This window comes from Papaver somniferum, chromosome 1, assembly GCF_003573695.1.
Source record: "Papaver somniferum cultivar HN1 chromosome 1, ASM357369v1, whole genome shotgun sequence".
Lineage (NCBI taxonomy): Eukaryota > Viridiplantae > Streptophyta > Magnoliopsida > Ranunculales > Papaveraceae > Papaver > Papaver somniferum.
In genome coordinates this window covers 8,987,670-9,059,758 of record NC_039358.1, presented here as the reverse complement: position 1 = coordinate 9,059,758, position 72,089 = coordinate 8,987,670, and the positions used below count along the sequence as shown (strand labels likewise).

General features: G+C 36.9%; 3 protein-coding genes and 1 pseudogene across 10 annotated transcripts; 3 read left to right on the top strand and 1 right to left on the bottom strand.

Moving 5' to 3' along the window:
* Nucleotides 1-24,506: 24,506 nt before the first annotated feature.
* Nucleotides 24,507-27,791, bottom strand: LOC113325462. Of its 8 annotated transcripts, none has more exons than XM_026573664.1 (6): nucleotides 26,657-27,791; nucleotides 25,962-26,140; nucleotides 25,729-25,891; nucleotides 25,610-25,653; nucleotides 24,936-25,081; nucleotides 24,507-24,853 (listed from the first exon to the last, which is right to left on the bottom strand). In XM_026573664.1, the coding sequence occupies exons 1-6, from the start codon at nucleotides 27,000-27,002 to the stop codon at nucleotides 24,535-24,537; spliced, it is 1,197 nt and encodes a 398-aa protein (XP_026429449.1). In that variant the 5' UTR covers nucleotides 27,003-27,791; the 3' UTR covers nucleotides 24,507-24,534. The 8 variants fall into 8 exon arrangements, with proteins under 8 accessions (XP_026429449.1, XP_026429452.1, XP_026429453.1 ...); XM_026573667.1 differs by having other exon boundaries at nucleotides 25,610-25,891; nucleotides 26,657-26,760; nucleotides 27,073-27,791; XM_026573668.1 differs by having other exon boundaries at nucleotides 25,610-25,891; nucleotides 26,675-26,760; nucleotides 27,073-27,791.
* A 299-nt stretch (nucleotides 27,792-28,090) lies between these two features.
* LOC113278886 lies at nucleotides 28,091-32,224 on the top strand (annotated as a pseudogene).
* Nucleotides 32,225-35,413: 3,189 nt separating this feature from the next.
* On the top strand, nucleotides 35,414-40,450 carry LOC113339337. Its single transcript, XM_026584855.1, has 5 exons — nucleotides 35,414-35,515; nucleotides 36,492-36,616; nucleotides 37,345-37,409; nucleotides 38,632-39,733; nucleotides 39,889-40,450. Exons 1-5 carry the CDS (start codon nucleotides 35,414-35,416, stop codon nucleotides 40,448-40,450), a joined length of 1,956 nt encoding a protein of 651 aa, XP_026440640.1.
* Nucleotides 40,451-43,712: 3,262 nt separating this feature from the next.
* On the top strand, nucleotides 43,713-45,032 carry LOC113338425 (spermine synthase-like). Its single transcript, XM_026584075.1, has 5 exons — nucleotides 43,713-43,730; nucleotides 44,191-44,263; nucleotides 44,366-44,437; nucleotides 44,545-44,740; nucleotides 44,849-45,032. Exons 1-5 carry the CDS (start codon nucleotides 43,713-43,715, stop codon nucleotides 45,030-45,032), a joined length of 543 nt encoding a protein of 180 aa, XP_026439860.1.
* The last annotated feature ends 27,057 nt before the right edge of the window (nucleotides 45,033-72,089 follow it).

The following is a 72,089-nucleotide window of genomic DNA, read 5'->3' as shown; positions in this document are numbered from 1 at the left end:
ATTTGATTATCGTTTGATTTAGAAGTGTTAGATGAATGAGGTTAATAGAAAATTGTTCATATGGCTAACTTCGGTTAACTATTGTTGAGCCAACTCAATATAAACGTTTAGGTATGTTTACCCATATCTAAATGAAGGTATATTTCTGAAAATGCGGGGGTCTAACAACCACACCCAACAATTCGTTTGGAAATATGAGAAGACTTACTCCAATATACTTTCTAGAGAATCAACTAGACAGTCAGACTCAATCTAAAGTAAAGTATATCAAAGAGTTTAATATCTCTAACTCTTAATTCAATCCACAATCAGCAAATAGAAATATGCGAGACCGATTGAATAAGAGGAGTAACTTGAACGACACCAAAGACCAATGTTCAAGTGTCAATCAATCTAAATCAACAACCCAAGATTGGATATTCTAATTGATTGATCTTAACGCACAACCTGTGATATTTCAATTATATAACAAAATATAATGCGAAAAATAAATAACACAAACACCAGAATTTTGTTAACGAGGAAATCGCAAATGCAGAAAACCCCGGGACCTAGTCCAGTTTGAACACCACACTGTATTAAGCCGCTACAGATACTAGCCTACTACCAATTAACTTCGGACTGGACTGTAGTTGAACCCTAATCAATCTCACACTGATTCAAGGTACAGTTGCGCTCCTTACGTCTCTGATCCTAGCAGGAATACTACGCACTTGATTCCCTTAGCTGATCTCACCCACAACCAAGAGTTGTTACGACCTAAAGTCGAAGACTTGATAAACAAATCTGTCTCACATAGAAAATTCTATAGGATTGAATAAATTTGTCTCCCACAGAAATTCCCAAGAGTTTTTGTTCCGTCTTTTTATAAATCAAGGTGAAGAAGAACTAATTGATAAACCTGACTTATATTCCCGAAGAACAACCTAGTATTATCAATCACCTCACAATAATCTTAATCGACTAGCGAAACAAGATATTGTGGAATCACAAACGATGAGACGAAGATTGTTTGTGCCTACTTTTCTATCTTTCCTATCGGAGAAATAAATCTCAAGCCAATTTTACAATTGTACTCATACGATAGAAACAACAAGATGAGATAACACAACTACAAGAGAAGTAGTATCGGTCTGGCTTCACAATCCCAATGAAGTCTTCAAGTCGTTAACCTATAGGGTCTCGAGAAGAAACCTAAGGTTAAAGGACAATCGACTCTAGCAATACAACTAGTATCACACAGGAGGTGTGGGGATTAGGTTTCCCAGTTGTTAAAGTTCTCCTTATATAGTTTTCAAATCAGGGTTTGCAATCCAAGTTACCTTGGTAACAAAGCATTCAATAATCACCGTTAGATGAAAAACCTGATTTAACCAAGCTAATATCTTTCAACCGTTAGATCGAACTTAGATTGTTACATACAAATGAAATGCACCCTCATTTAGGTTTATGTAACCATACCCAAACGTGTACAATCATGTTAGCTCAAATAGTTAACCGAGGTTAGCCATATGTTTACTCTCATATTCACCTTTATTCATCTTTACCATAACTAGTTCAAATGACTCAAATGAAACTAGTTAAAGATTTTCTCTACTGCATAGAAGATTCAATTGAAACCAAATCGGTTTGATTCACTCGAATCAATCATGAACATTATAGCCACGGTTTGCAAAGATTGTATTCCTTAAGATTTAAATGTTTAATTTCATGAACAGACCGATTTGACAAAATAACCAGCTTAAGTATGTGTACGGGTATGCGTACTTAAGCAACCAGATTTGAGTTTGTTAAGTTTCCAAACTCAGTAGAAATTCTCGGTTCGAAAACTTGACTAGTTTAGGAGTTTGTAATTCCCAAACAGCAGATATTTTCTGTTAGAAAACTTCCTCTAATATGCGTACGGATACGCATACTTAAGGTGACTAGTTTAGGAGTTTGTAATTCCTAGACACAACATATATTTTCGGTTCGAAATTTTCTACCAGTATGCATACGGGTACGCATACTTAAGCTGTCCCCTTCACCAATTTTGTATACACACATATTGGTAGGCTTAGAAGATGCCTACAATACTAAACTGCAAGTGCACAGTTCCTTGTTGTGTATAGTGCAAATACAGGTCGATCCACAGAGACAAGGTGGGTGTAGAGTTGATTCTAAAGTCTTACTTAAACTGATTCAAACAAGAGTGACAAAGGGGTTTTGGTTGTGCGTCGATACGACTAGATGATGTTGATGAAACACAAAAGAATCAAGATTGAAAATGATGCACAGATAAACTAGGGCTTTGAATCCACCCCCTAAAAGCATAGAAATTCCCTAGTTGATATACTAGTTCTCTTTTCAATCAAGGAGATATAGAGATACTAGCCTCAAACTACCTTGAAGATGTGATATAATCACATATACAAATGAATGACTTAACCTTAGCAAAATATGTCAATCCCTAGCATTATCTATCTGATTAAATCATAGATAATCACAAATTGAACTAAATCATTTCATAGGCTTGAATACATAACAAAGAATTGTTCCAACTACCATTGGTGCTTCACATACAAGGTGAGAGTAAATTGCTAGTAATCGGAGATTAGATCATTCTTTTCCTTCAAAACACCATGAAGAACAAGTAAATCAAACAAAGTGATGAGTGCCAAATATTGTATATATTTATCCCTTTTTGTTGGCATTTAACTCATCTTTTGTGCATTAATTCTACATTTTATCCCATATTCTGTATTTTCATTGTTTTCAAGAATAAATATTTTTCTTACTTAATTTTGCATTTTTAGGTAATAAATAAAGTCTGGATGAATTGCGGAGCGGAATAGAGCAGAAAAGTAGTGAAAAGCCAGGAGGAATTACGCAAGGAAGCCGCGAAGAGTGATGTGCGGAAGACCAAAAAAAGGATAGAAATGGGCTTGAAGAAGAAAGTTGTTCTTAAAGAAGAAGTGGGCTCAAGGTTTTCCAAGCCCAAACTCATTTCCCAAACCCATATTCTATACCCAAAAGCCTAAAACCCAAATCCATACCCGCTTGCGTCTTCAGCCGTCAGATCAGTTCTCAGAAGCATCCGACGGTCGCTCCCTTGCTGTGCATCGAAGTTTGATATCTCCGCCTTACACTACAGTACCTAACTCCATCAAGTACCGTTCGTTTCGTTGTATCTCTTCATCCGACGGTCGCTCATCGCCTGCCTCCGCATCGCCGTCAGATCCACCTACCATCTTCCCATCCATCGCTCCTTGTCGCAGATCATCAAACCTCGCTGCACCCGCCTAACACCCAAGTATCGAACACCCTATACCCCTATCCAAACGCCCCCTAACCCAAAATCACTCGACCTCTTCTCCTCCATACCCTGTTGCAGAGAGCTGCTCTGCAACTCCATCACCTCCACCAGCTACACCTCGCTGAACCACACCACCCTGCCATCGCCACTTCCTCCACTGTCACCGAACACCACCTACACGCCGTAGCTACCTCCCCTGCCTCTATAGCCATCTAACTTATTGATTTTTCACCACTGAAACCCTAGGTGATAAATCAATAAATTAGGTGAGGCTATAAGACGCAATTGAAGACATGAAGAGGAGCAGAGAAGAGAGAATAGGCATGGGTCGACATCAATTCAGGGATTAGGTGAGTGGAATTTTCAATTCAAAAATTAGGGTTTGCAAGTTAGGGTTTCGAAATTTGGGGATATTTTGTAAAACTATAAAAGGCAATTGATGTGTAGAGAGAAGGGTGTTCTTGGTTAGCCGAGATACCCCCTAATTGGGTTAATTTCAGTTTAATTTCAATGTCCTGTTAATTTCAGTTTAATTCCAATTTTAATTTCAGTTCAATGTTTTAGTTCAACTTCAATTCCAGTTGTTAATTAGTTTCAATATGTTCTAACTTCATATGCTAGGGGTTAGATGATACTCTTGAATTGTATGCTAGGATAATCCATGATCATGTTAATTGTTCTTGTAGTGCTTAAATTTAATAGGACTGATAATATCTACTTGAGTGAATGCATCTGTGATCAGTTGTGCTGTAAGAAGACAACTGATTCTAGGGGTGAAAGAATGATGGTAGCTAAGAATTCAGTCCATTTGAAGGACTGTGTTTAACTGTCTTAGGGTGATAGATAGCTTCTTGAACAACAAGCCTGTGATCAGCTGTGCTGTAAGAAGACAGCTGATGCTAGGGGCAAGTGAGTAAAGATTAGCCAAGAAAATCATCCATTATGATCTTCCCTGAAATGAAACAAGAACAATGATTTGATTAGGTACTGCCTTAGCTTAGGATCAAGTAGTGGATTCAAAGGCCCTTGCATGCTACTGTTTACTGCCTCCATTCAGCTCCATGTTAGCTTAGGAAGCTTCTAGAGAAGCTGGAAAACAACATTTGCTCCCCCTTGTCCCTGTGGACTTTCCCTTTCTTCCCATTCTAGCTACAATTGACCCTGTATACTTGCAGGTCAATTTGTAGGTTGTTTACAAAACACACCAAAGCATTTCTAATTATTAAAGGGTTTCATCTCTGCCCTAGCAGAGATTTTATAATATAACAAACATTGAAATTAAACCTAATTCACTACTGATAGTTGCTCCGGCTAGTCCGGGCTTGGTTTTTTATCTACAACCACTCCCCCAATTTATACAAGTTTCTCCCCCCTTTCATACCTAGTATCATCGTAATACAATATAAAATTTTGGTATTTTGTTCTCGAAACTTAACACTGCAGCAGTACTCTTTTTATCTTTCACAAGCACGACCTTATCTTCACTGGATTGCTGATGTTGATGGTGTTTGAAGGAATAACAATTTCAGACCTAGCTTGTCAATTCATTCACTCGTGAGAACCAATTTAGACGACCTATTCTTGCTCACATAATAATTACTGATTCTAGGTCTATCTTGATTGATTTGTGAAAGATGGAAATAAGGTATAGAGAAAATACAACCTCTAAGGGTTAGGCTCTAGTTTAGGTGTTTGAACAGATGGATTGAGATGTTTCTGGGTGAGAGATGAGGTGGTGTCGGGTGTGATGGTTCTGATGTGAAATGTTAAAGTGGAAGGCAAAAATAGAGAATACACAGTAGAGGGATGGGGTTAACAGACAGATAAAATGGAGAAGAAACAACCTCTTTTCTCACGCGTGGAAGCCTAGGTTTAGGTGTTGGTGAACTCATCAAGGTCATGTTTGGGTGCTTACTTTATCTTTGTGTAGATATGATTTAATGGCACACCTTTCCTTGGATATTAACTGTGCTAGCCTTTCAGTATCAAGACCAACTTCTCATACTTTGTCTATACCATCCCCCAGTCTTTGGTTCACCATTTAGTATCAGTACCTACACCACAACGCAAAAATGAGATTATTCCGACAATATTACGCGCTAATGAACATATGCACCAAAATACAATATTTGATATAAAATGAGATCTTATAACACTTGGGATGTGATAAAAGATAACAAAATGGCCAAGAAATATGCATTATTAGGCACCGATGACACCCCCAAACCTGAATTTTGCTCGACCTCGAGTAAAAAAAAAGCTAAGAAATTTTCTTGGAAAAAATATAAGCTCAGATCCATGAAAGTGATACCTGCATTCAGTTTTAGATCATAACAATTGGATATGTCAATCTAGCTTTCAAAGGCACAATTCTAGCACTGAAACGACTAAGGACATGTGATAAGAGTGAAAAGTGTATCCTCCTTATACATGCATAGAAAATGATTTACTCTAGGAAGTTATGACCGCCACTTACTAAGAGATAGTTTTTAGGCTAAGAACTGAATTCAAAGCCAAGCTAGCTGTCCGGATTTTTGAGAATTGTGAATGTTCACATACGAGTTGGTGATATTTCAGCTTACCCGCGTTGTACATCGATGGCTACACCCTCCTTGCATATTACAAGACCATTTACAACACATAACAACAAAGAACATTGGCTGCAATATTTACATTGACTACTCTCATTTTGAGGCAAGAGAGACACTTTAACATTTTTACTGAAATGGAACATAATAACAAACAATGGGTACTTTTTCTTTTCTTTTCATTTTTTTTTCAACTGGATTTTCTTTTCTTTTCTTTCTGAATTTTTTTTAACTGATTTTTCATCTGACTTTGCAATAACGAGAGATACAAACACAAGATGACACGATAACTTTACACAAAAACAGAAAAATACATTACATGACACTTTTGGCAAGAGGCATCCCTTTTCGATGCACCCGGTCAAATTCAATGGTTGCTTTTCTTAACGTATCCTCAAACTTCTATCCCAGACAACCAAAGAACAAACTAGTCAAGTCTCATTCAGTATTCTAGATGATTGGCAACCTAAACACCGACGCTATACACGCTTGGTCGATTGTGCATGTGCAAAATTTCTACATCACATGTGAATTGTGCTAGAATCAGGGGTGCTTCATCATCTAGACTAAGAATCCTAGATATCATACATGCACAGGTATCACAATTCAAGGTAAATGAGCTCCGTTTTTCATTTTTCATTTTTTTTTTCATTTTTTTTATGGCAGCGTCAGTTTCAAAAAAAATATAGCACAGTATAGTCAATGGCATCTACTCTCTACCCACAAACCTAAACTAAACATTATCCTCAATGTTTCTAAAGATGAGCTGAATGATAACTACAACATACCATTAGAACAATGCTGAGTAGAGAAAAGGAACGAGATTACAAGATTCGACAAAAGAAAGAACTGAACTCCATTATTCACGGCTAGAATCCAACATTTTTCAATTGGGATCACATTGGATTAGCACAATATATACAGAATAAACATAAGATTCAACTGAAACATTACCTACTGGATTATATACAAGAAAACTTCTCCATACATATACAACCTAAAGAGTTGAGGATCAACCCAAAAGAAGACATGCAGAGACATCAACAACCTTACACATATATAACATGAGAGTGCAAGTAAGGCTACATATGTAAACGAGTTACCCCCAAACCTAAAGTTGTTAATAGATGTGTTTTTTAACACAAAATATTGCAATTTTAAGGGTACATCATGCACAAGATCCAACTCAAAATGGACTTTGTTAGGGACGGGCAGAGACAAACATTCCAACTGTGGCTCCTCAAATGTATTATATTTAGCTACAAAATAGTCCAAAAGGAATTGGGAGGAACACAGTTCAAATCCTAGATTAGGTACTTTTAGAAAAGTTGGTTTTACAGTTTTGTTAGAAACCAAATCTAGATTGTGCGGAAGAGTCTCAGTCTGTGACTTAGGCAGGAAATTCGGCACATATATGTTGCTCACAAGTATGAAATCAGAAGTAACATTATTACTAATCACATAAACATCCCCTAAGTCATCTACAAGTGTCGCAGCATGCTCACATTCATAGAACAATTGCACAAGCCCAAATTCAGAATCATGATTATCAAAAAATTTGGTCTCGTGCATCGGAAGATTAGAAGTAACATCATATTGTGACCTAGGAAAGGAATCAGACACATTAAAGTTATATTCATGCATATGCATACGATTATTGGTGTCAACAGATGATTCAGCTTTTCTTAAGTCACACACAAGTTGTGCAGGATGTTCACTTTCACAAAATAATTGCACAAGCTCTAAACCAGGATCAACATCACATGTATATGCAAATTGAATACTCGAAGAAATATCATTCATGAAGGTCAGATCATAGGATCATAATGTCTCTGAAACCAAAGGTTCCACAAAATTTTCAGAATAAGCATGTTCTTCTAACATAACATCATCATTATCATAAGAATTCAATGTCTTATTCAAAACCTTAGTGTTTCTAGTCCACTCATTTACCTCTAGATTAGGTTCATATTCAATATTAATTTCCTGAGTAGAAACATAAACACTATTTTTAAAATTTATTTCATTAGGAATAAGAAACATCTCATCTTGAAATTCCTTCATTTCTTCACTTTGTAAATGAATCAGGTTCATTTTAAGAATCATATTAATTTGTTCAATGGAAGGAGAGTCTTCAATAGTGGGTACCTCGTTTCATATGGATATTCAGTACATGATTGTGCATGAGGTCCATTATCGAAGGGAAATTCAGATGTGTTGCTGTATGGATGATCATGCAATGCTTGCAATTCAAATCTAGCATTATTTTGTTCAATGAGTTTAAGATTCTCCATCACATATTGCATACAAGGGCTCAAGGGAGTACAAAATTGTTCAACATACCATGGTGGTGATTCGTACATGTGTGAATATCCATTGGTGTATGTGTAATGCAAATCAGAACCTTGAAAAGGTTAGCAATATTCCATATAGCTATTGACATCATGGTCTACTGGATTCTCATAGTGTGAAGCATGCTCATTTGTGAGTTCTCTAATGTGTCTATGCAATGATTTCTCATCCCTAATGCCAGTCCAAAATCCTGACATGATTTTTTTTTTTAAGAAATGACTTTTATTCTAAATGCTCTATCAAATCCTAAACAGAATGATGCATGCAAAAACTATACAAGCTACTAAATTAAGCACGACAGGCTAAACACAACAATATAAGATTACAAGAACAAAAATTAACAAGAAAAATTAAAAATGTAGTTGATGTAACAATGGAAGAGAGTTGTGACGTCTATCAACCCTGAACTGGGTTTCTATTGGACCATGTCAATAAAAATATCGTCAATTAACGAGAGGCCAACTCGTATTGATTAACAAAATATGAAGCTCAGTTGCTAAACCCAATATTAAACCATTCATGCTAAGCAGTCACAAATCATTCCTAGACGTCATGTTGTTGTAGTTCTTAAGAAACTTACCTCTGGTGCGCATCCGATGTGCTAAGATATTGATATTTTATGTGTAGCTTCTACGGTAGTTTCGTTAGTACCTTCGGTGCAGAACCGGAAATTGATCTCAACAACAAACTTTCTGCTCTCTTGTTTCCGCAACTTTATAAGTACCTAATAAGCTCAAAAGAGAATCAGGACCCAGAGATGCAAACAATAAGAAAAATGACAAAACTGGACCAAATAATATTCACAACTTTGAACTAACATACTACCGAGGGAAGGTAACCAATAACCTATACTAACAGAACTACAACCAACTTACATTATTAAACAACTAACATGAACTTTTTAATTATTATGCACTTTCTACTAAAACAGTGAACTACAACTAACTTACATTATTATTCCACTACAGACAAGATTTTCGTGCAAAGTAAAATGATAAAATGCGAATGATGTACAGAAAAATGACTAAATGAAATTACAGAATATTCTTAAACTATGAAGTACCACTAGTACATGACAATATTTGCAAATGATGAAGGTATATGCATGTGAAACTAACGGAAACAGCCTGCAACTACGTGAATTAGAACTATGAAATAGTTAATATGAATATGCCAAAATCTACAAGACAAAGAGGAATTAAAACATAATATAAAACCAAAATATGATTATGTACAATCCTAATATGTTACTAACTACTTATGCAACTTACAAAGATATTTTATGACTGACAACTATATTACTAACAAAACAATGAGCAGTTATGACAAACTTTTACAGATTGAGTAGGACTATTAGTCTATTAGATACGGGACAAAACTAAACTACAATTAACTTATGCTAGTATGTCCAACTAAAGATACTACTTTAAGAAAAAGCTACAGAACGAAGACAACTTAGACTAAAATGTAAAAGCTACAGGCAAAATTCCTAACTGAGATGCAGTCATACAATGATGCGGGATATATATAACAGATGGATTAACTAACTGCTAAGTTATACTATAACGACAGATAATGCAGATTATGTAACAGATGGATTTGAGCAGCTAGATTATACTAACAAAAACAAAAATCTAAAAGCATATGTACAAGATTAGACTGAAAATCAGTAAAAAGTAACAAAGAAACTTCAGCTACACCACTACCGATTCCCCGGAAGCGGCGCCAAAACCTTGTTAGGACTAGAAGAGATACCTACAATTAAACTAAACCGCAAGTGCACATAGTCAACAATGTAAACAGGTCAAATACGGGTCGATCCACAGGGACAAGGTGGGTGTTGAGTTGAAACTATGGCCTTGCTACAACTGATTCAATCCAAACAGTAACAAAAAGGGGTTTCGTTTGCGCGTCGATACGACTAGATGATGTTGATGAAACACAAAAGAATCAAGATTGAAAACAACGCAAAGATAAACTATGGCTTTGAATCCACCCCCTAAAAGCATAGAAATTCCCTAGTTGATATACTAGTTCTCTTTTCAATCAAGGAGCTACAGAGATGCTAGCCTCAAACTACCTTGAAGATGTGATATAATCACATATACAAATGAATGACTTAACCTCAGCAAAATATGTTAATCCCTAGCATTATCTATCTGATTAAATCATAGATAATCACAAATTGAACTAAATCATTTCATAGGCTTGAATACATAACAAAGAATTGTTGGATGCTTCACATACAAGGTGAGAGTAAATTGCTAGTATTCAGAGATTAAATCATTCTTTTCATTCAAAACACCATGAAGAACAAGTAAATCAAACAAAGAAATTCTAATTATTAAAGGGTTTCATCTCTGCCCTAGCAGAGATTTTAGAACATAACAAACATTGAAATTAAACCTAATTCACTACTGCTAGTTGCTCCGGATAGTCCGGGCTTGATTTTTTTTATCTACAACCCCTCACCCAATTTATACAAGTTTCTCCCCCCTTTCAATCCTAGTATCATCATAATACAATATAAAATTTTGGGGTTTTGTTCTCGAAACTCACCACTGCAGCAGTACTCTTTTTATCTTTCACAACCACGACCTTATCTTCACTGGATTGTTGATGTTGATGGTGTTTGAAGGAACAACAATTTCAGACCTAGCTTGTTAATTAATTCACTCTTGAGAACCAATTTAGCCGTCTATTCTTGCTCACATAATAATTACTGATTCTAGGTCTAGATTGATTAATTTGTGAAAGATGGAAATAGGGTATATAGAAGATACAACCTCTTAAGGTTAGGCTCTGGTTTAGGTGTTTGAACAGATGGATGGAGATGTTTTTGGGTGAGAGATGAGGTGGTGTCGGGTGTGATGGTTCTGATGTGAAATGGTAAAATGAGAGGAAAAAATAGAGAATACACAGTAGAGGGATGGGGTTAACAGACAGATAAAATGGAGAAGAAACGACCTCTTTTTCTCACGCGTGGAAGCCTAGGTTTAGGTGTTGGTGAACTCATCAAGGGCATGTTTGGTTGCTTACTTTAGCTTTGAGTAGATATGATTTAATGGCACACCTTTCCTTGGATATTAATTGTGCTAGCCTCTCATTAGCAAGACCAACTTCTCATACTTTTTCTACACCAGCCCCCAGTCTTTGGTGCACCATTTAGTATCAGTACCTACACCACAACGCAAAAATGAGATTATTCCGACAATATTACCCGCTAATGAACATATGCACCAAAATACAAGATTTGATATAAAATGAGATCTTATAACACTTGGGATGTGATAAAAGACAACAAAATGGCCAAGAAATATGCATTATTAGGCACCAATCACATATGCATACACTTGGTTCTCGGTTTATGGATTTATACACTAATGTGCGAACACACTATATATGCTTATATCTGAAGATGGTTATATCATCAACTCTTAATTTAAATCATTGAAACTTTCTTAGAGGACGTTATATAGTTGTTGTTCACAAACTATTTTTCGTCAAAGAAATTTTCAAGTTATTGAAATTATCATAATGAAACATTCCATGGCAACACCAAATGATTGTATCACCCAAACCATGTTAGATGTAACTCGAAAATTTTCATATGATCTTATTCGGGCTTTTGTCACGAATGTAAGATGAACATGGCTAAAGTGAAAGCTTGCCAACATATATTTCGAGAAATATATAAGCGAGATAAACTCAGCTCGAAATCTCAAACGTGTATAATAGAAAACTATATAGTAACACGACTTATGTCTCAATATAGGAGATAGAGTAGAAATAGACTTTCCAAGTGCTAGATGAGTTTAAGTCTCCACATACCTTTTGTTGATGAAGTTCCACAAGCTCCCCTTAGTAGTTCTTCTTCTTTAAATGATGAACACCGATAGATCTAAGCTCAACTACACTATCTATGTCCTATTCCGAGACATCTATAAATAGGCTAGAAATTAAGACTTATAGTTTTGATCACTAATATTGACAAACATGCTTGAGATAGCAACACATGCAAGTTCGACCGAGAAATTCTCTAGCAATTTCATTTGGGTATAACAAGCTAAGACCATCTAACGGTGGAGAGATATTGCTTTGGTTTTAAGCAAACTTAGCTTAAATCTTAAATCAGGATTTCATATAACGGTGAATATGATTGCTTTGTATCGAAGCTCTCAAATCCTGATTTGAAGACTATATAAGGGAGAACTCTAGCAACTAGGAATCCTAATACCCATACCTCATGTGTGATACTAGTTTCCTACTTTATCCGATTCTTCTTTATCCTAGGTTTTTCCTAAAACCATTATAGGTTAACGACATGAAGACTTCATTGGGATTCTAAAGCCAGACCCAACTATTTTCTCTGTAGTTGTGTGATCTGATCTTACTTGTTCTATCGTATTGAGTACTATCTTCTCTAAGATTGGCTCGAGTTTATCTCCGATAGGTAAGATATAAAAAGTAATCACAAAGCTCTTTGTCTCATTCTTTGTGATTCCACAATAACTTGTTCCACTACCATATAGTTAAGTTATTGTGAGGTGATTGATATTTCTAGGTTGTTCTTCAAGAATATAAGACCGGATTATCAATATGTTCACCTTGATTTATTGAAAGACGGAACAAAAACTTCGTAGGTATTCTGTGGGAGACAAATTTATCTATCTGAATAAAATTTTCTGTGGGAGACAAATTCGACTTTCGGTCATAGAAACTCTTAGTTGTGAGTGAGATCATCTAAAGGAATCAAGTGCGTAGAGTTCTGCTGGGATTCAGAGGCGTAAGGAACGCCACTATACCTTAATCGGTGTGAGACTTGGTTATGGCTCAACTACATTCCAGTTCGAAGTTAACTTGTAGTAGGCTAGTGTCTGTAGCGGCTTAATATAATATGGTGTTCAGATCTGGACTAGGTCCCATGGTTTTTATGCATTTGCGGTTTCCTCGTTAACAAAACTTCTGGTGTCTATGTTAATTTTTTTCCGCATTATATTTTCTAAATAATTGAAATATCACAGGTTGTGTGTAGTTCAATCAATTAGTGAATCCAACCTTTGGTTGTTGATTGAAATTGATTGACACGACATTGGTTTTTGATATCATTCTAGTTATTTCTCATATCAATCGGGCTCACAAATTCCTATCTGTTCGATTGCAGATTATATTGAGATTTTGAGAAATTGAAATATAACACTTGGATGTTTTTCCTTGTTTGAGTCTGACTGTCTAGTTGATTCTCTTGGAATTATATTGGAGTTAGTCCATAAAGATTGCCGAACAAAACATTGGCTGTAATTGTTAGACTCCCGTTTTTTCACCTTGAACCGGATTGACCGATTCAATCGCTGCAACTGGGTTTTTGTTTCTGACTCTGTTTCTTTGCGAAAAACAGTTAAATTTTTTTTATTACAATGACTAGATTTTTCCCATTGTTATCAGAGTGTTGTCCTTCTTCCATGCCTGCCTTTCTTGGCCATTTCTTTTTTTTGTAGGTTAGAAGAACGGAACTACAATGTGGGGAAATTCAAAATTTGAATATGAATATGTACTGAAATCTGGAGCTTTACCTTTTTCTAACTTCGCAATAGTGTTTCGGTAAGACTTAATCGTAAATTTTCTCGAAGGAGAGAATGAAAAATCCCATTCAATTGCCAGAACTAGATTCAAACCCTGTAGAGGAATATTGATTCATTGCCAGAACACAAGTGGATGCATATTAATTGTTTTATTATCTATCTCAGCTAGCCCCCCATTGAATTTCCTATTTTATAAAAAGTTTCCCTGTACCATAATTGCACTGGAAGTCCTCTGATTTTTATCCAATTTTAAGTTAGTCCGAGAGAATAAGATCAACGGTAACATCCTCATCAATCCGTATTCTCACTTCAGTTCTTGTAACTCTGAGAACCCATTAAATTAGTTTCCAACAACTTTCCCATTCCTAATCATGTTGTGGTTGAAAATTTGCCATATTGTGATTAATTAATTGCTAAGATATATAAGTATATGTTTCACTCAACTTTGAAGCAATATCTTTTGGCACCTGATTTCATGATGCATTCTCTTTTGCAGTGCAACAAAAAGTACCGTTTGGTCTGCTTTAAGAAGTAGGAAAATATGATATTAATGGTACTCTTTGAGAAGCAAATTCTTTCTCCCCATCAATTTTTGAGTAGCTCATTAAATCTTTTCAAGCAAAACGATTCCTTCCCTTTAGAAAAATGTAAAGGGCTTTATTTTGATCTATGTTCACATTATTTCTTGAGGTCTTTAGAAATTCGCCCCGAAAATTACGTAGTTTCTATAAGGCCTATTCGCACATGCCAAAAAAAAAAAAGTTATTTGGCATACCAGGTGGCATGGCAAATCAATTACGTCATTATGGGAAAATCAATAAGCGATAGACTTTCTAGCGAACGATATTATGAATAACGCTGGAGATATTGTGATTATTCATGGAATTATACATTTGATCGAGCGATATAAATATTATCGCTGGCGATATTAATTATATCGACCACTGAATATTTTGCAACGACTATTTCCCCCTACTTGTTCTTATATATACGCCCTCGTATTTTTCCAAGGTACTCACACCTACTTCAACCTATATTTCACCAATTTCTTTATCTCTATTCTCATTTTAAATTTCATAATCATCAATCGCGAGATCCAATGAGGAGAGGAATGTTATTTGAATCGGTTTAGATTACAACAAGAAATGCATCGAAGGAGGTTTCAAGAGCTTGACGATGAGGAAGATGAAGATAATAAACTCATCGACATTTTGATGCTAGTACATACGGGCCAAACACCTAGAGTTCTAAAGCCACAAGAAATATTCTCAAGAAGGTATACATATCGAGGGAGGGAATTTTACCATCAGAAGTTGATGCACGATTATTTTCTTCCCAATTGTGTGTACTCTGATCAAAATTTTCAAGGTCGATTCCGTATGCCCGTCATTTGGTGATAAAGATTATTGAAGAGCTTTGTCGAGTAGAACCTCAATTTAATTATCAGTTTGATGCACTCAATATTAGAGGTCATAGTCCTGAAAAAAGTTACTTCGGCTTTAAGGATTCTAGGTTATGAAACTCCAGCGGATGCGAACGATGAGTACCTTCGTATGGGTAAAACAACTTCATTCACTTACCTTCCATTGTTTTGTGAAGTAATGATTAATCATTTTGGTCCAACATATTTACGAAAACCAACCGAGGAAGATGTTAGAGAAATATTTAGGGAGAATGAGGAAAGGGGATTCCCAGGAAGGATAGGTAGTATCGATCGTATGCAGTGGGTATGGCAAGGATGCACTGTTATTGGTCCGGTCATTATAAGGGTCATTATCCAAAACCAACAGTTATCCTTGAAGCTGCTGCTTCTTATGATTGTTGAATATGGCACGCTTTTTTTGGTCTTCCGGGTTCACAAAATGGTATCAATGTTTTGCACAAGTCGCCTATGTTTGAAGATTTGAAGCATAGAATTTGTCCCCAAGTATGTTTCATGATCAACGACCACCAGTACACTCATGGATATTATCTTGCGGATGGTATCTACCCAAAATGGTCCACCTTGGTTCAAACCCGAATATTATGCTTATCATAGTCAAACCCGAATTTTTCTTGAGAAAGACGACTTTTTTTACTCTCCCTGTTTTGGAATTTCTTATCAACTGCTCTTTGCTTCTCGACGGTCTTTTGATGTTCCATAAAATCCGTCATGTTAAATCCACCGAAACTCCCTCCTTCTTGAGCTAATTTTCTAGCTAGTCTTGCATTTTCCCTCCCTGGCAGTTTTCTCTTACAATCATCAAAATTATTAAAAACTAAGTTCCCTTTTGTGTTTCTTGCAGTATTTGGTGAAGAATTTGATGGACCTGGTGAAAATGGTGAAAAATTTGGTGTTGAGGGAGAAGAATTATATGGTGACCTTTCAGGTACTTGTCGATTAGTTAATAAGAAATCTGGATTATATTTGTTCAACACCTTCAAAATATGATAACAACTTTCGAAAGCGAACTGTTTACCATGTTTTCGCCACCAATCTGTACGAACCAGTCTTTCAAAATTAACATCCACCTGACCACTCTCCTTGCCTGCTCCCTTGGCTTGCATTATCAATGCAACATAAGAAGCTACGTCCCTGTTGATTACAATGAAGTGTTCTGCCAATGCATCACGAGAATTGATGTTCATAGTTTGTTCTTCATATTTATGAAATATATTTTCCCACATGGTGTTACCATGTTGTTGTGCACAGTTGATACAATCTCGGGTAAAATAAACATAATTACGACAAATTCATTAATCCTCTATCATGTTGTATTTTGCACCACGGACTTTGTTTTTTCTAGCTTTTCCTTTGTCTTTACTTTGAGATTGTGAATCCATATTACAAGAAAAAAGAATTATAGAGAAGGAGTGATTGTTTTAGATTTGAAAAACAAGATTGAGAAATTCTAGAGAGATTTAGAAATTCTGGTGTGAGTTGAAATGGGATTGAAATTAGGTATTTATAGGGGAGAGGGAAAATAGTAGCCGTTGGATGAAGATCTGATAAGAGAGGATCATAGAGACGAGCGATAGCTTGACTAGCGCTGGCGCTTTAAAGACCAACGAGCGCTGACTTGAACATCGAGCGATCGAAACTCTATCGCTCGCTGGAAACTCTATCGTGTACGCTTATATATTATTCCGGAAATATAGGCATATGAGTTTGGCAGTTTGGTGGGTGCATATATGGCAAACACATGATGCTTGCCATATGCATAGGAATAAGCCTAACCAAAATTGTCATTTTTGTTTAACCATTTCCTTTTAGTGTTGCTTGGATTTGGATTTCATCCGTAACTTTCCTCATCCATGCTCTGATGCTCCAATGACTGCAGAAAAAATGATCTTGAAATTTAAACCACCTGCTTCGTTTTCCACTACCTTGAAACCTTGCTGCTTACCTAAATATTAATGGGAAAAATCCAAGATTTTGAGATCAGTCTGAGTGATTAATACCAAATTTTCTTAATCCTCTCTGATTCTTTTTCTCCTTATCTTTACAAAATGACTTAGTCCAAGATGTACTAATATACACCTGCGTGAAACTTTAATAAATCTCTCTTATTTTTACTAAAGTTGCACAGGTACCAACCCCGCCTTTACCTTTCAGAAAGAAAAAAAAACGCCTGAAACCGAATCAAATTAACCTACGTGCCACCCAACCGTTAATCCAACAATTATTAACAGTTTAGATATCTGAAACCGATCGCTAACATCAACCCGGAATGGACCGTAACCAAACCGCTAAACCCATATTCTATAACATGTATAAACGTAAGCCCTAATTTTTTCTTAACCCCCACTACCAGTCGAGACACACAAACACCTCTTCTCTTCTCCACTCACAACCACCGCCATCCACCACCTCCATCACCACGAGCAACCTACATACCACCTTCTTTTTCATCTTCTCCTCTGTCACAATCTCTCTAAGCATTTAGAATTAATTCAGTTAGGCCTAGTTGACATGAGTTCAACCCAAAACCATTGTGGTAAAAGATGGTTTATAACTTCCATAGATGATTGTACGAGGTACTATCTTGTATACTTGCTCAGGGATAAGGATGACGCCTTAGAAGCCTTAAGATGTATAAACTTGAAGTTGGAAACCAATTAGAAGCCTTGAACATAACAACCGTATCCTTAAGGCCGGATGATAATTGCCATGTTGATTAGTTCAGGATTACCTGTGGCCTTGTGGGGAGAGGCAATCCTCTTAACTAGTATATCCTGAATAAAGTACCCTTTTAAGGATCATATGCAACTCCAAATGATTTATGGAAAGGTATATGACCTTCTTATGAATGCGTCAAAGTATGGGGGTGTTTGACTAAGATTGTAATTCCTCTTCCTAAAAGAACTAGATTGAAACCAAAAATGTTGATTGTGTTTTCATATAGGGTATGCCGAGTATACTTCCACAAATAGATTTTTGTTTGTGTGTTTTGATTTTTTCTGACTTTGGAGTGAATATTATTACGGAATCTAGGGATGCTGAGTTCTTTGAACATGTTTATTCTAAACTTGTACCTCACTAGAGATGTGTTGTTGTTTCCCTAGATTTATTTTCAAATAGTCAGGACTTATTTTAAAGGAAGATGAAGTTGATGTTGAGCCTAAGATAAGTAAAATAATTAGACTTGAGACTTTTTATGAAACTGAATTCATAACATGACTAGCTTAGTCTGAGCCCCATACTTGTAAAGAATCCTTGATATCTATTGAAACCCCATTCTGGTAAGAAGCTTCATTTAGTGAAATGGACTCAGTCCGTCGGAACCAGACTTGAGAGCTTGCTAGTTTACCTCCAAGGAGTAAGACCATGGGATGTAAATGAGTCTTTAAGAGGAAACGATAGGTAGATAGAACTGTGGAAAAGTATTAAGCTAAGTTGGTATCTCAAGGCTATAAACTAAAAGAAGGTGTAGATTTCCTTGATTCTTATTCACTTGTGACGAGAATTATTTCTGTTGAGATGCTAATTGATATCGCTGCCATAAACAACTTGGAGATACATCAGATGGATGTTAAGAAAGCTTTTCTAAAACCGTGAATTAGATAAAGAAATTTACATAGACCAACCTGAGGACTATGTAGTGAAAGGTTATGAAGACAAAGTTTGTAAATTGAACGAACCTTTGTATGGTTTTCAAATAAGCACGTAAACAATGACATGTAAAATTTGATCATGTGATAATGTGTATTGGATTTAAGTTAACGAATCTTAAAAGTGTATTTACAAGTAACTTGTTAAGGATGCCTGTGTGATTGTATGCTTGTATGTTGATGATATGCGTATACTTGATATAAACATAGATGTGATTAATTCCACCAAAATCATGCACTGAATGAGAACGTTGACTTGAAAGACTTAGGCCCTTTTGATGTAATATTAGGGATGAGGATTAGTCTTAGTCATTCTCGTTATGTTGAATTTGTGCTTATGAGATACAATCAGCCTGATTGTAAGCCTCCGTGTACTCCATACGATTCTTCTTGTAGACTCGAGAAAAATAAGGGTAATGGAGTATCTTCAGTTGAATACTCAAAAGTTATAGGATGTATGATGAATTTAATGAACTGTAAGAGTCCAGACATTGCCTATATTGTGAGTAAGTTAAGTAGATATACTTGTAGTCCAGAGAAAGAGCATTTGGATGCACTTAGTAGAGTATTATGGTACCTAAAATACTCTATTACCTTTTGTTTGATTTATGAAAGGTATCTTGTTATCCTTGAGGGACTTTGTGATGCAAACTGGATAGTTGACTCAAAGGAGTCTAAGTCTACGAGTGGATATGTTTTCACTCTAGCAGGAGGGTTTATTTTTAGAAGATTTCCACACATGCTTATATTGCTCAATTCATTATGGAATCTGAGAGTATTGCGTTAGATAAAGCACGATAGGGGGCCGAGTGCCTAAGATGCTTTTTAGAAGACAATTTCCAGCATAGGCCTATGCCAGCTATATGTATACATTGTGTTATCCAAGCTATAATATCTAAATCTAAAAATACTAATTTCAATCGGTGTTATTTCCATAGATTGGATAAAGTCCAAGGAGAATATTGCACAACCTTTGACAAAAGGTTTATACAAAGAGATAGTTAAAAATGCATCGAGGGGGATGGGGCTTTAAGCTCATAATTAAACTTTCCATGAAGGATACTCAACCTTGCTGACTGGAGATCCCAAGATCAAGGTTTCGAATGAGATAACTAATTTGTGGTGGGTAAAGGTAAACACTATCACAAAATTTAATTCTCTGTCTCTTCCCTATGGTGTAGACATGATAGTGTGAATGCATGTGAATGATGACTTTTAAGAAGTGTTAATGAGTTCTAAAGTTTCAATTTAAGATTGAAGTGGGGTGTAGCAGTAACACTCTTTATGGAAACTCACCTATCTGAATGAGGAAGTGGGGACGCTTCCTATGAGAATATGAGCTTTGATTCTCTAGAGCATTCTGAGAAACAAGATATGTCCAGGGCCAAATTGGACAAAACGGCACGAGCTTGGCAGCAACCTTAGAGATATCATCCGTGGTTGTTATCGCAAATTACATCAAACACTAGCAGTTCAAGACATAGTTCACTGTCTCTAGCAACTAATTCCGGTAATATCTGACTAAGCAAAGGTTCAAGACCTCATGGACACCTCTGCCTAAAAATGGTATTTCCTGCGTTTTTTATGTGATTTTCGTTTTGATGGTTTTGGTATTACCGGAACTTAGGACCTAAGGGTCACTAAGGGTTCACTGGTTCATGCTTTTTCACTATCGTGAAAGGAACCTTTAGTCTCACTTGCGAGAAACTAAAGATGAAAGCTCTTTATACTATATGATTTTTGCAATCCATAGTATGACCCTGGGGTCAACACATTTTTGTGTGAAGGAGAGGTCGACATTGAAATGACTAGTATGATTTCAACGCACAGACGGTCCGTATGTCTATTCGATCAGCCCGGATCGTAGAGATTGGGTGTTGATTTACCAAGATTTATCTGTGTTTTTCATGTTTTATTGAAGTTTTCATTTATGTGGGGGATTATTGGAACAATATTTATTAATTATTATTTTAAGATTTTTAACTAAATAAAATTAATTCATTGTTTTGTGTGTGAATGAAACTTATTAGTCCCACATCGTGGAGTTTCTACTTTTTAGTTGTTTTAGGTGACTATATAAGCTTTTTAGTCCCACATCGGGGAATTCATCTTTTTAAGTTGTATTTGTCAATTATATAGACAATTTCACTACTTTTGTAAAATCTATGGGAAAGGGGTTGCTCTATATTTTGGAGTCTATATTTTAGAGGACCTCTAAGGAAAAATATTTTATAGCGTTTCTTAAGCGTTCGCGATTTTCCTTAACGGTTTTTTCGGAGTTTCCAAGCTCAAGTTGAGTATCTACTACATATGCTAGTAGTAGGTGTAGTAGGGTATTTTATCCTGGAGATATCCTTCCTGTGAGGGCTATAACATCACTCTTGAGTGTAGTCGGGTGCTAATGTCTTAAGGGTAACGTGTTGAACATGTGACTCACTCTGTTTTTCCCAAGTTTTGCCTTGTTGATGTTGTGGAGATATGGGAAGCTCGTTCGTTTCGTCAATCGATCACTTCCATTATAAAGGAGCTAAGTATCAATAAATTTTTCTTATTTGATTTTTTTCTTTATTTTGATTATTACACCCAACATAACCTACTTGTTCCCTTGAGTTTCCGTGGTTTTGGTGTGCATCTCAGACTTGTAAATGCATTTTCCATGTTATATCTATGTTGGTTTCATTACCGAAAAGAAATTATGTTAATGGTATATATGTAGGACATAGTATACATAAAATGGGATGTGTTAGAACCTAAACTGACTTCAACAGTAATAGAGAAAGATATTTCTGACAATTAATATGTATTGATGCTGAGCTTGTAGTTTATACTACAATAGTCTATAATAATCAAGCTAACAGAGAAAGGTATTACTGTACCCTTTGAAATCTGGAGGTTACGCACATACTAATAAAATTCAGTTAGGTTCTAACATGATGTAATCATGCATGGCAGTGTACATCAGGAGTGTTATCTTGAAAAAATGAGGGTGTATGAATGTTTCTTACCTGCGATTTTTTTCCCGAAAACTCTTTGCTTCTTCATCGGTTCCTTCCAGTAACTTTTTAAATTCTTCGGGCGGTACTCTCAAGTTTGGCAGTTTGATCTTTCCCTTTAAGCAATATGACCCGAAGGTTGGCTCCTTGCAGGTCGATTTTGTGAGTCTTTCTTCCATGAAGTGCATCGCTCCACAATCCACACATATTACATCATGTTAGAGCATTGCTCGGTCGAACTCGCATGCGTTGCTATCTCAAGAATGTTTTTCAATGTTAGTGATCAAAACTATAAGTCTTGATTTCTAGCCTATTTATAGATGTCTCGGACTAGGACATAAATAGTGTAGTTGAGCTTAGATTTCCCGGCGTTCATCATTTGAAGACGAAGAACTACTAAGGGTAGCTTGTGGAACTTCATCGACAAAAGGTATGTGGAGACTTAAACTCATCTATCACTAGGAAAGTCTATTTCTACTCCATCTCCTATATTGAGACATAAGTCTTATTTATGATATAGTTTTCAACTGTACACATTTGAGATTTCGGGCTGAGTATATCTTGCTTACATATTTCTCGAAATATTTGTTGGCAAGCTTTCACTTTAGCCATGTTCATCTTTACTCGTGACGAAAGTCATGTTGATATTTCAATAACTTGAAAATTGCTTTGATGATAATAGTGTGTGAAAACATCTATTGTCATCCTCTAAGAATGTTACAATAATTGGAATGTAGAGTTTATAATGTAACCATCTTTGGATATAAGCATATATAGTGTGTTCGCACATTAGTGTATAAATCCATAAACCGGGAGCCAAGTGTATGCATATGTGTGTATACTAAATTTGTGAAGGAGACAAGACCTGGTAGAAGTTTTCGAACCGAAAATATCTGCTGGGTTTGGGAATTACAAACTCCTAAACTAGTCACCTTAAGTATGCGTACCCGTACGCATACTGGAGGAAGTTTCGAACCGAAAATATCGATGGGTTTGGGAATTACAAACTCCTAAACTAGTCACCTTAAGTATGCGTACCCGTGCACATACCGACGGAAGTTTTCAAACCGAAATTTTCTGCTGAGTTTGGAAACTTAACAAACTCAAAATCCGGTTGCTTAGGTACGCATATCCGTACGCATACTTAAGCTGGTTATTTTATAAAATCGGTCTGTTCATGAACTTAAACATTTAAATCATAAGGAATGCAATATTTGTAAACCGTGGCTATAATGTTCATGATTGATTCAAGTTAATCAAACCGATTTTGTTTCGATTGTGTCTTCTATGCAATTGAACAACTCATTAACTAGTTTCATTTGAAGTTATTTGAACTAGTTATGGTTAAGATGAATAACGTTAATATGAGAGTAAATACATGGCAAACCTCGGTTAACTATTTGTGAACCAACATGATGTACACATTTAGGTACGGTGATATAAACCTAAATGAGGGTACATTTCATTTGTGTGTAACAAGCTAAGTTTGATCTAACGGTTGAAAGATATCATCTTGGTTGAATCAGGTTTTTCATCTAACGGTGAATATTGAATGCTTTGTTACCAAGGTAACTTTGATTGCAAACCCTGATTTGAAAACTATATAAAGGAGAACTCTAACAACTGGGAAGCCTAATCCCCACACCTCCTGTGTGATACTAGTTGTATTTCTAGAGTCGATTCACCTTTAACCTTAGGTTTCTTCTCGAGACCCTATAGGTTAACGACTTAAAGACTTCATTGGTATTGTGAAGCCAGACCGAACTACTTCTCTTGTATTTATGTGATCGTATCTTGTTCTACCTATCGTACAAGTAGAATTGTATAATTGGCTTGAGATTTATATCTCCGATAGGCAAGATAAAAAAGTATTCACAAACATCTTCGTCTCATAGTTTGTAATTCCACAATATCTTGTTTTGCTAGTCGATTAAGATTATTGTGAGGTGATTGATAATACTAGGATGTTCTTCGGGAATATAAGAACGGTTTATCAATTGGTTCCTTTTCACCTTGATTTATCAAAATACAGAACAAAAAATCTTGGGTATTTCTGTGGGAGATATATTTATTCAATCATGTAGCTAGACTTTTCTTTGTGAGACAGATTTGTTTATCAAGTCTTCGACTTTGGGTCGTAGCAACTCTTGGAATCAAGTGCGTAGTATCTTGCTGGGATCAGAGACGTAAGGAGCGCAACTTTACCTTGAATCAATGTGAGATTGATTAGGGTTCAAGTAAAGTCCAGTCTGAAGTTAATTGGTAGTAGGCTAGTGTCTGTAGCGGCTTAATACAGTGTGGTGTTCAATCTGGACTAGGTCCCTGGATTTTTCTGCATTTGCGGTTTCCTCGTTAACAAAATTCCGGTGTCTGTATTATTTCTTTTCCGCATTATATTTTGTTATATAATTGAAATATCACAGGTTGTGCGTTAGGATCAATGAATTAGAATATCCAACCTTTGGTTATTGATTTACATTGATTGACACTTGGATATTTGGTCTTTCTTACCATCCAAGTTATTTCTCTTGTATTTACTTAGACTCACAGATTTCTATTTTCTTGAGCAAGAATTAAATCAAGAGATCGAGATATTGTACTCTTTGATATACTTTACTCTAGATTGAGTCTAACTATCTAGTTGATACTCTAGAAAGTATATTGGAGAAAGTCCTCTCAGATTGCCAAACGAATTGTTGGGTGTGGTTGTTAGACCCCCGTATTTTCACATCCATTTTCCCAAGAAAATGTCTCACACCTTTCATATTCCTATTCGATATTCTATAATATTTTGGAATTTGAGGTTGCTCGCAAAGTCTAGGGCTTCGAGGGAGAATCGCCATCTCAGAAACGGTGCTACTTGTACTCGTTACGGGTTTATTGTCATGTGGTCGGACATACCTACTAATTTGGTTTGCATCATCCGCCGCAACATCATCGTCACTTGTATCTCTACAAGGCATAATGAAACCTGAATAGAAGCATGAACATGTGCAATTGATATTTATGTTTAGAAATAAATTTGGGTACATACATCTCGTAATAATCCCCATCATCACTACTGATATCGTAATCCACTGGATCAAGGTTGTCGTTATCTCCATGTCTTGAACCAATGACTATGCCTTTCGAAGTGCTTCTACCAGGTACACAGTTATTTTCTCGGCGTTGTTTCGGTGCCTGCGAGTATCGAGATAACGTATTAAACAACATGAAAAAAAATCAGAATCATAAGAGATTGGTAGTGGTTCAGAGTGTGATGCCAGAAGTGGTCTGGATATGCGTATGGGCCGGTCTGGAGGATAAAGTGGTGAAGGTTATGGAAGTGGTGAAGGAGGTAGGGGAAGTCTAGAATATGGCTGGGATGGGTAATCGAAGAGCATTTGGGTGTGTTAAAGTTATTTCTAATGCAATGAGCACTTTGTGCGAGAGGACTAACACAAAAAAAAATAACATGAACCAACCACAACAAAAATTAACAACTTAACTAACACATTACACATTCACATAAACAGAGAAATAATGCGTGTTTTTTAGAGAAATGCAGAAAAGATGGCATACCGATGCATCGATGCTCATAGTCAGAAAATATAATTCTAAAACATGGGTGCTCATAAACACAACAAAGAACATGATGCAAGATATAGTGAATACGTTTCAAAATTCAGATACGTGATATAGTGAACTACGTTTCATACATAGGCATACCTGGTATACCAAAACCGATTTATCCTTTCTCTTTCGGGAGGCTTCTGCACAGTGCACATCACCATGCTGATGGTCAACAATCCCGGGGCTTAGAGATGGAGCCAAAGACGTTTCCTTACCTTTAGAGTTGTTGCTGAAACTTTCTCCTGTCATTCCCTGATGGAAATATCTTTCTATTTCTTCTTCATTCAATTCATTTATCTTCTCTATATAACGCATACGACGTCTTTCCAACTTTAATGCCCTATCGTTCTGTGACTCGAAAGTACTTGTTTCAGCTTCCTGCACGTCGACTTTTGAAGTACATTTAACGTAAATCTTAGTAACAAACATAAGTAGGCGGTACACTTACAATTAATTCAACTTTAGCATGTTGGGCTGGTTTTATGGCCGCTGTGATCCGAGGTAGACTTGACTTGAGAGTTGAAGCACCAGCATCACTTGGTCCTAGTTTATCCATTCTATCTTGGTTGAGGAACCTAGGGATTCGACGAAGATGGTTGAAACTGGTGGGCAGGTTCCCCTCAATTGCTACAAAAAATTGAAAAAAAGAAATTATTGGCATACGATGAGTTCAACTTAGATGGCAACAACTCTAATAAGCATAAGAATGCATATCTGAATAGCTAGGAACTAACACATTTAAGATTCATCTTCTGACCGATTAAGAATATTAATCGTGTCCTGCAATTCCACAATTATTATCCTTTGAAAGCGTTTCCTTATAATAATAGAGAATGGAGACTGTCATTAACACTTCTAAAGTACCAAGATTTTACTGTAATTTGGTCATTTCTCTGTACTGATCAATTCCTCTTCTAGTATTAAGGGTACGTACAACAGCGGATTCCATCACATACTCGATGGTAAATGTAGCATGAGTTGCAGTTGTGGAAAACAATCAAAATCTATTAAGAAGACCTCACAACCAAATAACTTTTTCTTTGCTTCCGTCTCCACATACACTATTATGATGTAGATATAAGTGATTATCACACCATTTGAAACTCCATCTACTAGTAGAATGAATATGAAGAATTAGTTCACCTGCATTGCTAAACTTACAATCCTTTGCCACATGAAGTATCACCATAGTGTAGAGAGCCTTATCCTGCTGCGGTATTTTCGCAGACAACTTGTTGGAAACCCACCTGTCTCCATTTTTGGCATTTAAAGACATATTCAAGTTTGCAAACAACAATTCCAATTCATACCCAAATTTTATAATCAGCTTGTAATCAAAATTTGCATTGTATTGATGCTCCAGAATCAACCCATTAAAAGCAATCAAACAACAATATATATCCAAATCCAAATAGATCTTAAAACTACTTCCAATACAATATGAATACCTTTTAATAACTTCAAGCTTTTTACCATGATCAAATAACATTCGAAAAACATCAAAGCTAGGTAATACATCACATATAGAAGTAATTTGAGTTAGGAGTGTGAAGTATAACCTGATAAATTTGATGAAGCAACAAGGAAATTAATTAAGATTATCATTAGCGATAAACTTCCCATCATCAATCTGCTGAAAGTCTACCTGATAAGCTAGAAACCTTGAATCTCTCTAATGTTTCTGAATTGGAACTACATCACCAGCTCCATCGATCATATGAGGAATTAATCTGACTATATTGGTGGTTGAATCGTCTTTTTCTTCATCGAATAAAAACGACGAATTAATCAACTCGAAATTAAGAGATTCTCCTACTTCTTCTGATGAAATTAAAGAGTTTTTACTTAAACCAGTTATCACATCTTCCAGGACAATCCCCTCATCCATTTTTGAAGCTTCAAGATCCCCAACTTTTGGTAGTTATTCGAGCTTTTCCTCGGCGATGGAAATGAGAATCCTCGTTTGCAGAGTATTTGAATCTCGATCTGGAGAGTTCCTATCCAAGAGTAGATTCATAGACTTCATTCTCAGATCAAATAATTCGTAGTATGCTACCTTTATGGATTCATATTGAGCTTGTTCTAAGATATCAAACCTAGAGGTTGATCATAGGATTTTTTCTCGAATCTTCATGGTAAGATCACTCAGGAAAGTGTGCTCTCATACCAATTGTAAGGATCTACCTTACAAATTAGCACAAAAATAACTCAAAATCTCTAAGGATAGAGATTTGATTGGGGAACTAAATTTGAGAGAGAAAAGATACTTTTGATTATAATTTTCATAATGAACATCAGTCTGCACAACTATAGGAGTACAAAGACTAACCTAAGCAAGTAACACGTGTGACTCACACAGTGACTACTAAACATTATTAACAACGACTAATTATGGGATAATTACCACTAATCCTCTATGATACCTCATAGTAATAGGTCATCCCTTAACTACTCTAGAACTGTTACGACAGATTCCTGACATTTCCTTGTCTTAATCTTTAAAATATGTTATTTTCTAAATTTGTTGAGTTAGACAACATCTAAATTATCATTCTATCTATGGGTTTCAAAGGGAGACAAGAAGGCAGAAGTCTAAAATTTGAGGTGGAGGATAAATTAATGCCATCTACATGGATTGTTCTACGAATAGACGGCCGTCATTTCCACCGGTAAGTTCACTTGACTTATATACGTTTTGAACTATACATTTTCCGAAAGGAAGAAAAAAAAATTCCAATAAGAAGTCCAGTCTTGAGATTGAGCTCTCTGAAAGAAGTTATGATTTGTATAATCTCATATTTACGCCTCTAATTGATAAAAGTATATTTTAAAAGAACTCAACACACACCAAAAGTGTAATCTTCAACACTTTGTCGTTTTTTATACTCCGGTCGAGGAGATAGTAAAGTGCGATGAAAAAAATCAAGAAATAAGGTGAAAACTGATCATTGTGATATTATCGGTGACAAATTTTGGAAAGAGAATGACGAGTAGAAATCATCACATAGTACATCGAGTGCAAGCTCAGTTTCAGAATCATCTTGCTCTGTATTACAAGATTCATCAATTATTTTGGTATTAATTATTAGAGAATTTACATTCTAGATTGTCTTAAAAGGGAATGCTTAACACGACAACATGCAGGTTCAGACTCTAGAATCTTGACTATCAAAATGACCATATGAATTCACAACTATGGGGTGACCGTAAACAATAATAATCCCCAACTGTTCTCTGATGGTGCCTAAATTTTATATTATTTCGATCATGTAATTGGTTGTTTGAAGTAGATGAAACCTTACTAAGGTGGACGGTTTTAACTTCTACACGCCGGAAGTTTTAAAAGTGCACCTTTGGCCTTGAGTTGATCCACAGGTTATTTCATAAACAATAATTAAGTATAAAGGTTTGCGATTTTCCTAAACCTCACCATTAATCAAAAAAAGGTAAACACAAAGATTTGATATCGATGCAGAGCTTTAATCAATCAGTGAAACCCATCACCACCCATTTTGCTATCTTCATCCCATTTTCGTTCCTCAAAAACCCCATTTTACTTTTGTTTTTGGTTTCAGGGAACTGCAGAACCTTAGTAACAGGCAAATGTTCAGGCCCGCAAGCTTTTGTACACCGAACATTTGTGGCCGTGAATTTGACTGTTAAGCATTGCTCATTCCTGAAGCGGCCCGTTAGTCACGTGATTACTTGATTTTCTTCCTTCGAAATCTAAAACCCTAACCAGACTCAAATATCTCAGACTCAGACGATTTCAAAATTCCTCAAGTTTCTTAGTTTAATCCGAGTTTCAATTTTGGTTCTTCTCGATAGAATCTCACTCAGTGATCTAATTTTCAGGTAACCCAATTCCGATTTCTCTTCCAGGATTATCTCTAGTAGGATGAATGTTTCTTATTTACATTTTTCTTCTGATGTTTAAAATGTCGAGGCATTTTGTGCGATTTTCTGATTAATGTATTCTGCGACTTAGTTGTTTTGGGAATATGAACAGTATATTAAGCACCTTTGGAGAGGTTTTAGTCAATGTATTGCCTTGATACCCAATTCTCTTATGGAAACAATGTGGATGATGATGATTATGGAAAAAAAAAAAAAAAAAAAAAAAAAAAAAAGAAAAGAAAAGAAGATTATGGGAATGAGCCGATTTGGGCAACTTAGTGTGTCTGATTTACTACAAGTCTTATTGATTCAATTTACAAAGTGATATAGTTGGTTAATGCTATATAATTTTGGATTCCCCAAATGTGCTGTACATAATCAAATATGTTATATGTCACTGAAGAAACTAGACACGCAATTTACATTTTGTTTTACCAGGATATACTCCAATTGGGCAGTTTTTACTAAAATCTCGAAGCCAAGGCTTTCTTATTTCAGCAATGTTAGTGTGCTTGTTTTCAACACGCCTTGTTGCGTTTCACCTTTTTGTGTGTAGCATGTGTCAGAAACTATTAGTATACACTGAACATTACACTTGAAATTCTCAGTTTTTCTATTCTCTCTATTGCGTATGAAATTTATGTTCCTCCGGTAACTGTTCAGATCCCAGATTCTATACTGATGAATCTTGTTGTTATTGCTAGAAATTTCAAAATGTAACTGTATGAATCCCAATACCGTTTCTAAATGCTTCATAAAAAAAAGTTAAGGTCAGGTGTTGATTTGGTGGTTTTTTGTTTTGTCTTAATCTCCAATTGTATGATATATTTTAACGCATTCATCATACTTCACCCTGTAATAGTTTTGAATTTATTACTTTTGTTATACAATGATCTAAAATGACAAACAAAGATAAATCATTCATGCATGTTATCCTGTGTTTATGCAGCAATTTTTTGGTCGTAGAATGAGTAACTTCAGGTTGTTGTTAGCCGAGGCAGCATTGAAAGGGGTTACAGAAGCTCGAGCTCGAATATTTGTGCATGTGCTAAACCCAACAGGACAACCATCTGGTATCAAAATTCTTAGGAAAAAGCTTATTGGTGAGAAGGTGGCTGCATGGTATACCCATATGATATCAAGAGGGATGATCCTCTTGTCATGGCTCGTGAAGAAAAAGTGTAATCATCATAACCATTTCTTTACCTAATTAATGTTTATCTGTAGTTGAATACCATGTCTGCTAAACTTGCGTAACGTTGCATCCCTAAATTCTTTAGTATTTGTGCATTCGACTTCCAAGTCTGTTAATATTTGGTTATCTGTTGAGGGATATGTAACTTTGTGTACTGTCTAAGTTACAAGTTATCTTAATATAGCTTAAAAGGAATCTATCTGATAAAATAGAGTAGAGCTGATAATAACCACCTGTCGAGATTCTAGAAATCATCTATTATTGTTGGTTCAGAATTACAGATCCAGTTTATTGTTTGTTCTGTTTCTTTCTTGAAAGTCATTAATGTATTATACTTTTTATTTCTTGTTCAGAAATGTCTGACAGGCTCTTAATGTAACTTTGTGTAGGCGATTATCGAAGCTTGAAATGCAGAAGCGACGTGGGAAAGCTGCACCTAAGAAAGGTCAAGGAAGACGTGCTCTCAAACGTAACAAGTAGAGGTGATTTCATGAGTGTTCTTTTTGGTGCCATTTGAGCAGGTTTTAAGTGCCCGAAAATTATTGAAATAAGTCTTAAATCCATACTACTCATTTGTCGTCACAATAGCATAGCAGATGTATGCATATAGTTTGTGAAACTCTCCACTTCGTGATAAATGTAACTTGCTAGCTGCTACAACTTGGTTTATACTCACCTTTCCATAGTCGGTAAAAACCAATCTTATTCAGGCAAATGCAATGTATTCCTCTCTTTTTTTTGTCATCGACTTAAACACTAAATATTCCCCTTCTTGCAACTGATTTGAGGAATAAATCTAGGTAAATTGACATTTCTGCTTGTGAACACCTGTTCTGAAACATCTTATTAGACTTGTTATCAGAACACCATTCTTCATAAACATGTGTTCTCTTACTGGGAAAGAATTCTAGAGACTTTGGAAAGCTGAGTTCTAGCTTTTCTCCATTGTAAGAGTAGAATACCCCTATATTGGGATTTCAAAACTTTAAAAATTCTAGATGTCACACGACAACCTTGTCTCTACGTGAGTCACAGACATTGTAGTCCATCCGCCCCTTGCACAATTAAGAGGAAAAATATTTGTAGGAACCAACCTCTTACATATCAACCTACTGAATGTGGTGAGTTGAACTATCTACAAGAGCTTCTCTTAGTTCCTTGAACTAGGTTTGTGAGTCCTTCTGTAACATCTATCAGCAGAACTTTCTTGTCATGGATGAGAATTTCATGAATTGAACTCATATCAAATCGAGCTTTCTTCTTTATCTCATTGAAACAATTTCCTTAGAGAGACAACATACTTCAATTGGATGCCAAGCTTGCAGCCCTTGTTAGTAATCCTCAGTACATACCAAATACCCAAATTTTGGGGATTCAAGCTGAAGTAGGTACACGCAAACCAAGACTTGTGAAACTTGGGGGGTAAAAATGGTATGCATGATCTTCTTATCTCTGTGAAGAAGCTGCTTCCATGCTGAAGCCTGGTGGTTTTCTTGCTTTTGAGGTACACATCTTTTCTTCAATTGTATATACAATTGATCTGGTTCCCCTTGTTTACGTGTCAAAATATACGGCGAGGTACGCCCTTCCCCTTATTCTTAAGATCGCTAATCTGTAAAGTCTGCATTTTAAGAATTGAGATATCACGTCTTAACATGCAGCAACTATATTCACTAAGACTCTCTTTTAATTTCAAATGCATTTCGTTTTTTTGGTACACTCTTATGACTATTACTGTTCAAAAGTCCGTTAGGCATTGTACATTTGAGGAGGAATATGCCAATACTGCTTAATGAGAAAATGAAGGATAAATGCCAGTGTCCATTGAGTCTCCGTTTTCTTTTAAATTACCAAGTAGAGATTATGTTTAATCATCAGAGATGTTAGGAGCGCTTTCTCTAATTAAGAGGCTACCAAGTAAGTGTCTATGAGCTTATTAAAAACTACTGCATTATTTATTTATTGACGGACAGACTAGAAAATAAACAAAGAACTCAGCCAGTGAAATTTGAGGGTTAAAGAACATCTTCCAGTGGTTAGCCTTTTCAGTTTATTAATCTCTATTCCGTATCTAATATCAGGTTATCTTTGAAGTCATGAATGCACTGCTTAAGACCAATTAAATGCATTCTTGAATTTTATCGGATTAGTTTCCTTGCAATAACAGTAGACATTATGTGTGTTCATTAACTTTGCTGACAAATGGTGAAAAACAATCCAAATTTCTTGTAAATTTCATGATGATCTAAAAAGCACTGTTTTAAGATGTACTGTTTCAAGTTGTAAGAATAGTAACTGATTTTGCTGGTATTTAACGTCTTGTCACATTCTGCCAGTAAGAGTATTTTAACTCTTTGTCAGTGTTATCTGTTACCAAGATTAAAACATCATTTACTATCACATTATGTGTATCAGGATAGATTTACACAACTTCATACTCTTTTGTTTTTTTCTCGTTTCTAATTGAAAGTAGGCACTTACTGTGAGATATTGTGATGTGCATACCATGTTCAGTCTTAAAATATGGTTTCCAGGGAACATGTTTCAAGCATTTGAACATTTTGTATTTTCATTTGGAGCAATCTATTGTCTAGTATAAAATGACATCAGGTTTTCCATACAGTTTGTTGAAGTTTAACAGTTGACAGATTCCTTCAACCTTTAAAAAAGTTTACTTTCTCAAAGTGTAACACTTGATGGAATCCTAACCTTTGAAGAAGTTTTGTGCACTTTGTTATATGATCTTTGCTTGATTATCATCTCGCTACTTATGATTGCTTAAATTTTCAGGTCCAATTGGGCATCCTTCAGTATGCGCAATCTATGTTGTCGTAAACAATGCACTGCACGGTATAGTACGGTACAGCCCCTCTCAAGTAATAAACTAGTGTACATTTTTGGTAGATTGTTTCCCAGGTATTAGATAGTTTAGTCTCTGGTACAATCTATACCTTAGTAGTTCTTAGAGTTGGTGCTAGACATACTGAAGTTTGTCCCAAGATTTCTCCCGAAGGAAAATCATCGGCATTGGGCAGCTGTTCTGGCATTGGGACGAGTGCGTGGGAAGTGGGTCTACTTTTTTTCTCTCTACAAGGATATACTTGGATCATTTTCATTTTCGTAATTTTATTTTGAGTACTACATTGATGGTGATAACTGGGAAAATCAGCTGTGAACATTTTTCACCAGGACCCAAAATGATTTAGTGACTCAAAAAGCCCTATGAGCTTAAATAGTGACCGAATATCATGTCTGGTTTTTTGCCTTTAGTTCGAATCATATCGAATACACATCACTGGAATCATATAACTTTTTGCGAATACACATCACAGCTGTCTATTAATATGTATGCAGGTCAGTGGTCAGTCAAAGAATGCTCTACAGCCATTGGATCTGAAATCTTAACTCAAACGGTCAGATCTCTTACCCTGGGCCTGTATAACTAGCGTAGTTTTCTGCTCTGTAACCCTAAAAGCAAACAGCAAACACCAGTTTTCTCCTCTGAAGATGTTATTCTTTTTGTCTCCTATACCACTGTATTCCCCTTTCAACCATTTCTAAAACACTTTTTATAGATACTCTATCTGTCTTAGCAGTACATTTCATCGTTGTTTTGGTTGTTCTCCGATTTTCTTCTTACTTGTCTTTATATTTTGGCTTGTTCAGGATTTAGTTTTCAACTTAGAAACTGAATCTACTGGTTTAATCAGTTGTACTCCCACTATTTCTTCATTTCCAATGTTCATCATATTAACCATATGTATGTATGAACGCTTTATCAATAAATAAAATTTACTATTCTAGATCTCCAAAGTTATTATTTTTATTTTTTTTCATAATTTTATTATCAGTCTTAAAATAGAAAATAAAATCTCATAAACCTAAATAGATGCTCGGAATTTCCCCTAGACATTCAAGTTGTTAGAAATGGTAGACTTGAGAAGCAAACAGACTGAACCTTTCAGAATATACCTTATCTACAATATCCATTGAAATTGGGTACTCAAGTAAAGGTAATTGCAACGAATTTGAGTCCCAATTGCTGCTTCTGTATCTGACTTCAACGTCAAGAGGTACGATTTGCAGGTTAGTCGTAGTTAATTCATTCAGGTTTGAATCTTGCTTCATTATATAATTTTGCGATCTTATGTTTTAGTAAATTTAATATGTTTAACTAGTAATTCAAAGACAGTTTTTGTGATGACCGTCGATAATTTGTATTTATCTGTTTGAAATGTGAATAAAACTACTTGATGAATTGGTGGTATAATGCACGAGGCTTTAGCAATTTCTATATTATGCTCTGTGAATCAGTAATGTAGAGTACTGATTTGGTTATAAATTTCCTAGCAGTCTCTCCTCATGGGAATGTGGAAACTTATGTTAAAGAAATTAGAAATGTCTAATTATTATGTGTTATAAACTTCAGCAAATTCTATGAAGAGGAAGACCATCCACACCATGTGCATCTCCCTCTCTTTTAGACCAAAAACAAGCCAATGTGGTAAGTTTTGAGTCCCTCTATGTGCAAGGACTTCTATGTGGAATAGTCTGGACAGACCTTCAATGTCGGGTCGGAGTTATCTAAGTGATTATGTCACTTGACATAATGTGAAAACTACCTCAGTTTGTTTGTTGACCCAAATCACAAAATGTACCCGCACTATCAGCAGAAAAGGAATGATGCATGTGTTTTTTCTCTATTTCTTCCAAAGCATTTTCATTTTCATCAAGTGTCATTTTTTCAAATGTGTGTCGAAAACCCATCTAGCTGTATGTAGTTTCCAGGATAAAGTTGAGATACGGCAATGATCTTGGTTAGAACTACTGGAGGGGATGCTAAAGGCAAGCTTGCGGGCCTTGTTAGTAGTCCGCCGTACAGTCCAAGTGATCAAATTTTGGGGCTTCAGGTAAACGCGAACCAAGACTTACGCTGGATGGGGGTGAAAATGGCATGAATGATCTTCTTCATCTTTGTGAAGGAGCTGCTTGCATGCTGCAGCCTGGTGGGCTTTTCTGCTTTTGAGGTACATATCTTTTTTCCTACATGCATACACTGGATTAGGATTTTTTTTTCTTTTTTTTTTTTGATGCTAGCCATAGGCCCATCCTGTCTCCTGGCAGCGTAGCCACCGGCTTACTCCCCACTGAGCAAACTCGGCCCTCTTAAACCCAAGTTAAAGTTAGTATAATTTACCCAAGTTCGAGTCTCCGCTGGATTAGGATTGCTAATCCCTAAATCTGCATTTTATGTTTTGTGGTACCTATTCCTAGCATCATAGGTTCCATATTCACCAAGACTTTTTTAGTCTTTTTACAATCTCTAATGCACTCCAATAGCCGATGCACGTTTTAGGGGGGCGGTACAAATGGTGCTTAGTGAGAAAGCGGAGGATAAATGTCACTGCGTCAGAGTCCACTGAGTTTCATTTAATCATAGAGATTAGAGATGTTTGGTGGGTTTTCGTCGTTAAAGAAGCCACCAAAATAGGTGTCTATGAGCATAGATGTTAAAGCAAATGTTTAGTTCTTCTTTTTTCGTGGCAATTAACTTTAGCGAGTGGAAATAAGCAAAACATGAGAAAACAACGAACACATTAAGAAATAAAACGAAGAAGACAGCCAGTGAAATTTGAGGGTTGAAGAACATCCTCCATCCTTTATGGTACATTAATCTTTTTCTTTTCAAAGAAAGTTGAGTTATTGATGCTGGAGATAGTCAATCAAATTATAGAGTTATACTAGGCCTGTTCTGTATCGATGGAATGCTTAACACTACGACATATTATAAGCTTATTTGAATTTTTCTCGGATTAGTTTTGTTGCAATAATGGTAGGCATTATGTGTGTTAGCTAAATCTGTTTTATCCATTTCTAACTTTGCAGACAAATGGTGAAAAGCAATCCAAATTTCTTGTACATTTTATGGTGAACCATCCAAAAAGCATGTTTCAAGATGTAACAATAGTAGCTGATTTTTCTGGTATTGAACTTCTTGTCACATTCTGCCAGTAAGAATATTTTAACTCTTTGACAAGGTTAAAACATCATTTACTATCACATTATGTGTATCAGGATAGATTTAGGCAGCTTTAGATTCTTTTGTACTTTTCTCGTTTTCTATTGAAAGTTTCTAGGCACTTGCTTTGGGATATTGTGATGTGCACACCATCTTCAGTCTTAAAATATGGTTTCCAGGGTAACTGTTTCAAGCATTTGAACATTTGTATTTCATCTGGAGCAATCTATTATCTACTATAAAATAACATCAGGTTTTCCATAGAGTTTGTTGAAGTGTAACAGTTGATGGAAACCTTCAACCTTTGAAAAAGTTTACTTTCTTGTTTCACTTGATGGAATCCAAACCTATGAAAAAGTTGTGTGCACTTTGTTGTATGATCTTTTCTTGATTATCATCTCCCTACTTATGATTGCTTAAATTTTCCAAAGATGGCGGGTCCAACTGGTGGGTATCCTTCACTGTGCGCAATCTATGTTGTGTGGTCTGCATGGTGTGGTGGCACAACCGCTTCTCAAGTAATAAACTAGTGTACATTTGTGGTAGATTGTTGGATGGTTTAGTCTCTGGTACAATCTCTACATACCGAAGTTTGTCCCAAGATTTCTCGGAAGTATATCTAATTTTGTTTTGGATTACTTCATTGATGCTGAAAGATAAACTGGGGAAAAATTCAGCTGTAAACATTTTCACACTAATCTAAAATGATTGGTGACCCAGTATACGTATAGCTGCTAATTCCGCTACTAAATACACATCACAGCCGTCTATTGACACACATGCAGGTCAGCAAGTACGGTCAGTTAAAGAATTCTCTACTACCGTTGGATCTGAAATCAACGACTAAAACTTAACTCCAACTCAATCGGGCAGACCTCTTACCCTATATAACCAGCGTAGTTTTCTGCTGCCTCTTTGTTTCTGTGAGCAAACCCTAATCCTAATAACAAAGTTCTCATCAGCGGCAATAGAAGAAAAGAAACAAAAAATCATGGCGGAAATAAGCGGTGGTTCAAAAGCAGGAGTATCACCACAGCAACAAACAAGCATTATGATTTCTCCTCTCAAAACTTTGATTTTTAGTCTCCTTGATAGCAGAGTTATCATCCTGTATTCCTTTTCAATTCTATCTGGTTCACTTTCTTTTTTTTTTTGATTGATTTGTTTTTCAGTTTCTCTTCGATCATCTCGTTTTAGCTTTTCTTTGATTTTCATTCTTAGTTAGTTTTCATATCTGGGCTTGCTCAAGATTTAGTCAACCTGTGCTTCCGCCCCTGCTCCCATTATTTCTTCGTTTCCAAAAGTTTATTACATTTAATTTTATGTATTTATCATGGATAAACCCATTATCAATAAATAAAGTTTACTGTTTCTTGATCTCTAAAGTTATTTATTTTCTCCTCTTAATTTGTGTATCAATATTGAAAATAGCTAATGAAATGTCGCAAAGGTAAAGCATACCTACAGCCGCAACTAGTTTCAGTCTGTTACCAATAAAGATGAAGTGCCGTAGAGTTTGATGCGGAAAATAGATGCACATATAAATCAGTGAAGTAATATTGCATTTGTAATTTTGCTAGCTTCATTGGGGCGATTTATTTCACGATCATCGGACATGTGCAAGCATTTCTTTAATATTCTGAAAAAAGGAACAAAGTTCAAGTGGACGGATGAATGCGATAAAACGCTGCAAAATATAAAGAACCATCTAATGAATTTGTCCATCATGCAAAAGGAGGAAAAAGGAGAGGAGTTACTGATATATTTAGCATCAACATCGCACGCATTAAGTGTCGTACTGCTACATCCGGATGAAGGAGTGGAAAAACCGATATATTACATAAGCAAAACTTACAATGTCGCAGAGAAGAATTATTCAAAAATGGAAAAGTTAATACTCACACTGGTGTATGCAACACAAAAACTTCGTATATATTTTCAAGCTCAAAGATCAAAGTGTTAATAAAAATACCAATTGAGTCAGTAATGAAAATTCAAAAAGATCAGGAAGCATCGAGAGGTGGAATGCACAAATAGGGAATTTTGAGATCAAGTATGAAATATTATCTTCCCCAAAGTCGCAAGTAATCGCATATTTCTTGGCAGAATTCCCTTTAAAAGAGGATGAAAGTGTGGAAGAGATGATGGATATAGATGAAGAATGTGGGAATCCTACAGACTTGTTAATAGATAACACTAGATGGGAGATATTGGTGGATGGATCCTCAAATGGAGATGATAGTGGAATTGGAATAGTTTTCATCTCACCAGCAGGAACAAGATTAGCATATTCATTTAGATTGGAATTCGCATCCACCAATAATGAAACTGAGCATGAAGCGGTTGTGCACACGTTACGCTTGTCCATTGAAATGAAATTAGAATATGCGCGAATAACTAGTGACTCACAATTGGTTATTCGCCAAATAGAAGGGGTATATAGAACAAATGAGCCATCCTTTCAAAAATACAAGAAGCTTGTAGGAGAGTTATCAGCACAAATTCCGAAAATAAATTGGAGGCACATTTCGCGGAAAGATAATCGGCTAGCATATGCGTTTGCTTTTATTCCGTCTATGATGGTGGATCCGACTGCGAGGGACATAAAGATACAAACACTCTTTTTACCCTCAATTAATAAAGAAAAATGCGAAGATGTAGATGTAATGCTAGTAGATAATGAAGAAGATGAAAAGGCGAACAAAGCCGCAGATTGGAGAACCCAACTTCATTTGTATTTAGAAAAAGGAGAAGTCCCAAGAAACAGGTTGGAAGCGCACAAGTTAAAGAGCAGAGAAACAAATTATGAATTGAGAGATGGTGTACTTTACCGAAGATCATTCCTTGGACCATCACTTAGATGTTTAACAAGAACAGAAGGAATGGAAATCTTGAAAGCATTACACTATGGAGATGCAGGAAATCATAGTGGAGGAAGGTCTCTAGCGTATAGAGAGAAAATACATGGCTATTATTGGCCATACATGCATGAAGACGTGAAAGAAGTGTCAAGGCGGTGCGAAGAATGTCAGCGTCATGGAAATAAAATACACGTACCCGGGGCGATGCTCAAGTCCTCCACAAGTGAATGGCCATTTGGAAAATGGGGGTTAGACATTGTGGGCCATTCATACCAGTAACAGGGAAAATAAGATATTTAATAGTAGCGACAGACTACTTTACAAAGTGGGCAGAAGTGAAAGCGGTGCAACACATTCGAGATAAAGATGTTTTCACATTCATATTTAAGAATATCATTTGCAGATTCAGAATCCCAACACAACTAGTTTCTGATAATGGAAAACAATTTGAAGGAGAAAATATAGAACTGTTACTTAATGCGTTCAAAATCCAAAGCGGGAAGTCCACTCCATTGTCTCCACGAAGCAATGGTCAAGCTGAGGCAACCAATAAGACAATTGCAGATACGTTGAAAAAGAAATTGGAAAGACATAATAAAGGATGGTGCGAAAAAGTACATAATGCAGTATGGGCATACAGAACAACTAGAAGGGAGGCTACAAGAATGTCACCTTTTTGCCTGACATATGGAGTTGAAGCAGTATTTCCAACTAAGGTTATAATTCCTACAACTAAGCGAGAAGCATGGGAAAAGAATTTAAGTGTGGATTTAATCCTAACAAAATTGGATGATTTAGAAGAGCGAAGAGAAGTTTCTTTGCGACATATGGAAAATTACCATCAGAGGATAGCTCGAGAATATAACAAACGCGTAAAAATAAGAGATTTTCATCCAGGAAAATTAGTATTGCGAGAGATACCTCCTTATCAGAGACGAATTGATGGAATGTTGGAGAAAAGATAGGATGGACCCTACACAATAAAGATAATCATTGGAAATTGATCTTATGAATTGATGGATCCTGAAGGAAAGAACACAGGCCGAAAATTGGAACGTCCATGAAACATATTATATCTGAAGAAATATTATCCATAGATCATGCAATGATGATCGCATACATATAAGAGGCACAAACATGTATGTGAAAATGAATAAAGCGAAAATGAAGATGTGAATTCCTAAATATTGAATAAGGATGTATTATTCAAATGAATGCATTTGAAGATTTCGTTATAATGATATTATCTAAGTTAAATGCAAAATTAAGACCTTACAATAAGACCTTCATAGAAGGCATCATATATAAAGACTCCAACTAAGGAGCCTAGCCATGCGATTATGGCGTGCACCCTAGTTCGCATAAAGCAAGAGGCAAAAATAAGACCTAACGCACGTTATAACTCGTAATCTAGTTAGCATGGCTCAAGTGAAAGCTACACCGACCCTGGATCTTGAGTCCTAAAGATTTGGGGTAAAGCAAAAACCCATCCGGTAGAGCGCCTTAGTTCAAAGACTAAGGTAAGAAGCTCTCTACTAAAGATTGCAGAAACTCGATCAAGGCGCCGAGGCACACGGTTGAGTCAAGAGTGCCTGGGGCGTCTGGAGCGTACCTATCCATTCTTGACAAGTCTTGACTATGATGCACTCGGTCCGAAGAAACCCCACTTAGGGTGCGGTCTTGTAACCATAAACCATATTGGTGGAGGGATAAGAGGTCGCGAAAACAACTGATTGTTGCATCACTGGATGAGAGGATCCCATCCTAACCCGGTATGGGAAGGAGAATCTTGAACAATTGCAGAAGCTCCGATGTTGACTTCACTCTCAAGATCTTTGGTTAATTCTTCATCGGATTTATTATCCTCAAGCTGAGCTTCTGGATGAGGAATTGTAAGATCATGCTCCTCATCTCTGATATAATCATAATCACTATCAGGCTCAGGAAGCTTTTCGTCATCACTTATATCAAGAGGTGGAACAGACACCAAAGGGAGTGATTTGTCAAGAAGAATCTTGTTCACAATAATTTGGGCTTTAGTATGTGCTTGGCGGGCGACACCTTTCTCAGCATTCCTTTTGTCAGCTTCCATAAAGTTCTGAAGAAATGAGAACCTCCTTTCTGATCGACCGCGAGAAGCAGTGAGTGCGGCTGAAATATCTTTGGAAGATTTTGTTTGCTTCGCACGCTCTTTGTGAGTCTTGACCAAGTCATATCTTAGTTGAGATATAGTAGATTGGTATGACTTTTCAGAATCTGCATGAAGAAGTTTGGAATTATAACAAAGGCGAAGTTTTCGCAGGATTAAGATTTAATTAATAATCAGAGAGAACAAGTAAAATGAGGCAGTCAGCTCTATATGACTACCTTCCATTTGGGACATAAGATATTGAGCTAAACCAAGACCACCATTCTTCATATTCTCTATAGCTTCATCAAAATCATCACCCACCAAACCTTTAAGACGAGATCGAATTCTTTTCTCATCTAAAGAGAGAGCAGTTTTCTCTTTCATAAGAGCATCATGAGATTCTTTTAGTCGAGTATGTTCTTCTTGAATTTGATTCATATTCACCGTCAAATTAATCTTACTCTGAATAATCTTTTCGTTAATTTCCATCTGGGCAGTTAATTTCTCCCTTTAAGGGTGTATTTTGATGGGATAGTTCCAAGGAGGAGTAGCAGGATTCGAAATAACCTTCATCCAAAATCATACGATGACGAGCTTCCTGGAAAAGGGAACAAACGAACGATAAGAATGAAGTAAAGAGAATAGGAATGGAAAGATATATGCGAAGTTATGCTTACCAGGATATCAAAAAGAATGTGCACACTCGGATCAATTTGAGAGAAAATTTCGGTTCTGGACGGCTTATTTGGTGGAGAATCACAAATCAACTTGTTCAAAGCACTACAAATGCGAAGCTTAAAGGGATCATCAGTGGACGAGTGAGCAGAATTTATGAGCTCAGATAAAGCTTGCGAAGCAGAATTCACCCCTCCAAAATCCCCTTGTCAATAGAAATGGAATTAAAGAAAGAGGAGTGAATTTATAAATGGTTGAAGGAGAAGTAGTTACTATTGGTATTTAAGCAGCAATGTTCGCAGATATAGGAGAAGCAACATTCGCAATCGATGCGACATTCTCCACAGATACAGGAGTGATAACATCACTTGAAGATGCGACATTCTCTACAGGTGTGGGAGTATGTGAGAAGAGAGGAATATCGATGAAGGTAGAAATGGTTTGATCCACTGTTGGTACGGTTGTCGATGGAAAGGCAGGGTTACTCCCCATTGCATTGTCAGTAAAATAAATCTCCTTGGGAGCGATAGATTCATTCTCTGAAGTAGTTGTACTCAAAGGAGTAGAGGCAATCAAGCCTAATGCAGGATTGTCAAGGTTAATTTGAGAAGGGGCGTCAATTTCTAGACATTTGAAATTGGGAATGATAAGACCCTTATTAATTGTAGCTTTGCGAGTATTTCTAAATTTAGTCTTATTCTCACCAACAAACTCACATTCGGAACTCTGCGAAGAACAACGCAAATAAGAAATAGAGGCAACAATATTGTTTTTGAAAGAATAAAATATTTCTTACTCCTTTGTCATGCGAAGATTTCCTTTTCAGAGATGGTTGCCCTTTTAGATTCGAAGAAGCATTAGGGTTAGGTACTGTGAATTTGATAGTACCAGATGAAGATCTTTTGCTGAAATAGAACCAGTATGGAGATTAATACCAAAGAAACTAATAAAACAACAGATTAACATCATGATAAGATCTATCTCAGAACAAACAAACCTTTGTTGAGGATTCATGGAGACAGCAGCAAAATTAAAGCTGAAGTTATAAAGAACACGAAGATGAAGAAACGTGGAGGAGATGAAGATTTGCAGAAGAATATGTTTACAGAGATAAAAAGGAGAGACAAACTGAAAGAGAAAAGTTTATCTCTCTACAAACTCAGCTGTTAAATAGATAGAAAGACGAACGGTTAAATTCGAACGTGTCGGTAAAAACGGGAAGAAGTCAACACGTGTAGACGGTCACACTGAAACCACGGAAATTTGTCGGCAGAAAAGAATATGAAAAAGTGAATGTTGCGGCATTACAAATTAGAGTTTCTCATATCGATCCTTTTTCAAAGAAACGACATGAGAAGAGGCAAAATGTAGATACTAAATACCGCACGTCATAATATGTGCGTGAAGTAATAGTTCGATAGATGAGCGAAGGGTATCGCGTATAGCATATTTAAGATGACGCATCTGATGACGTCAGAAGAATCATGAGTAAAGTGTGATAGTCGTGCGAAGTTATAGAGCACGTGCGAGAAGAGTCAGGATAAGCGTGCGATAATGACGCATGCCATATCCGAAAATAAAGGTTTTATTAGCTGTCATCCACTATGTAAACCCCTATATAAGGGGACCGAGCGACCTTGTAAAGAGGAGGATCTTTTTGGAGAGCTTATACTTTGAATTTTGGAGAGAGAGAGAGATTGTTTGTTCTTCAAGTTAGAACTCATCTCAAATCTTGTAACCATATTGAAGATTATATGAACGAATATATGAATTTTAAGATGATTACTTGAATTATTATTAAGATTTCATCAAGGGTGTGGTTGTAGGATTTCCTGCAACTACATTTTGGATGGTTCAAATTTCGCTTATCATATTATTAATTGTCCATTTGTATCATAGGTTAGCAAGAAGTTCTTTCCAGAGCTATCTATTAGTTTTGAGGATCCTCGTGTTCGACTACACGTTGGTGATGGTAATGCCACATGAAATGCAACAATAATTCCTTATCGTTTCCAAGTTTTAATATTTACTTATGCTCGTATATGGTGTTAATTCTATCATTTTTCTTCAATAGGCGCAGAGTTTTTACGTCATTCAACTGAAGGAAAGTATGATGTCATCATTGTGGATTCATCTGATCATGTTAGTATGCTTCCAGTTCCGTTTTCCCGTCGATACTTTGATATTTAGGCCGTGTTAAAAGTATTGGCTGTAAGATTTAATGGTACATTGTTTTCCTTCGTTTTATTCTAGGACCTTCTCAGGAACTTGTTGAAAGACCCTTTTTTGAGGAGGTAGCGAAGTCATTGAGGCATGGTGGTGTTCTCTGTAACATGGCGGAAAGTATGTGGCTCCATACTCATCTAATTCAATATTTGATCTCCATTTACCGCATAACATTCAAGGGTTCTGTCCACTATGCCTGGACAAGTGTTCCTACATACCCAAGGTAAAATTCATGTTCTTTCCTATACGTTACATTTTAGTTCTTGGGTATTTTGAAAACGTGAAAGACATGCGATGCGACTGCAATGTTATGTGCTTTTCTTGTATGCAGTGGTGTGATAGGTTTTCTACTATGCTCGACTGAAGGACCGCCTGTTGATTTCTTGAACCCTATCAATCCTATTGAGAAAATAGAAGGAGCTGTCGACTTCCCAAGGGAACTCAGGTTCTACAACTCAGATGTAAGCAGATTCAACATCTCTCTTACTCTATTTACATTGTGTTGGAAAAAATGAGTTATTTAATAAATAAATTTTTGTTCTTGGTGTGGTTTGATCTCATGACCTAAGGGTTTAAGGATACTCACTCATTTTTAGTGAATGAGATGGAACCTTTAGTCCCACATTGTGGAAAACTAAAGAGGTGCTCCACTATATAACCATGTGCTCATGGATATGTTGTATGTTGTAGAACAATTTGGGTGGAGCGGGTGGGGCGAAAAATACATGTTTTGACCCATGCCCATGCGTATATACCCTGCACCAAGTTCCTCTTCTACTCGCTTTTATTTTTGGCGAATTTTTCTTTAGGAAATTAATTCCAAAAATATTTTTTTAAGAGTTTTATTTGTGGGAAATTCCTTTTACGAGTTTTACTTGTTTTTGAAGAAAACAAAAACCTAAACCTAACTTGATTTGCAAGTATTTCATCCTATAAATATGACTCGAAATTCTGTTTTCAAAACATACAACCAGCGACTATCTCTAGGTCTATTTCTTCTTCTTCTTCTTATATTTTTTGCGGCGTTTTACTTCCATCCCTGTTACTGAGTTCAAGAATGGGTAACTTGAGTTTTGCTAACTCAAGTTATATCGGGCAGTCTTATCCTGGACACATCTTCGCACGTTGGGGTTTAACATTACTTCAGAGTATACCCGCGAATTAATGTGTTAAGGACAACTTGTTGAACCTGTGATTCTTCCCTCATCAATTTGTTCTTGGTAGAGTTGTTTGATACGGTTCTTTATATTTATTGTTTGATACATCTTAGTTTTCTTCTATTGTTGCAAGATTCCAACAATCTTAACACATTAATATTCCTTGTAACTATGGGAAATAACGACGTTGAAAGACCACAAAAGTTTAGCGGAAAGGATTTCAAGAGATGGCAATCCAAGATGCTATTTTATCTAAGCCATCATAAACTGGATTATGTACTTGTTCCACATGATCAATTGATGAATGCTGAAGGTTTAACTGAGGAGGTGATCGAGTATGACAAGAGGTGTAATTTTCTGGCGAAAAACCATATCATGAATAGTTTGGAAGATGCGATGTATGATTTTTACAATGCTAAAGAAAATTTCAGTGCTTATGATTTGTGGACTGCGTTAGAAGCAAAGTATCAAGCGGAGACTGCAGGGAGCAAGAAATTTCTGGTGGCGAAGTTTATGGACTTCAAGATGACGAATGATAAGCCTGTTGTTGATCAATTCCTCGAATTTCAACAAATCATTAATGAGATTCTTGCTGAAGGTATGGTCATTGATGAGACGTTTCAAGTATCTGCGGTAATTGAGAAGTTACCATCTTCTTGGTCTGAGTACAAGAAAAAGCTAAGACATGAAACTGGCGAGATCAACATGGTTGAATTAGGAAAGAAAATTCAAGTGGAAGAGATGTTGTGCACCAAGGACAAGAACGTGTCTTCTGCAAGGGACATGAGTAATAAAGCTCATATGACTGAACACAGATCTTCCAAAGCTGGAAAAAGTGAGAGTAACAATCGTAACTCTAAGCGTGGTCCTCCCAAGAAAGGTATGTTTCGAAAACCAGAGTCTAACATTACTAAAATTAAGGGTGCTTGTTATGCGTGTGGAGTTACTGGCCATATAGCAGTTCACTGTAGACATCGTAAGGACAAGAAGGATAATGCTAACTTGGTTGAAAAGAACAAGGACGATTTTTATGCTATAGTGTCTAAAGTTAATTTGGTGACCAATGTGATGGACTGGTGGGTAGACTCTGGATCTACCAAGCATGTTTGTGGGAACAAAAATCTGTTCACCTCCTACCAGAGGGTAAAGGAAGGCGAGAAACTCTATATGGGTAACTCATCTGCATCAGAGGTTGCAGGAAAAGGAAAGGTCGGCCTGAAACTCACATCTGACAAGACTCTCACATTGAATGAAGTTCTTCATGTTCCAGACATCTGCAAAAATCTTGTGTTCTTGTTCTGTTTTAGATGATAAGGGTTTTAAAGTTTCAATTGAGTCTGGAAAACTTATAGTAACTAAGGGCAATGATTATGTGGGTAAGGGTTATAAGACTGGGGGTCTTTATAAACTTAATGTAACCTGTCCTGAAGTGAAATTGAATGATTCTTCTGCTTACATGTGTGTGTCATCGAATGTTTGGCATGGTAGGCTTGGTCATGTAAATTACAAATCAATGCATAAACTGGATAGCGTAGGCTGCATACCCAAATTCACTTTAGATAAAATTCATAAGTGTGAGATTTGCGTAGAATCTAAGCACGCTAAGAAATCATTCAGTAAGAATGTCCACAGAAACACTAAACCCTTAGAGTTAATCCATTCATACCTAGTTGACATGAAGTCAGTTCAAACTAGAGGTGGTAAGAAATGGTTTGTCACTTTTATAGATGATTGTACGAGGTATTGTCATGTTTATTTGCTTAGAGGGAAGGACGATGCCTTAGAATCCTTTAAGATTTATAAATGTGAAGTTGAAAACCAATTGAATGCTACCATTAAAATTTTTAGGTCTGACCGTGGTGGTGAATATGAAATTCCTATTGGAAATTTATGCGAAGAACATGGCATAATACATGAAACTACAGCCCCTTATTCACCTCAATCCAATGGTGTAGCTGAACGTAAGAACCGTACCCTTAAGGATATGATTAATGCCATGTTGATTAGTTCAGGATTACCTTCGAACTTGTGGGGGGAGGCTATTAATGTATTTTCAAATGTTGTTGTAGATAGTGGTTAAAACGGATTCTTTTCGAACTTGTGAAGGTAACTTTTTTTAGATTTAAATAAATAAATAAATGAAGGAAATTAATTTTTTGATAGTAATGTCAAGATTTTAGAAGGATTAAGGCTCAGGATTCACTACCACTTCAAGTTGATTGGTTATAAATAATATTTCAGAAATTATTATCTAGGTCTTTTTCCATTAAATCACTTATTAATCTATAAGGTGTCCAAATATTAAGTTGTAATCCTTAAGCATGATTTATCAAAGAATTATTCTAAGCATAAAACATCAAACTGATTCACAACTAATTAAGAAAACCATTTTATCCTTTTTTTATATTTATCCAAGTGAATTAAATAAAGTAAATAATTAAATAAATTATAAATAAAAATATTACCAATCAAACATGAGTGAATAGCTCCTCCTTCGCCTCAATCACCAAGAATTTAGCCTCTCATCATGTTGGAAAAATACTCAAAAGATTTTATTAATGCTCAAAAGTTGAGTACAAATGATGAAACAAAAAGAAATCGTTTTAAGACTGTCCTTTGCGACACACAGGAAGCGTCAGGGAATAACGATACAAATGAAGTGCTGTAAGCGCTGTTTCTAAGTCGCGGGAAAGGAATTGGAAATTGTCGCAGTTAAGCGACACCTTTCAACGACTTTCCTGGAGCGTATTTTGTTCTTCGTCTTCAACTACACCAGCAGAACTCTTCTCTTCTCTGCGTGATTTTCTTTTGATTCTCTCGACTCCTAAACATTCCCCCAAGACTCCCCAAACTTACTAGCTTCAATTGTACGTGTATTTATAGTGAATTGAGGCCAAAAATCCGACCATTGATTGCGTATATACTCTCTTTAATTCGATTATTCCTTGCTGCCAAAAATAACGATAATTTCCATTTTTAAGCCCACACACGCGTTAGATTTGATCCTGCACGCTCTAGTTAGCCTTCTCCACGTCTCAGCACTCTTCCAACACTAGTAGAACTCCTCCATGCACACAAGAACTTCATTTTTGCTCGTGTTACATTACACGTGCTCTGTTTTGGGTGTGTGAATCATCACGCGTTTTCCAGCCAATTCCGATCGAACCCACTGCCCAAAATGTGTTCCTTAACCTATATCACATCTCTCTATCAAATTTCAGCCATTGAATCGACCCGTAACCCCTTCATTTTTGTGATCAAACTTCTGCCAGTTGAGAATTTCATTTCCCGCCAAAAAACAGTTTTCAAACGAAGAAGAAAGGGTGACCCCCTATCCTGAACTGGGGTGCGAATATCAGGTGTCCACTAAGGTTCCCCTTAACCGATAGTGAGAGTCCGAATAACAATTGTCCTTCAAGGGTGCCCCGGGCAACTTTTCGAGCTGATTTTTCCAAAAATGTTTATTTCCAAAAAATACCTAAAAACACACAAAACACCATAATAAGGACGAAAACGAGTACCAACAAAATACACAAAAGAGATGAAAATAGACACATAAATGCGTCTATCAAATACCCCAAAACTTATTATTTGCTAGTCCTCGAGCAAATTTATTCTAGAAAGGAAAATCATTTGAACCCCTAGGTGGCCCTAGTGGCGGAGTGTTGTCTCCGGAGGGTTTACCAGAGGTGCACCCACAAAACCTTTACTCCAGACCCTAACTATCAACGCAAAATCTTGGAAAGCACTAAAGAACCTCCTTGGTTGGCATACTTATTAATTATAGGAGGAAGTACCCTGATGAGAAATTCCAATTACTGTACACGAGTTTTCACTCAAGCATACTAAAATTCATATAAGTGACAGAGCTCCACTAAGATAGTCTCACGATGGACATCATACTCGGAGTCAGACTAATCACATGAAAAAATTAAGAAGATGGAAAAAGAAAAATGTAGATTGTTGAAAAGTGAACGGTGTTTCCCATATCTGTCTGAAGGCCTCTGCCAAGGTGAACCTAATCTAAATGACTGAGATACCAGTCTGACTAATATTAACACACTGGCATATACAAGGGAACCGGTGGTCAATAATCCTAACTCTAGGTCAACACAACTGGCATATACAAGGGTACCAGTGGTCGACTTTATTAAACACACATTTATTTAAGAACTAACAACATGATTGGACCTTGTGGACCCAAGCGCATGTTTCTTGTCAGCAGATTACATGGTAATTCCTGTGGATCCTGCATTCCACGTTTTTTTAGGCGACGGAGACAGGTAGAACACACACATATTGCTATCCAAGTGTTAGTATTTATTCCGATTGGTCTACTGGTCTGGTCTTTTTTTTTTTTTTGAAAAGGTAACTCAGTCACTCTATTTCACCCTAGCAAAGGTAACAACTTGAATCGTGTGCCCACCAAATCACTTGAAATAAAAGAAAAAATAGAAAGTGAAAAGGACTCGACGAGATATGGCGAAACTATCATGTTATTTCTAACAACTGAGCTCTGTGATTTTATGAATAGACTCTATAGATGTTTCCATCTAGTCAGATTGGTTCCTCAACTCCTAAAACAAAAATGTTTCCATCCACTTAGATTGGTTAGTGCTATCCTTAATAGGCGTAAATTTCTAGGCTCTGGAGTTTATTTATTGAAACTTAAAACTAACAAAAAGTTTCTTCCCCACCCCCAAACTTAAATCTAACATTGTCCTCAATGTTTCTAATGAAAGAGCAGTACCAAAAGTAACATAACACGAGGAGAAGTTGGAAAGATAGTACCTGGGTGAAGAAAATCAAAAACTAATATACAACATACAATCCGCCTCGATGGTCAATCAAGTGTAAACAGGGTCCTCCAGAGGGACCTCCTCAACATCACCTGTAGGCAAGGGCTCTAAAAAGGGTTTCAATCTCTGACCGTTAACCTTCGAAGAACTACTACCATCCGGTGACTTAATTTCAACAACTCCATGAGGAAAAACAGTGCGAACAATAAAAGGACCCGTCCACCGAGAACGCAACTTCCCAGGGAAAAGATGTAAGCGGGTATCATATAGAAGAACTTTTTGACCTGGAGAAAATGTCTTTCTTAGAATATTCCTATCATGCAAAAGTTTCATTTTGTTCTTATACTCCTTCGCACTATCATACGCATCTCTACGAATCTCGTCCAACTCATTGAGCTGGAGTTTCCTATGGGCTCCTACCTTGTCGAGTGAAAAATTTAGTTGCTTAACAGCCCAATAAGATCTATGTTCTAACTCAACAGGTAAATGACATGCCTTTCCATAAACAAGCCGATAAGGAGACATTCCAATAGGAGTCTTAGAAGAAGTACGATAAGCCCATAAAGCATCAGTAAGCCTAGACGACCAGTCTTTCCGATTAGGATTAACTGTTGTCTCTAATATACGTTTTATCTCCCTATTGGAAACCTAAACTTGACCACTAGTCTGTGGATGATACGGGGTATCTACCTTATGAGTAATACCATATTTCTTCATTGAAAGCCTAAAAGGTCCATTACAAAAGTGCGACCCTCCATCACTAATTATAGCTCGCGGTGTACCAAAACGTGTAAGTATATTTTCTTTCAAGAACTCTATCACAACCCTATGGTCATTGGTTTTACACGCAACCACTTCAATCCACTTAGAGACATAGTCTACAACGACAAGGATGTATAGGTTACCAAAAGAATTAGGGAACGGACCCATAAAGTCAATACCCCACACATCAAAGACCTCAACAATCAGAATCGGGTTCAAGGGCATCATGTTCCTACGGGAAATGGTTCCTAATTTCTGGCAACGTTCACAAGTAACACAGTAACTATGGGATTCTTTAAACAACGAAGGCCAATAGAATCCACACTGCAATATCTTAGCAGCAGTCTTCTTAGCACTAAAGTGACCCGCACAAGCATGATCATGACAAAAGGAAATAATACTGGACTGGTCACTCTCAAGTATACATCTCCTAATAATCTGGTCTGGACAATACTTAAACAAATAAGGATCATCCCAAAATAAGTGCTTAACCTCAGCTAAAAATCTAGAACGATCTTGTTTACCCCAATGTTGGGGCATTCGACCAGTAACAAGATAGTTCACTATATTCGCATACCAAGGTAATTGGGTAACAAAGAACAATTGTTCATCAGGAAAGCTATCCCTTATAGGAAGGGAATCATCTGGGGAACTAAAAACTAGCCTATACAAGTGATCTGCTACAACATTTTCGGCACCCTTTTTGTCTCTAATGTCTGGAGAAAACTCTTGCAACAACAGAATCCACCTAATCAATCTAGGTTTAGTATCCTTCTTAGACAAAAGATATTTTAAAGCAGCATGATCAGTATATATGATCTTAGAACCTAAGAGATAGGGTCTAAACTTGTCTAAGGCAAACACAATGGCTAATAGTCCTTCTCGGTAGTGGTATAGTTCAACTGGGCATCATTCAGAGTTTTGCTAGCATAGTAAATCACATGAAGTAACTTATTTTCTCGCTGACCTAGCACAACACCAATAGCATAATCTGAAGCATCACACATGATCTCAAAGGGTAGGTTCCAGTTGGGTGCCTGGACTATGGGGGCGGTAGTGAGTAATGACTTAAGCTTCTCAAAAGCCTCTAAACAAGCATCATCAAAGACAAACTTAACATCTTTTGCAAGCAAATTGCAAAGAGGTCTAGACATCAAGCTAAAATCCTTAATGAAACGACGATAAAAACCAGCATGCCCTAAGAATGACCTAATATCTCTTACGGTTTTTGGGACCGGTAAAGTTTTAATAAGGTCAACTTTGGCTCTATCTACCTCTATACCCTTTGAAGATACAATATGCCCTAGAACAATTCCTGAACGAACCATAAAGTGACATTTCTCCCAATTAAGCACTAAATTCTTTTCCTTACACCTAGTCAAAACTAATGACAAATGATGCAAGCACTCATCGAAAGACGAACCAAACACTGAAAAATCATCCATAAAGACCTCTAAGAACCGTTCTACCATGTCAGAAAATATGCTCATCATGCAACGCTGAAAAGTCGCAGGGGCATTACATAGCCCGAAAGGCATGCGTCTATACGCAAAGGTACCAAAGGGACAGGTAAAAGTGGTTTTCTCCTGGTCTTCTGGGGCAATAACGATCTGATTATATCCAGAGTAGCCATCTAAAAGCAGTAGTGACTATGTCCAGCTAATCTCTCTAGCATTGGTCGATGAAGGGAAGGGGAAAGTGGTCCTTCCTAGTGACCTTGTTCAATTTCCTATAGTCAATACAAACACGCCAACCCGTGGTCACTCGGGTCGGGATTAACTCATTGTTATCATTCTGGACTACAGTAATACCAGATTTCTTGGGAACAACCTGAACGGGGCTGACCCACTTACTGTCTGAATAGGGTAGATAATGCCTGCATCTAATAGCTTAAGAACCTCAGTTCGAACTACTTCTTTCATATTGGGGTTTAGTCGACGTTGCATCTCCCTAGAAGGTTTGGTGTCTTCCTCTAAATAGATCTGATGCATACAAAAGTAGGACTTATACCCTTAATGTCTGCTATGGTCCACCCTAAAGCTTCCTTGTTGTTTTGAAGGACGGTTACTAGCCTACTTTCCTGATCTCTATCCAAGTCGGAAGAAACAATCACAGGTAAAGTCTCAGACGGGCCTAAAAACACATACTTCAGGGTATCTGGCAATGGTTTTAGGTCCAACTTAGGAGGCTCTTCTAAAGAAGGAACTAGGGTAGACTTAGAAACTGGTAGTGGTTCGAACTTAGGTTTCCATCCATTACTAGTATCTAACAAAGGGGTTGAATCTAACAAAGCATTCACCTCATTAATCACATTATCATCATCAAAATCAATCCCAAAGTGAGCTAGGCATTTCTCTAATGGATCTTCTAACAAAGTGTTTGGTAATGACTCCTCGACTAATGTTCCTATCATGTTCACCTCTTCTATATTCGAGTCATCTAGTTCAGAGGGTAGCTTACTAATATTAAAAATGTTCAGCTCAATAGTCATATTACCAAAAGACAAATTCATAATACCATTTCGACAGTTAATGATCGCATTGGATGTAGCTAAAAACGGGCGACCTAAAATCACTGGTATTTGGTTCTCTGGGTCAGGGACAGGTTGGGTATCTAGGATAACAAAATCCACTGGATATATAAACTTGTCACCTCTATGAGAACATCCTCGATCACACCACGAGGAATTTTAACGGACCTATCAGCTAACTGAAGTGTCATCTGGGTAGGTTTCATCTCACCAAGTCCTAGCTTAAGGTACACATGGTATGGCAGTAAGTTCACACTGGCTCCTAAGTCAAGCAACTTTCTCAACACGGTACTTACCTATTGTACAAGCAATGGTAGGGGACCCTGGGTCTTTATACTTAGGAGTAGTGGTATTCTGAATAATAGAACTCACATGACTAGCTATGAAGGCTTTCTTCTGGACACTGAGCTTACGCTTTCGCGTACACAAGTCCTTAAGGAACTTGGCATAAGAGGGAATCTGCCTAATTGCATCTAATAATGGAAGGTTGATATTAACCTGCTTAAAAACCTCCAATATATCATTAAAGTTGGACTCCCTCTTAGTCGGAACTAGCAGTGTGGGAATGGGGCTCTGGGAACAAAGCCGGGCTCAACAGACCCTCATTGGTCTCTTTGGAGACTCTATCAGTCTCCTCATTTCTGGTCAGAGGGTGAACTACAGCATGTTCACTATCAGGCATGGCAACCTTGTTGTCACTTTCTTTCCACTCCTAAGGGTTGTGACAGCATTCACATGATTGTACGATTTCTCTCCTTTGGGTTAGGTCAGTATGACTAGGGAACTTCCATCTTCTCTCTCACTTATAACTTAGCTATTTGTCCTACTTGAAGTTTTAATTTGGCAAGACTTGGAATTATCTTCAATTCTTGCCTAGTTTCTTGTTGAAAGCTCATGTGGTTCTTTGATAGCATTATGAGATTTTCCTCTAAGGAAGATCTTTTTCTCGGAAGTGTTCTGAAACTGGGTTTGACCTGAAGAGTTCTTAAAACCAAAACCTGGGGGAGGCTGAGAATTACTAGACTGGCCTTGATCTGGCCCTTAGACCAAGAAAATTAGGATGGTTTCTCCAACCAGGGTTGTAGGTTCTGAGTATGGGTCAATCTTCTGACGGTTCTCAAACCTAGCATTGTTATAGACAGCATGGCTTGCTCTTCACTAACCTGACCTTCCCAAAATGAATTATCGGGCTCTATTCCACAACTAGAGACTTGAGAGGCTCTATTAGGTTCAACAAAGGACCTATTTTTAGACTGACCCATTTCCAAAGCCTTTAACCTTCTAGACAAAGCACCAAACTTAGCATCAGACGCAAAACTCGTATCTACCACATTGGTGCTACTTCTATTGACCAAGAGTCTTTTAGGGGGTTCAACACAAGATTCCCACTGTTGGGATTTTTCAGCGATAACTTCTAAGAAGGTAAAAGCATCATCAGCACTTTTACTAGTGAACTCACCAGCGCACATAGACTCAACCATGGCTTTGGTCGAATAGTCTAAACCATCATAAATAATTTGTACGAGTTTCATCTTATCAAATCCATGGTGAGGACACTGAGATAGGAGATCATTGAATCTCTCTAAAAATCTATAAAGAGACTCTCCCTCTTGTTGCACACTAGCACTAATTGTCTTCCTAACAGCTGCAGTTTTATGCTTAGGGTAGAATTTCATATAGAAGGCGGCAATAAGTTCCTGCCATGTTTCAATGGATTCAGATGGTAGGTTGTTCAGCCAGGTCTTGGCTTTATCTCTCAAGGAAAAGGGAAACATCTTAAGTTTCAAGACTTCATCAGTAAGGTCTTTTATTCTAATTGTCCCACAAATTTCCTCAAAGTCCCTAATATGGAAATAAGGGTTCTCATCATCTTTTCCTAAGAATATAGGGATCATCTGAAGAATACTAGGTTTTATCTCGAAATTATCCGTAGTGACTGGCAATTTAATGCACGAAGCTCGGTTGGACCTAGTTGGGAACATGTAATCTTTCAAAGTTGCCATCGGTGGCACAACATAAGTACTAGGGGTACTTTCCTCACGAAGAGACAGACTCTCAAAACTGAAGTTTCCAAAAACAGGGCTCTCAAAAGAACAATCTTCGAGCTCCCTACTTATATCAGAAGAACTACTAGGTTTTTCGCTAATCAATCGACCTAGAGTATCTCTTTTCCAAGCCCTATTAACAAAATCGGGCATACACTAAAAAAATCAAAAAGAAATAAAAATCCTAACAGGAAGGTTCTAGCAATCACACAGCAGGCTGACTCGACTTTACCACAACAAACCTAGAGATTTCTAGCAAACAACAAGCATGATGGCTCACTTAGATTGTTTCTAGACTAGCTTCTATGTCTCGAAAGGGAATTCATTACAATTTAAGCAAACCCCTCTGGAATCAATCCGATTCAAAGTAAGTTGAATCGAGGCGAGGGAAGCTTAGTGGAGCTTTGATACCCAAGGCCTCACCGCAGTACAAGGCGGCGCAGTCACGCATTCAACTCACAGAAACCGTCATGAACTTCGAAGTATGCTAAAAGAATAACCAATATCCTTCGAAATTTTTTCCTAACAAGATCGATACCCTATAGGTCTCTTTCTAATCAGATTTTAAATTTTGGGATCGCGTTAGGTTTTATTCTCCTAAAGCGGGCAAGAAGGGAGCAGTGATGAAATCCGAACCCTTATCTTGTTTAGGCCAGGCCTTGCCCTTTACTAGGAAAATAAAGACAGTCCAAATTCGTCCTCAATCAATGATCACCTTAAGGAGTACAGTAACTCGCTTGCAGGGGATTCGCGAGTGTTTCGATTGGACTTACCTCCTGTACCAGACGGGGGATGAACCGTTGTTGTCGACTCGGGCCACGACTCCTATGCCGTGTGTGATAAAAGATTTTTTGGTGGTTGTAGTAATGATGATAAGGGGTATCGTTCAAACTCGAACTTGTGAAGGTAATGGATTTTTAGATTTAAAAATATATATACAAATATTGACAAATTGGTAGAGAGGTACTGGGACTAATGATTCGGCCAATCTTCATAACATAAGGCTTAATGATTTATTCTCAACAATAATAGCTCAAAACATATATGGACTCTTATTTTGCCAAAGTCGATTCTCAAAACATTGGTTGTAAATGTTAAGCATGGAACATCAAATCACCTAAGCTAAGCATGACCCATCTAATCAAATAACACCCAATTTAATCAAATCATATTTCAATTAATTTTTAATGCAAAAGTCTTAAAAAGAATTAATAAAATTACCCATTTATGAAGCTCGGCCTCCTCCGTCGCCCCAGTGTTGGGGTTTAACTCATCATAGTAAAAATGCTCTCAAAATAATTCATTGATGCTCAAAAGTGTTTTACAATGAAGAGAAATACAAGAAATTGATGTAAAACAGAACTATGCGACCCACAGAAGACGTCCAGAATCAACGACAGAGCTGAGTTGCTGTTGTCGTTGAAGAACTACGACCCACAATCGACAGTCGATGTTTCTGTTGATAAAAGACTGCTGCTGAGAGTCCGTTCTTCGTGTTCTTCAGGCGTGTTAATGGCAGCAGCAGCAGCAGCAGCAGGTAACTTCTCTGCAACTCCTCCTGCGCCTCTCTGATCGCCTCCAAACCTCCCCAAACTCTCGACAAAACCTTTTCTAACTTCTCTATACCTCTTATATACTTCACAGCTCAAAGAAATCCCGATAGAATCTCTTTTTTTTTCTTCTCTGCCGTTGAAACAATAATCACCTCTGTCAGTGTTTATACGCGTCTGTTAGCTATAAAATAGCCACCAAACTCTTCCTATGACTTGAACAGAACCAAATACATGATTATCCAGCGTAAAACTCTCCCAAAATCTCCACAAAATCTTTGAAAGTGCACAACAGGACACGTCTCTCTGTTTTAACTTTGATTGCTTCTCCCGGATATTCTAGCCCAATTAAGCCCATGAAATCATCCATACTAGAATTGTATATCCATATCACGTCCATCCCATGAGAATCAGTGATTGAATCTCATTAAAACTCGTCCGAAAATCCAACCCTAAATCTGTCTGGTGAAAGGAAATTTTCCCGCCAAAATTTGTTTTCAAACGGTGAAGGTGACCTCCCCCTTATCCAGTTCTGGTGTCCCTTTAGCACATGCCCGAATTGGGTTACCCCTTATCCATAGTGAGAGTCCGAATAACACTTTCCCCTTGGGTGCAAATAGTAATTTTTCTGGGATATTTTCAACACTTTTTCAGGGTTCCTCCGGGGTATTTCTGGGGTGCTTCTGGTACGTTATCTACGGAGGTTCAAATGCCACATTTTGAGCCAATTTCGCCGCAAAAGCTTATTTCTCCAAAAACATCTACAAAGACATAAAATAACCAAATAAGTACAAAATCGAGCACTAACAATATAAACAATTGGGACAAATTAGACACATAAATGCGTCTATCAAATACCCCCAAACTTATTATTTGCTAGTCCCGAGCAAATAAAATAGAAAATAAAATCCTAACTCACTGTCGCAGGCATCGTCGATTGCATTTAGCGTATGCAATAAGCCTTTAAACCCCTAGGTGGCCCTAGTGGCCGAGTTATAGTCTCGGGTGGGTTTACCAGAGGTGTACCCACAAAACCTGTACTCCAGACCTTAGCTATCTACGCAAAACCTTGGAAGGCACTAAAGAATCTCCTTGGTTGGCATACTTATTGACTACAGGAAGAAGTACCCTGATGCGAAATTCCAATTATTGTACACGAGTTTGCACTCAAGCATACTAAAATTCATATAAAGTGACAGAGCTCTACTCAGATAGTTGCACAATGGACATCATATTCGGAGTCAAAACTAATCACATGGATAGATCAAGAAGATGGATATAGAAAACATAGATGGTTTTGATGTTTACTAAGTGAACGACGTTTCCCATATCTGTCTGAAGGCCTCCGCCAAAATGAACCTATCCTAATGGATTGAGATACTAGTCTGACTAATATCAACACACTGGCATATACAAGGGTACCAGTGGTCGATAACCTAACTCTAGGTCAACACAACTGGCATATACAAGGGTACCAGTGGTCGACTTTATTGAATTTATTCCTTTTGGTCAAATGGTATGGTCTCAATTTTTTTTCTTTTTTTTTTTTTTTTTTTTTTCATCCTTTTTTTTTTTCATCTCTTTTTCTTTTTCAACTTTTTTTTTTTCATGGTATCTCAATCACTCTAATTCACCCTAGCATGGTAACAACTTGAATCGTGGGCCCCACCTATCACTTAGAGAAACATAGTTTAAAAACAAAATAAAATAAAAATAGAAGTGAAAAGGACTCAACGAGATATGGTGTGAAACTATCATGTTATTTCTAACACCTGAGCTCTGTGCTTTTATGAATAGACTCTTTTAGATGTTTCCATCTAATCAGATTGGTTCCTCAAACTCCTACAACCAAAATGCTTCCATCCACTTAGATTAGTTAGTGCAATCCTAAATAGGCATAAATTTCTAAGCTCTGGAGTTTATTTATTCATACTGCAACTAAAAAGTTTCTCCCATACCCCCAAACTTAAATCTAACATTGTCCTCAATGTTCTAAGATGAAATTAAAAGGATGAACAAGGAGAAACTGTTACCATTTGAAGCAAAAGAGATAAGGAAAGATATTACCGTGTTGCAAGAATATTGGGTTACCTCCCAAGAAGTGCTAAGTTTAAAGTCTTCAGCCAGACTTAGGAAAGGATTAGTCAACTCGAACCATAAAGTAACAGTCGAAATAATTGTGGGTCTTCAAAACGAAAAAGAGCTGACCAGAGGAAACTACAATAACCCAAGAATAACATGCCCTTATCTAGTTTCCTGATTAAGATATTTATATCTAATTGCGGTTCAGGTTCAGGTTCTATGAAAGGGTCTAAATAAAATATTTTCCTCGGATGCATTTCCTCATAGGTTGGATCCAAATTATTAGGTCCTAGAGTCTGGAAAAACTCAAATAAGAACTTAGAATCACAAAATAATAATAACCTAAATAACTGAGGATCCTTTAAGTCAATCAGGTTTGACTAATAATTGACCACAGTGAGAGTAGTGGTCATTCTTAAGCAAATGTGTCGATTCTAATTTCCTAAAGCATTTAGGTTTAGTCTCACAACTTAATATTCGACACATTTGAAATCTATATGTTCCCACATATGGAAGAAAAACTATTTGGTGGGAAAACAAAATCAATCTTGGTATTATTGCCTGGGTTAACCACATCAACCAGAGGATGGGTTTCTAACAGTTGAGACTCTTGTTGGATATCATTAGGTTCTGGAAACGATTTATGAAGATAATCTTGTAAGATGGTTGAGGCATTGATGTCAAGTCCCAAGTGAGGGACCTTACTAAGAGTTAAAGCACATGGAGAATGATACTCACCCCCAAACTTAGAGTTTTCGACGTCTCTAGATAGACTGGTCATAACCACCCTAATTTCTAGGTCGGCAATTGATTTTCTAAGTCAGGTTCATCCTCGCTAATCTCTACGAGTTCATCTAAGACTATTGTTTCTAAATCGTTTGACTCGATCTCAAGATAAACTGGTTCCTCTAAACCATCATCGGTTTCGTAAACAGGACATACTACATCGTCTGAAACGGGGGTATCTCTAGTCAAATCCTCGTCCTTTTGAATAGGTGAATAATTTTTAAAATTATTAGGATCTGAACCAGAAATAATATAATCATTATAAGGCTCAACTGGGGTAACAAATTCCTGATCACTATTCCCATATTTCAGATTTCATCATCAATATCCTCATCATCATGATACAATTTTGAAATTCAAGAATTCTCAATCTTTGTTCCAAACTACATGGTCTATGTTTATAATATTTCTCATAGATCGTTAGAGGTGATTCCTCAATAAAAGTTGGAGTATCCATATATCGCTGCCCACGCATATATTCACCAAGAGTCATTTCCGAAGACGTCTCTTGATAACGAGAATTTCTAGACATATTCTCGCAACGTCATCGCAGGTGGCGTCTCCTCAAAAGGATTCATCACCGAAGAAATATAAACTACAGAGGTATTATATACAATCACAAACAAGGCCGACTCGACTCCACCAAAGCAAACCTAAAGATTCTAGCAAACAAAAAGCATGATGGCTCCACTTAGATTGTTTCTAGACCAGCTTCTATCTTTCGAAAGGGAATTCGTTGCAATTTGAGCAAACCCCTCTGGAATCACTCCGAGTCAAAGTAAGTTGAATTGAGGCGAGGGAAGCTCAGTGGAGCTTTGATACCCAAGGCTCACCGCTATCACAAGGCGGCGCAGTCACGCATTCAACTCACAGAAACCATCATGAACTTTGGAGTGTGCTTAAAGAGCAACCAATATTTTTCGAACGAGTTTCCTATTAAGCTCGTTACCCTATCGGTCTCGTTCTATTCCAAATTTTAAGCTTGGGTTCGCGTTAGGTTTCGTTTTCCTAAGGCGGGCAGAAGGGAACGGTGATGAATCCGAACCCTTATCTTGTTTAGGCCAGGCCTTGCCCTTACTAGGAAAATAAAGACAGTCCGGTTCTTCCTCAAACAATTATCACCTTAAGGCAGACAGTAATCCGCTTGCAGGAGATTCGCGGGTGTTTCGATTGGACTTACCTCCCGTACCAGACGGGGGATGAACCGTTGTCGTCGACTCGGGCCAAGACTCCTATGCCGTGGCGAACCCGAGGGGCCGAGACGATATAGTAATCGTCGTCCTTCCCTGCACACAGTTTATATAATAATTTTTTTTTTTTTTTTTTAATAATACCCTTCCGTAGGGTTAAAAAAAATAAAGTCCAATTTTTAAAGTCCAAAGTCCAAAATAAATAAATAAAAAAAATTACAGTTTTCCTCACACACTCTAAAAAAATTAAAAATTAAAAATTAAATCCTAAAATTGTCCTTTTTTTCTTCTCTTTTCGCTTTTCGCTTAAGCTTTTTCCTCTCCAAGTCCTTAGTGCTCCACTTCGAACCTGTAAATCAAAGACAAAAAGACAAAGTAAAAAGGAACAAATAATAAAAAAAAAAAAAGAAAAAAAAAAAAACCTAAAAATTCTACCTAAGCACAAATCCGCGTCGGCGGCGCCATTTTGAAAAGATTTTTTGGTGGTTGTAGTAATGATGATAAGGGGTATCGTTCAAACTCGAACTTGTGAAGGTAATGGATTTTTAGATTTAAAAATATATATACAAATATTGACAAATTGGTAGAGAGGTACTGGGACTAATGATTCGGCCAATCTTCATAACATAAGGCTTAATGATTTATTCTCAACAATAATAGCTCAAAACATATATGGACTCTTATTTTGCCAAAGTCGATTCTCAAAACATTGGTTGTAAATGTTAAGCATGGAACATCAAATCACCTAAGCTAAGCATGACCCATCTAATCAAATAACACCCAATTTAATCAAATCATATTTCAATTAATTTTTAATGCAAAAGTCTTAAAAAGAATTAATAAAATTACCCATTTATGAAGCTCGGCCTCCTCCGTCGCCCCAGTGTTGGGGTTTAACTCATCATAGTAAAAATGCTCTCAAAATAATTCATTGATGCTCAAAAGTGTTTTACAATGAAGAGAAATACAAGAAATTGATGTAAAACAGAACTATGCGACCCACAGAAGACGTCCAGAATCAACGACAGAGCTGAGTTGCTGTTGTCGTTGAAGAACTACGACCCACAATCGACAGTCGATGTTTCTGTTGATAAACGACTGCTGCTGAGAGTCCGTTCTTCGTGTTCTTCAGGCGTGTTAATGGCAGCAGCAGCAGCAGCAGGTAACTTCTCTGCAACTCCTCCTGCGCCTCTCTGATCGCCTCCAAACCTCCCAAACTCTCGACAAAACCTTTTCTAACTTCTCTACACCTCTTATATACTTCACAGCTCAAAGAAATCCCGATAGAATCTCTTTTTTTTTTCTTCTCTGCCGTTGAAACAATAATCACCTCTGTCAGTGTTTGTACGCGTCTGTTAGCTATAAAATAGCCACCAAACTCTTCCTATGACTTGAACAGAACCAAATACATGATTATCCAGCGTAAAACTCTCCCAAAATCTCCACAAAATCTTTGAAAGTGCACAACAGGACACGTCTCTCTGTTTTAACTTTGATTGCTTCTCCCGGATATTCTAGCCCAATTAAGCCCATGAAATCATCCATACTAGAATTGTATATCCATATCACGTCCATCCCATGAGAATCAGTGATTGAATCTCATTAAAACTCGTCCGAAAATCCAACCCTAAATCTGTCTGGTGAAAGGAAATTTTCCCGCCAAAATTTGTTTTCAAACGGTGAAGGTGACCTCCCCCTTATCCAGTTCTGGTGTCCCTTTAGCACATGCCCGAATTGGGTTACCCCTTATCCATAGTGAGAGTCCGAATAACACTTTCCCCTTGGGTGCAAATAGTAATTTTTCTGGGATATTTTCAACACTTTTTCAGGGTTCCTCCGGGGTATTTCTGGGGTGCTTCTGGTACGTTATCTACGGAGGTTCAAATGCCACATTTTGAGCCAATTTCGCCGCAAAAGCTTATTTCTCCAAAAACACCTACAAAGACATAAAATAACCAAATAAGTACAAAATCGAGCACTAACAATATAAACAATTGGGACAAATTAGACACATAAATGCGTCTATCAGTGTGCGAACCCGAGGGGCCGAGGTGATATTGTAATCACCGTCCTTCCCTGCACACAGTTTGTATTTAACTACCCTTCCGTAGGGTTTAAAAGAAAATAATAAAGTCCAAGAGTCCAGTCCAAAGTCCAAATAAAGTAAAGTGCAAAAGAAAAAGAAAAATAACCTAAAAAAAAATATATAAAAATCTCTCTTTTTTTTCTCTCTCTTTTCTATATATAAAACAAAAAAAAAATTCCTCTTTCGCTCCTTTCGCTTTAAGCTTTTCCTTCCAAGGTCCTTAGTACTCCACTTCGAACCTGCAAATCAAAGACAAAAAGAAACGTAAAAAGGAAAAAAATATAATAAGCCTAAAAAAAATTCTACCTAAGCACAGGTCCGCGTCGGAGGCGCCAAAATGTTTAATGTATTTTCAAATGTTGTTGTAGATAGTGGTTAAAACAGATTCTTTTCGAACTTGTGAAGGTAACTTTTTTTAGATTTAAATAAATAAATAAATGAAGGAAATTAATTTTTTGATAGTAATGTCAAGATTTTAGAAGGATTAAGGCTCATGATTCACTACCACTTCAAGTTGATTGGTTATAAATAATATTTCAGAAATTATTATCTAGCTCTTTTTCCATTAAATCACTTATTAATCTATAAGGTGTCCAAATATTAAGTTGTAATCCTTAAGCATGATTTATCAAAGAATTATTCTAAGCATAAAACATCAAACTGATTCACAACTAATTAAGAAAACCATTTTATCCTTTTTTTTATATTTATCCAAGTGAATTAAATAAAGTAAATAATTAAAGAAATTATAAATAAAAGTATTACCAATCAAACATGAGTGAATAGCTCCTCCGTCGCCTCAATCACCAAGAATTTATCCTCTCATCATGTTGGAAAAATACTCAAAAGATTTTATTAATGCTCAAAAGTTGAGTACAAATGATGAAACAAAAAGAAATTGTTTTAAGACTGTCCTTTGAGACACACAGGAAGCGTCAGGGAATAACGATACAAATGAAGTGCTGTAAGCACTGTTTCTAAGTCGCGGGAAAGGAATTGGAAATTTTCGCAGTTAAGCGACACCTTTCAACGATTTTCCTGGAGCGTATTTTGTTCTTGGTCTTCAACTACACCTTCTCTTCTCTGCGTGATTTTCTTTTGATTCTCTCGACTCCTAAACTTTCCCCCAAGACTCCCCAAACTTGCTAGCTTCAATTGTACGTGTATTTATAGTGAATTGAGGCCAAAAATACGACCATTGATTGCGTATATACTCTCTTTAATTCGATTATTCCATGATGCCGAAAATAACGATAATTTCCATTTTAAGCCCATGCACGCGTTAGATTTGATCCTGCACGCTCTAGTTAGCCTTCTCCACGTCTCAGCACTCTTCCAACGCTAGTAGAACTCCTCCATGCACACAAGAACTTCAATTTTTCTCGTGTTACAGTACACATGCTCTTTTTTAGGTGTGTGAATCATCACGCGTTTTCCAGCCAATTCCGATCGAACCCACTGCCCAAAATGTGTTCCTTAACCTATATCACATCTCTCTATCAAATTTCAGCCATTGAATCGACCTGTAACCCCTTCATTTTTGTGATCAAACTTCTGCCAGTTGAGAATTTCATTTCCCGCCAAAAAACAGTTTTCAAACGAAGAAGAAAGGGTGTACCCTATTCTGAACTGGGGTGCGAATAGCAGGTGTCCACTGAGATTCCCCTTAACCGATAGTGAGAGTCCGAATAACAATTGTCCTTCAAGGGTGCCCGGGCAACTTTTCGAGCTGATTTTTCCAAAAATGTTTATTTCCAAAAAATACCTAAAAACACACAAAACACCATAATAAGGACGAAAACGAGTACTAACAAAATACACAAAAGAGATGAAAATAGACACATAAATGCGTGTATCAGCTATCCTCTCAGCCAATTACATCTAGAACAGAGTACCCTTTAAAGGATCAGATAAAACTCCATATGAGTTATGGAAAGGTAGACAACCATCTTACGCTTACTTCAAAGTGTGGGGGTGCTTGGAAAAGGTGTCCATCCCTCCTCCTAAGACAACTAAGATAGGACCCAAAACCGTTGATTATTTTTTTTGTAGGGTATCCTGAGCATTCTAGTGCTCATAGGTTTATGGTTGTGAGTTCTGAAATTTCTGACATAGGGTTGAATATTATCATGGAGTCTAGGGATGCTGGGTTTTTTGAGAATGTTTTTCCTTTAAAACGTGACTCTCGTAAGAGATGTATTGATGATCGCCTAGACTTGCCTTCAACTATTCATTCTTTACCTTTAAAGGAAGATGAACTAGAAGTAGAACCTAGAAGAGGTAAAAGGGCTAAAACTAAGAAAACCTATCCTGGTTGCATTACATACCTAGCCGAGTCTGATCCTCAGACTTATAGAGAATCCATGACTTGTCCAGAAGATCCATGGTGGAAAGAAGCTTCCATTAGTGAAATGGATTCCCTTCGAGAAAACGATACTTTTGAACTTGTAGATTTACCTCCAGGGTGTAAGGCCATAGGTTGTAAATGAATTTTCAAGAGAAAACGTAAGATAAATGGAACTATTGAAAAATACAAGGCTAGGCTGGTAGCTAAAGGCTACAGACAAATAAAAGGTATATATTTCTTTGACACATATTCACCAGTGAGTAGAATTAGCTCCATTAGGATGTTAATTGCTATAGCTTCTGTCCATAATGTAGAGATACATCAAATGGATGTAAAGACAGCGTTTCTTAATGGTGAGTTAGATGAAGAAATTTATATGGAACAACCTGACTGGTTAAATCTTTGTATGGATTGAAACAAGCACCTAAACAGTGGCATGAGAAATTTGATCATGTGATGATTTCTAATGGTTTTAGAACTAATGAATCTGATAAGTGTGTTTATACTAAACTTGTCAAGGATGCTTGTGTGATTGTATGCTTGTGTGTCGATGATATGCTTATACTAGGTACAAACATGGATATTATTAACTCAACTAAGAAACTGTTGAATGAGAACTTTGACATGAAAGACTTAGGCCCTGATGATGTCATATTAGGGATGAAGATTAGAAAAACTTCTAATGACTATAGTCTGAGTCAGTCTCATTATGTTGAATCCATACTTAAGAAATATAATCAGTTTAACTGTAAAACTGTTTGCACTCCATATGATTCCTCATGCAAACTCATGAAGAATAAGGGTGTAGGTGTTAACCAACTTGAATACTCTAGAGTCATATGAAGTCTGATGTATTTGATGAATTGTACGAGACCATACATTGCTTATGCTGTGAGTAGGTTAAGCAGGTATACTTGTAATCCAGGGCAGAAACATTGGAATGCACTTCTTAGAGTGCTGAGGTACTTGAAGTACACAATGACCTTTTGTTTGAATTACGAAGGGTATCCGGCCGTCCTTGAGGGATTTTGCGATGCAAACTGGATAGCTGATTAAAAGATTTTTCGGTGGTTGTAGTAATAAAGGTTCGAACTCTAAGATTTGTGAAGGTGAAGGATTTTTAGATTTATAAAAATTATATACAAATATAGACAAATTGGTAGAGAGTTACTGGGACTAAAGATTCGGCAATTTTTCATTTTCAAGTGGTTCAGAATTTAATTCTAGGCGATTATAGTTCAAAACAAAACAAATATTAACTCTAGTTTATTGCCAAGATAGATTTTATAAAATATTACTTGTATTTCTTAAGCATGGAATATCAAAAATCCCTAGGACTAAGCATACTCCATCAAATGAAATCACAAGTAATTAATTTAAAATCTTATTTCAATTAAAAATGTTGCAAAAAGTAAATAAAGAATTAATTTAAATTACCACATGGATGAAACACGGCCTCCTCCGTCGTCCCAGTGTTGGGTTTAGCTCATCATGGTGAAAAACCTCTTAAAATATTTCATTGATGCTCAAAAGTGTTTTACAATGAAGAGAAAGATAAGTAAATGTTCTAAAACAGGATTCTGCGACCAACAGAAGGCGTCCAGAATCAACGACAGAGCTGAGGTGCTGTTGTCGTTGAAGAACTACGACCCACAGACGACAGTCGATTTCACTGTTGAAGAACGACTGCTTCTGCGAGTCCGTTCTTCGTGTTCTTCAGGCGTGTTAATGGCAGCAGCAGCAGCATGTAACTTCTCTGCAACTCCTCCTGCGCCTCTCTGCTCGCCTCCAAACCTCCCCAAACTCTCGACAGCCTCTCTAGTACTCCCAGGGAACATATTTATACACCTACAGCTCGTTGAATCTCCCTCAATTACTCCATATAATCTTCATTACTCGGTGTTTAAAGAAAATATTTTCCGAATATTTTCTTCCCTGAAATGATTCTCCACGCGTAAACAGCCTCTGATACTCCCTTATTTAGCTTCTACACGGTCCAAAAGTGTGCTAGAGTCCTCCATGCATCATCATAACACGTCCGAATCCCTCAAAAAATCCTCTCAAACCCGTGACTGCCATGTTCTCTGATGATGACTTGTTTAGCCGATTCTAGCCAAATTCGATCGATTCTGACACACATACTGTATTCCTTAAGCTATATCACATCTTCCTACCAATTTTTAGCCATTGAATCGCACCACAACACCTTCATTTTGTTGATTGAAAATCTGCCAGAGAGAGAATATATTTTCCCGCCAAAAATGAAATTTGAATTATGAGAAGAAAAGTGTCCTCCCCCTAATCCTGTACGGGTGTCCCTTTAGCAATTGGGGTGGAAATAGTAATTTTGGGGTGGAAATGGTAATTTTTCTGGGTTCCTCCGGTACATTTCTGGGACGCTTCCGGTGCATTTCTGGGGTGCCTTTAGTACTTTTCTCCGGGGTGTAAATCATCACTTTTTTGAGCTCATTTCGCCGCAAAGGCTTATTTCTCTAAAAACATCTACAAAAACACAAAATAACACAATAAGTACTTAATCGAGTCTAACAATACAGAATATTGAGAACAAAATAGACACATAAATGCGTCTATCAAATACCCCCAAACTTATTATTTGCTAGTCCTCGAGCAAAATTTATTCTTGAAAAGTGACCGAGTTAATCTCGGGTGGGTTTATCAGAGGTGTACCCACAAAAACCAATACTCCAGACCCTAGCTATCTACGCAGAACCTTGGAAAGCACTAAAGAACCTCCTTGGTTGGCATACAATTATTGACTCTAAGAGGAAGAACCCTGATGCGAAATTCCATTGGTGTACACGAGTTTGCACTCAAGCACTAAAATTCATATAAGTGACAGAGCTCTACTAAGATAGTTTCACGATGGATCATACTCGGAGTCAGACTAATCACATGAAAAGATTAAGAGATGGAAAAAGAAATGTAGATGGTTGAAAAGTGAACGGTGTTTCCCATATCTGTCTGAAGGCCTCTGCCAAGATGAACCTAACCTAAATGACTGAGATACCGGTCTGACTAATTTAACACACTGGCATATACAAGGGAACCAGTGGTCAATAACTTAATTTAGATCAACACTGGCAAATACAAGGGAACCAGCAGTTGACTACACATAACAATAACCTTTTTTTTTTTTTTTTTAACTTAACGGCATGAATAGATCTTTGGATCCAAGCGCATGCTTCTTGTCAGCAGATTACACGATAGTTCCCACGGGTCCTGCATTCCACGCTTGCTTAGGCGACGGAAACAGGGAGAACACACGCATATTGCTATCCAAGTGTTAATACTTATTCCGATTGGTCTAACTGGTCCGGTCTTTTTTTTTTTTTTTTTTTTTATTTTTTTTTTTTTTTTTTTTTTTTTTTGAAAAGGTAACTCAGTCACTCTATTTCACCCTAGCAAAGGTAACAACTTGAATCGTGTGCCCCACCAAATCACTTGAAATAAAAGAAAACTAAAAATAGAAAGTGAAAAGGACTCGACGAGATATGGCGAAACTATCATGTTATTTCTAACACCTGAGCTCTGTGCTTTTATGAATAGACTCTATAGATGTTTCCATCTAGTCAGATTGGTCCCTCAACTCCTAAAACAAAAATGTTTCCATCCACTTAGATTGGTTAGTGCTATCCTTAATAGGCGTAAATTTCTAGGCTCTGGAGTTTATTTATTACGCAACTAAAAAGTTTCTCCCCATACCCCCAAACTTAAATCTAACATTGTCCTCAATGTTCTAAAGATAAAATTAAAAACATGAACAAGGAGAAACGGTTACTATTTGAAGTAAAAGATTTATTGAAGGATATTACCGTGTTGCGTGAGATTGGGTTACCTCCCAAGAAGTGCTAAGTTTAAAGTCTTCAGCCAGACTAAGAAAGGTTTAATCTCCTCGAATCATATAGCAATAGCCGAAATAATTGTGGGTTATCGAAACCAAATAGAGCTATCACAAGTAAAAGGAATCTGCAACAAGCCAAGAAAATGAACATGTACTGCATACCCTTATCTAGTTTCCTGATTAAGATACCTATGTCCCATTGTGGTTCAGGTTCAGGTTCTATGAAAGGATCTTGATAGAAAATTTTCATTGGATGCACTTCCTCATAGCTAAGATCCAACAGTTCAGGTTTAAAAGTCTGGAAAAACTCAATTAAAAATAATAACAACCTGAATAAATGGGGATCCTTAAAGTCAATCAGATTTGACTTACACAGTTGACCACAAAGAGAGTGGTGGTCTTCCTTAAACAGATGTGTCGACCCTAATCTCCTAAAGTAATTAGGTTTAGTCTCAAAACTTAATAATTGACACATCTGAAATTTATATGTTCCCACAATTGGTAGAAAAGTATTTGGTGGGAAAACAAAGTCAATCTGGGTATCATATCCTGGGCAAACCACATCAACCAGAGGATGGGTTTCTAACGACTGAAATTCTTCCTGGACATCATGAGGTTCGGGAAAACGAGTATGAAGATAATCTTGTAAGATGGTTGAGGCATTGATGTCAAGTCCCAAGTAAGGGATCTTTCTAAGAGTTAAAGTACACGGAGAATGATGATTACCCCCAAACTTAGAGTCTTCAGTGTCTCTAGATAGACTGGTCACAACTTCCCTAATTTCTATGTCATCAGATTCTTGAAAATGGGCAATTGATTTTTCTAAGTTGTAATCTTGTGGGTGATTCTCAGGATAAACCGGTTCCTCTAAACCACCATCATATAAAGGATTATGAGAAAAAGTTTCTAGTAAAGGCTCATTAACTAAGGTGTTAATCATAGTTACTTCCTCCGATCCACTAATAAGTTCATCAAATAATGGATTGTCCAATACTATGTAGACTAAAGGATCATGAACTACATCGTCTAAAAAGGTGGTATCCCTAATCAAATCCTCGTCCTTTTGAATAGGTGAATAATCATAAAAATTATTTGGATTTGAACTAGAAAATATAATCACTATAAAGCTCAATTGGATTAATAGATTCCTGATCACTATGCCTACATATTTCAGATTCTTCATTACTACTATTCTCATCATCATCATCATTATAATAGCATGAAAATGATCAAACCTTATCAAAACAAGTAGTGTTACCAATTCTAACCTCGTCCTCTAAATTAGGCAAATATTCACTATTGATATCAAGGGTAGAATTAGAAACCCTATTTTGGAAATTTAGATTATTTCGAGCAGCATTAGCTAACTGTTCATTTTCTGCCTCTAAACGTGCTTGAATTTCACTGAGCATAACACTTATATGTTCACAAGTCTCATTGAATATCTTAGACCGTTGTGTACTCTCTTCTCTTGAACTATCTGCACGTTCATACTCCCTTCGAATTTGTTGGTAGGTTTCTTCTAGAGATTGAACAGGTTTATAAATGTCATAATCAGGACTAGTTTTTAAGTAATTTTCCAAAAACGCATGACTAGTACTATAATATTCCTGATTTTCTTGCTCGTAAGACCAATTCGTGTGTGGATAGTAATTGGGCTCACTATGGTATGAACCATAACCTTGAAAAGGTTGGCGTTCCCAACTACTATTCCCACCATGGTCATAAAACTGATGATGTCCATATTCAAATTCAGGTCGATACTCATTGTATTGGCTTCTATCATACCAGTTCGACATTCTTAATTGCAAGGGAATTCTACACAACCACAAACAAAGCCGACTCGACTCCACCAAAACAAACCTAAAGATTTCTAGCAAACAAAAAGCATGATGGCTCCACTTAGATTGTTTCTAGACCAGCTTCTATCTTTCGAAAGGGAATTCGTTGCAATTTGAGCAAACCCCTCTGGAATCAATCCGAGTCAAAGTAAGTTGAATTGAGGCGAGGGAAGCTCAGTGGAGCTTTGATACCCAAGGCCTCACCGCTATCACAAGGCGGCGCAGTCACGCATTCAACTCACAGAAACCATCATGAACTTTGGAGTTTGCTTAAAGAGCAACCAATATTTTTCGAACGAGTTTCCTATTAAGCTCGTTACCCTATCGGTCTCGTTCTATTCCAAATTTTAAGCTTGGGTTCGCGTTAGGTTTCGTTTTCCTAAGGCGGGCAAGAAGAGAACGGTGATGAAATCCGAACCCTTATCTTGTTTAGGCCAGGCCTTGCCCTTTACTAGGAAAATAAAAACAGTCTGGTTCGTCCTCAAACAATTATCACCTTAAGGCAGACAGTAACCCGCTTGCAGGAGATTCGCGG

Bases quoted from the DNA above. Each gene is read 5' to 3' on its own strand.
- LOC113325462 (XM_026573661.1), bottom strand. From the start codon at position 27,002: ATGTTATTTGATCATGGTAAAAAGCTTGAAGTTATTAAAAGGTATTCA. The intron at 26,141-26,656 runs GTGAACTAATTC...AATTTTTTGTAG, and splicing joins TTGTAAGTTTAGCAATGCAG to CAATTGAGGGGAACCTGCCC. The intron at 25,892-25,961 runs GTAAGTGTACCG...GTCGACGTGCAG, and splicing joins ATGCTAAAGTTGAATTAATT to GAAGCTGAAACAAGTACTTT.
- LOC113339337 (XM_026584855.1), top strand. From the start codon at position 35,414: ATGATCTTGGTTAGAACTACTGGAGGGGATGCTAAAGGCAAGCTTGCG. The intron at 35,516-36,491 runs GTAAACGCGAAC...CTAACTTTGCAG, and splicing joins ATCAAATTTTGGGGCTTCAG to ACAAATGGTGAAAAGCAATC. The intron at 37,410-38,631 runs GTCAGCAAGTAC...CAAAAAGATCAG, and splicing joins GTCTATTGACACACATGCAG to GAAGCATCGAGAGGTGGAAT.
- LOC113338425 (XM_026584075.1), top strand. The intron at 44,264-44,365 runs GTAATGCCACAT...TTTCTTCAATAG, and splicing joins TCGACTACACGTTGGTGATG to GCGCAGAGTTTTTACGTCAT. The intron at 44,741-44,848 runs GTAAAATTCATG...TCTTGTATGCAG, and splicing joins AGTGTTCCTACATACCCAAG to TGGTGTGATAGGTTTTCTAC.